The 72,089-nt window shown below is 37.9% G+C and overlaps 2 protein-coding genes across 2 annotated transcripts in view; one reads left to right on the top strand and one right to left on the bottom strand.

Moving 5' to 3' along the window:
* The window catches only part of LOC108101989, an 11,723-nt gene extending 5,956 nt beyond the window's left edge, over window positions 1–5,767 (bottom strand). Inside the window, 1 exon segment of the mRNA XM_017206584.2 lies at window positions 3,755–5,767. Within this exon segment, the coding sequence (XP_017062073.2) occupies window positions 3,755–4,559 (805 nt within the window). The 5' untranslated portion in view covers window positions 4,560–5,767.
* A 13,692-nt stretch (window positions 5,768–19,459) lies between these two features.
* LOC122319794 (52 kDa repressor of the inhibitor of the protein kinase-like) lies at window positions 19,460–43,974 on the top strand. Its single transcript, XM_043207588.1, has 5 exons — window positions 19,460–19,617; window positions 32,204–32,395; window positions 41,836–42,305; window positions 42,659–43,604; window positions 43,662–43,974. The coding sequence occupies exons 1-5, from the start codon at window positions 19,460–19,462 to the stop codon at window positions 43,972–43,974; spliced, it is 2,079 nt and encodes a 692-aa protein (XP_043063523.1).
* Window positions 43,975–72,089: the final 28,115 nt, after the last annotated feature.

Below are 72,089 nucleotides of genomic sequence, written 5' to 3'. Positions count from 1 at the left end.
GGAATTACTCCATCGTGAAGTTGTTTTGAGCCCGAGAAAAGCTGCCGTGCTGCTGTTGCATGCATCTGAGTCATTCAACTGCAACTGCATTTCGGTTAATGTGTTTTGTCTTTGTTTTTGCACCCATCTTTTCACTGCCCCCAGTCAGAGTCCGTCCAGCCTCTTTGCATAACAGTGCAACAGCACCCAAATGTTGCGAGATGTACGTAAGCGGTCATCATAATAGTCGCTTTAAAAGTTGCTGCCCCAAACTGGAGCCAGTCTGTGAAGAAGAGTTTCAGCTTATGGCCACAGGTGCCGACATTTTTTAAACGAGTGCTCTTAGTCTTCACTTGCTGATAGTACTCAAATACACAGGAAAGCGTACTAAAATTCTTCACTACAAACACCCAAAATATATAAAACGTTTTGCTTATTGTCAAACGGTATTAAAAGAACGTATAAACTGTGGTGGAACTGCAATCTCTTTCAACAATATTTTGATTTAATGCAATACGGCCGTGATCGGACAACCTATACAAAATTTAAAGAAAAGCACTGTTTTAAGATACTTTTTTTTTTTAAATGGCTCTAAAGTTACGAGTTTATTTTAAAAAAAATCTGATAGTTTTAATACAAAGCTGCCATAAACGCTATCGTAGGAGTAAATAAAAAATGATGTCTACAAAAATGTAGTTATTGTATTCCTTGACAATCCGGATGAATATATTATGAAGTTGCCACAGAGTGAACACAAAATAATAGGAATGTCATATTTCGTTGTTGTTTGCGATTGGTAAATTTTATACGATTTGAGATAAACTAATTTTTTTTTAAATGGTTGGACAATTATATTATAAAGCCGCCATTGAAACTTTTATAAAATTTTTTTCGAAAAATACATTTCTAGGCACTTCAAATTTAAAATACTATACAGTACACATAGTGCTAACCACATACAACATATGTTACATACTATACAGTACACATTTTATGATTTCGTAATCCCTGGGAATACTTAAGTTTTAATGAACGACACATGAAAAATCATAGGGTAGGTTAGAGTGCATCAATGTTTGTAGGCAATAAGTACTAAAATCTAAAGAAACTTTATTTTTTTAATTAAGGAATGACGGTAAAGTTATTAGCGACAAACTTTTTAACATTCAACGAAGATTTTGAAAAACAAAAGTAAGTCCAAGTAATAAAATCAAAAATGCTTTTAAATAGAAAATTTCACATGGATCGTGTTAGCCAAAGATGACCTGAGCAGAGTTTCACTGAACCACTCTAACATTGACGTGTTCTGGCAACCAAGCTGCGACTCTCTCTTTTTGATCACTCCACAGAGCTTCCACGGTTTCACACATCCCTACCGACTTCCAGTCACTTGCAGAACAAGAAAGCGCCAAGCCAAGACCGCAATCTCAAGAAAACTAGCAGGCCCAGCAGAAAGTTTCTCACGCCTTCATCTCGATTTACTCACTTGCTAAGCACCCTTGCATGTGTATAATTAATTTACATGCGCCGTCCCCTACTTCTCAATTAGTTTCCTGAATTTATCTACATTTGAATATACATATGTGTGTTGGAGGAAATTCTACACTAACTACGCGACCAAGCGACAGTCCCAATGTATATAAGTTGATGTTAACTGTTTGACTTGGTGATCCATTCGGTGGGAAATGATAATCAAGTATGAGAGGGATAAAGAGAAGAGACAGTATGTAAAGATTGGTCGAGAGGCTGTGAGAAGCTAATATGGGGTGTGTCAATAAATTAACTGATGGCTAGCTGCAAATAACTTCTTTTATAAGTCACAGCCACTTTTTTGTTCACAGAAATGATTTTATCCCTTGCTGAGATTGTTTTATTTCAGTCAGATGCCTGCATCGTAGCGAAGAAGATAACGGAATCAGAAGACTATATCAGAAAGCTGCCAAAAGATAAATCGAAAAACTTTATATTATTTAAAGACAAACTTAAAGTTTTGCGAAAATTTTAAAATAAAGAATTTTGAACTAAAGTTTGTATTGTAAATAGTGGAAAATCTTTAACTCGTAAAAATGTATGTTTTTTTGATTTAAAAATTATTTATATTTAGATCAGACCTTTCTAAAATACATCTGACGTAAAAGTATCAGAAAATCAACGACAAAGTCGACAAAAAAAAGAAGTTTCTTATTCTTAACCCGCATCCGTTCTTTGTATTAATTTGCTACAAACTTTAACTTCAAACTTATTCAGACTTAGGCGAAATGGATTCTTATACGGATTTGTGATTTTGGCTCAAGTTTTGTCTTTAAAAAATTCATATAAAGCATTTTTTGTTCAAAATAAACAAACGTTCATAATAAATATATAAAAAATTGTTTTTTTTTTTAATTTCACTTAATTTAAGCATGTTTTTAAACCTGTATCAAATTGATACATAGGAGCTAATATGTTACATATGGTTAGTAGGTGTGATGAATCTAGTCGCTTTTTAGGTTTAACTTCCTTTCATTATACGCTTGCAGTGCAGAGGGTATTATAATTTCAGTCAGAAGTTTGTCACGCATTGAAGGAAACACCTCAAACCCCATAACTAAGACCCAATAAATAAAGCTAAAGTCATATGTAATAGCTTCGTCTTAATCGTTCTGCTTTCTATCTGCAAATAGAAAATATGTGATCCGAAATGCGTATATATGTATAAACTACTGGGTAGGGCGATCGGCAGCAGTTCAGGTACAGAAAAGTCGAAAGCGAAATTCAGCTAATTCCGATGCCGCGCTAGAGATCGCGCATTTTAAAATGCCAGGAAGCAGTCACAAAGCAACGATGCTTTCCTCAGTTTCAGCAATTTACATGGTAATTATCATAACTTCGCTATAACCAATGACGGAGAAACAGACGCGCTTGTGAAACGATGAGGCTTTAGCATCGTCTTCTCGTCTACTGTCTCCATTGCTAACTGGTCTCCGTCGTTGAAATTTAAATGAGTGGAAAGTGTTTGGAACGCACGAATAGTATTTCTTTTTCTCTAAGTCGTCAACATCGTCACAACCTAAGTCCCCTTTCCCGAACGCTTCATTGTTTTACCATTTTTTCGGGCTAATTCGCTTCTGGACGAGGAGACTCTAAAGATTTGGTCAACATTCAATACACTGCACCCAGTTTCGGCTTTCGCACTATTTTTTATTTACCAGCGTGAAACAAGGTGTGTTCGAGTGGCATTCCGTTGCCTCTGCATACCACTACTGTCTGTCGCAAGAAATTGTGTTGCTGTGAGCCGCTCAAGGTAGCACAGTTTGCACTTGAGAAGAGGAGTTTTTTACACTATACATATACATATCTTGTCACATGCTATCAATTTGACCACAAATGTTTAAGGTGTTTGAAGATTCAGATTTTTAATTGTTACTTGCCGTTTCTTCCTACAGAAAAATATACTTTTTACTATACTAGTATAGAAGACTTTGTATATATACTGTTCTTTTTATGCAAGTTAAATCAAGAAAGCCCGAAAAATGATTAAAAAAAATATTAATTAGTAGATGGATAAATTTAATGAAATGGAATTGAATGAATGAAAGAATTCAAAACATCTTTTCTGCCAATACGTATGGAGAATATGCTAGTTAGCAGGGAAAGGGGAAGCTCCCTTTTCAAATCAACGAATTGCATTTTAAAATTAAATATAATGTTTGCAATGTACCTGAAGCGTTATTAGACTGCGTTACTTGCTAGGTTAATAAAGAAAGAAATTTGGGTTTCGAGGAATGACACTTACAGTTCTTGACGGATGTGTAACCCTCGGCCGCGCTGCCATTGCTGCCACCGTTCATGCCCATCGCCAATCCATTGGGGGCGTGGCCGTTAGAGGCGCGGCCCAGACTATTCAGCGTTGTTGTACTGCCCGCTCGCGATCTCCAGCCACCTTGACCGGAAAGGGTAAGATGGTGGCTTCCGCCTCCGCTCCCGTTTCCGACTCCATTGGCCATGCCCACGCTGGTCAGGTCGGCGCTGGACTTGCTGCCGGCGGCGCTCTTTAGGGTGCCGTAGACACTGCCGCCACCACCACCCGTCTCCAGCTGGCGGGCGTAAGAGTTGTCGGCGTAGGCGTGAAAGCAGCACCTGACTAGCGCGTTTGCGGCCGCCTCCCGCTTGCAGATGAACACGTGGCACTCGAGCACTTTGATTCCCGTCGTGCGCCGCAGGATGGCGGCAAAGATGGGTGGGTGCTGGGCGCGCGGCATCCGGGCGAAGGGCGAGTCCAGCGGCAGGAACTTGGGCTCCGGGTGGGAGTTGCCGCGCTCCGGGATGAGCACCTGGCGCACGGCCGCGCAATAGTGCAGCGACTCGATCGGGAAGAAGCGCGTGATCTGCTTAAGGTTTTCGTCCACGTTCTCCAGCAGGATCCCGTTCGACCAGACGCTCAGCCAGCTGTCGATGCCCTTGGCGCCCACGGCCCCCTCTGAGGGGTAAAGGCTGCGCAGCGGCTCCTGGATGCCCTGTAGGCCGTCCTTGCTCTGGCGCGGCACGGCGCTGCCTAGGTAGAGCACGCGACACCGACAGATGGGCGTGGAGTCGCCCATCGTGGCTACGTTGCTGTCTTGCGAGTGCGTTGTGATACAGCTAGAGCTGTGGACCTGGGGAGCGGCGTTCCAATCGAGAGCGCCACGGAAAAAGCAAAGAGCAGGCCAAAAATGTGGATTTTCTGGTTTCGCTTTGTGTGCTGGCCACGTTTGTGTGCACAGGTATTTCTGCGACTGTATCTGTACCCAGGTGCGGTTCTTAGGCCGTTGCGAGAGAACTTTTTCGCTTAGGTAAGCGGATATTTTTCGCCGCGCACTCAGAGCCACTTGCACTCACACTAGCGTTCTCGATCGGGTTAACACCAACAGGGGCGCACGAACACTCGTCCATAGCGGGGTGACAGCATACACACACACTCACGCTGGCCCTGGAAATCGCATTCCCGTCCCAGACCGTGTTCGAAATTAACTGAGTACCGATGCAAAGACTACCGCTGGTCTTTGCACTCACACACCGGAGCTGCTGGAACACACACACTAGCGTTTGGAAAACAAATATGGCGTCGCGGGGTTCTGATCCACGGCTCCCCCGCACTATCACTTTGCGCACTCGCAGTGGGGCTTTCCACTTCGCAGGAGAATGCAGCTGGAGCTGCTCCGGCTCTCCTGTACAAGCTTTGCGATTGCTAACGAGCCGACTTGCTGTCGCCCGCTTTGAATTCGAGCTTGTCTACGCGACGACGTCTTCCAGGGAAATGAATCTGGCAGACATCGTCTGAGCTGTGGTAATAAGTATAAGGCAGTCTCGTCGGGTCCGCAAGTTGTTAAGCACTACAATGAGTGCGAGTGAAAGGGTGTCTACTTGGGCTTCGTTCGTGTCGAAAGAGTCGTCGGCTTGGCGGTCGGATGTCGCTCTCTGCGCTTACTCACCTGTCTACCTGTTCTCCGCTCTCTGTCTGACCGACCTGAAGTGAGTAAGAGAGTGCAAAACTACGTCTCAAGACCTACTTACCGGCACAGCTGGGTTGCAGAGGGGAGGGGATAACCCTCTGTTAGATCGTATATGTATATGTGAGTAGATATGTATCTATGTATAAACCACGAATGTCTGTACACACTTAAAGGTCAACCAAACGTACATACCTACTTACATATGTACGAACCAATAAACCACTAAGGAGTCGGAGCCACTGAATGATAATAAAACAGTTTGATTTTAAAAATACCAAATTCTTTGATTAAACTAAAAGTTGGAATTTTCACAAAGAAAGGAAGAGTTGAAATATAGACTAAAAATTGCCCGCAGTTGAGACTAGAACAATCGGTTTGGCTAAAATTTTGTTTATAACAAATGTATGTATTTATGAAATAAATTTCGTAGATCTTAAAGATATGTATGTTCACACATAGACTTAGGGAAAAACACGTTAACAATGAAAAAGAAAATTATTGAGAGGAAACTAGTTTTTATGGTAATCCCACATAGCCCGTTTTAGTGGAATGGTTGGAAATGGGTTGACCAGCAACCCAAAAACAGCTGACAACTGTTTAACGACTACAGAGTTCTGTTAAGATTCATTAAAAATGTAAGCCCATCAATAAAATTATAATTTAAATTAATTAAATATTTAATTCATTTAAAAACAAGTTGACCTTTAAAATAGACTTTTTTATATAATGCTCGAAAATTGTGGAATATTTTTTCGTGTATCCATATTTAAAGTTTACTAGGTTAAATAGTAAATACATTTTTTTAATATGTTAACATAAATCAAACAGCATTCTTCATTTGTATATGTTGAGCTTGTATTTTTTATACCCTTGCAGAGGAAAGGGTATTATAATTTCAGTCAGAAGTTTGCAACGCAGTGAAGGAGACACCTCAGACCCCATAAAGTATATATGTACATATATTCTTGATCAGCATCACGATCAGAATCCAAATACGTATGTACTAGAGGTGGAGAACTATCGATAGTCTGCGCCATCGATAGCGCTTGATAGTTTTCATAAACTATCGACTATCGGCGATAGCAAAGAAAAGCTATCGTCGATAGTTGTCGATAGTGCAGAGTACACTCAAAAAAATAATTTAATTAGTGTTTCTAATAATATTTATTTATATATAAAGTATTTATTTATAAAATATGGCATTGGTTTTCCAATCTTTATCTGAAAAGAATAAATAATTATTATTCGAATAATATGATTTTGTTTTGTTAGGCTTACCTTAACTGCTTTCTATAAATTTATATATGCAAAAATTGAAAGCCACATATCCGTAGAATATGTGTGTGAAAGGATTTTTCGATACGATGAATAGTTTGTCAATGAGAGCGTCTCAAATACACCTGCGTCACGCGCGCTGTGGTATGCTCTAAAAACTTTAAACGCGTTTTTCTCGAAACCATGTTTTTCAACAAAATTACGCGTCCACAGCTTCATCCTGTGAACCGATTTGCTTCATGTAAAATTTTTATGAAAGTAGATGCTTTTCTTTAGGGCACTAACCTACTCCGGAAAAAAACAATAATTTATTTATAATTTTTCAACGTGGTTTAACTGAAAAAAATGTACGAAAATCGAACTTTAAAATTCGAACGTTCATTACGCGGTCAATTTATGGCCGCAATTTGATACCACTAGGTTAGTGCCTCGCACAAGTATATTAACTTTACATAATGGTAACAATTTTCTATTTCTGTTGACTACAAGAGGCTGCAGGCTCGTAATTTTGGGACGATGATTGCCGCGCGGAGGCAGACGAAAGCCGCCATTTTGCAGCCGCCATTTTGCAGCCGCCATTTTGAATTTCACCATCAAATAAATTTTAAAAAAATCTTGAATAATAAACGAATTCAAAAAGCAAAACCCGAAGTTCGTACGCCTTTTCATTATCCCACAAAAAATTGACGAACTTTGCCTTGATTTCGACCAAAACAAAGAGAACGTCCCCTTAATTAAATGTATACTTTTATTATTATGTATTTATCTTTGTGAAAAAGAAACGCATGTACGTATATATGCGTATGTATTTCACAACAAACCATAATAGCAGTAATGGCATCTCACGTAGCACTTTTGTTATTGTCACAAAAAATTTGGCTTTTAACTTTATAATACAAATTTACAATATAACAAAAAAATAACAATATCTTACCTATTTGGAGAAAACGATCCATTATGTTTTTAATAACAATTTATAAAACTCTGTAACAAATTCGCGCAGTTTCCTTTCCTTTACACTTTTAACGTAGACATTGGATAACCAAAATATCGATAATAATCGACGATAGCGATTGACCACTATCGAGAGTGCGCGCAGCTATCGATTGCGTATCGATAGTGGAAAACCATCGATAGTCCCGATAGTGCCATCGATAGTTCTCCACCTCTAGTATGTACGTCTGTCCGTCTGTCCTCCTGTCGGTTTCTATGTAAAGTAGTCTCTCAGTTTTAAAGCTATCTGGCTGAAACTTTTCCAAAAGTTGTGTAGTTGTTGCACGCAGTATATAAGTCGGAACGGGCCGGATCGGGCGACTATATAGGATAGCTCCCATACGAGAGAATGAAATAAAAAATTCTTACTCCGTTGTTTTTGATCAGATCGACTTGATTCCTTCGAGATGGCGTTTTCTAACTGCTATTGAATTTCGGATTAAATTTTATCAAAATCGGATAACTCCATCATATAGCTGCCATAGGAGAGATCAAAAAAATATATATTTAAAAAATTGAAAAAATTATTATGATCTTGTTTTTAATGCTACGAGCATGATTTTTGGAACATCCAGTTTTTCAAATACTCTTAAATCGAGAAAAAATTTCATAAAAATCGGAGTACTATATCATATAGCTGCCATAGGAAAGATCGAAAAATCTATATAGAAATAAAGGAAATAAAATTATTACCTCGTTGTTTTTTATCAGACAATCATGATTTTTGGAATATAGAGTTTTCTAATGAGTCTTGAGTTACAAATTAAATTTCATTAAAATCGGACGACTATATCATATAGCTGTCATATGAACAATATGGAAATCTTTTTGTATTTTCTTAGACATATTTAATGACTGCAAGGGTATATAAGCTTCGGCTTGCCGAAGCTAGCTTCCTTTCTTCTTTAAAAGTATTTTACAGGTAAAGTGATCGACTCTCGAGCATGAAAGGTTCAAATACTTGATAGGGATATGTATAGATATGTAAGAATCGATGTAACCATGTCTCTCCGTCAACTCGTAAGAACTTCCAAAAAAGAAGAACTTCGTAAGAACTTTCACTAACAAAGTTAAATATTAAGATCTTTACACAAACATTGGGAAATATTTGGATTCTTTATCAAAATAATAATAATGTGATGATGTCTAGTGATGATGATATTAAAGATGTTCATCTGAATATCGGTAAGGTTGTGGGTACCAGCAAACGCGCCCGAAAATTGAATGGCAATATCATTTAGCTGTCAAAGGAAAAATCGAACAATTAATAACACAGTCTTACAAAATTCAAAAAAATTTTTGCAACGGAGATGGGGTGTATTTTTTTGTGTTGGAGGTGACAAAAGACTACAAAAAACATCAAAAAAAGGGTTAGTTAGTTGTAGAAATTTCGCAATAGAGGCAATTTTAAATTTTTCGCCTTTCTTACAAGTATTAGCTACAATTTTTATCCGATATAGTTTATTAGTACTTTGTTTCAAAGGTAATACTCTTACGCAAATTTTAAGCCCATTTGACGTTGTCTACCTCATTGCTATCCCGAGTTATAGCCAAAAGTGTAGAAAATGCTATTCAATAAAATCGCATTTTTACCATTTTTATTCACCTTTGACGTTGTAAAACGGTACCGTGGGGCAAGAAATTTAAAAAATTTCTTTTCTGGTGTCGTAGAGAATTCTATTACGAACATCCCCATATATCTCACTACGTATAATTTTTCAATTATAACGTTCGTTTTTTTAAAAAAGGTGAAAAATTAAAGTTAGCCTCTACTGCGAAATTTCTACAACTAACTAACCCTTTTTTTGATGTTTTTTGTAGTCTTTCGTCACCCTCAACACAAAAAAAAACACCCCATCTCCGTTGCAAAATCTTTGTAAGACAGTGTAATCTATAATTATAACATGGTTTTTTTTTTTATCATACAAGCATGATGTTTTGGATATAGACGCTACAAATATAGAAACTTAATAGCAAAATCTTCTTCTTCTTTGGTATTTGGCCGGACATTTGAGATGCCGAAGCTAGCTTCCTCTTTAGTAGCAGTTATCATTTTCTTACAATGTTTTATCCGAACGACTATGTATATTATATATGTAGCTGCCTTAAAAAATAAATGCAAAATATTTGTAGAAAAAATTGCTCGAAAAAGAGCGAGCTTTAATAAAGTGTTTTGCCTATCAGTTATTCGTTCTTAGATGAACAAAGTTAATAGGCGTGAGTACTTTTTAATCTTTGCAGACAGCAGGGCTAGTACGCCCAAAGGCTGTTGGGAGTAAAAGTAGGAGATGCAAGTTTTGAACGACGACAAGATTCAGACTTTCAAACACAAAGGTTTTCACCCCCGAGTCTGGTGGGCGTATAATTGGGCGTGGAAAAATAAAGAAAAATGGCATTCGCTGAGTAACTTACACCTGCGATACAGAGTTTCGCGGCTTGTGATAATAGTCAAGAAATGCGTGTAATCTAAAGTCCATTTATTTATTCTCTTACGAACTTGTAGAAACCGTACGGTATTGTTAAACGGGAAAGGAAGCAAGCTTGGGCGAGCCGAAGCTTATATACTCTTGCAGTCTTCAAATATGTCGAATCAAATACATAGAGGCTAAACAACATCGAAGCTATGTCGATTTTTCTATTAAGTAGGTAACTATATTTCGACGATTATTCATAGGTATGTCAGCTATATGATATTATCGTTCGATTCTTTTGAAATTTAATTAAAAATTCGAGAGTCATTAGAAAACTCTAAATTCCAAATTATATAATTGACCGATGCTTTCAAAATTGTTTGTCTCGATTAAAGGGTGGTTAAAACAGACGATGTCTTAAAACTCATGCTCATGGGATAAAAAACAACGACGTTATTACTTATTTTCATTATTTATATATATATATTTTTCCTATGGCAGCTATATGATAGAGTTATCCGATTTTGATCAAATTTAATCCGAAATTCAATGACAGTTCGAAAACGCCATCTTGATCAAGTCGATTTGATCAAAAACAACGGCGTTAGAATTTTTTATTTCTTTCTCTCGTATGGGAGCTATCCGATATAGTCGGCCGATCCGGCCCGTTCCGACTTATATACTGCGTGCAATGACTACACACCTTTTGGGAAAGTTTCAGCAAGATAACTTTAAAACTGAGAGACTAGTTTGCGCGGAAACGAACAGACGGACAGTCGGACAGATGTACAGACGTATTCTGATTCTACTCGTGATGCTGATCAAGAATATATTTTCTTTATGGGGTCTGAGGTGTCTCCTTCACTGCGTTGCAAACTTCTGACTGAACTTACAATACCCTTTTGCTCTGCAAGGGTATAAAAATATCCTTTTTGCTACTGACATTGTACCTAAAAAGTACCATAGTTTGAAGGCTAGCAGGTAATAGCAGTTCATATTACACATTTTGCACGCCACTGATTTACACTTTCGGCTAATAAAAGAGTTAAACTGAATCCACTTGAATCCGGTAAGTTCGTCTCCACGAACGACAGGTACGCTAACCTGGGCTCGTTGTCAATGCACTGAATTACTACTACGTTTTATGAGCTACACATTTATAGACCGGTCACAAACATTGATTTTTTTGTAATACATACCCTAAAGATAATAAGAAGCAAGAAAAAGAAAGAATTTTGTAAATCATTGGTGTGTTTGTCCGTTCACTGCTGATGATTAGCTGATCGTAGAGCTATTAAAAAGCTTGGATAAATCTAATCAAAGCATCTGTTATCGACATTTCAAAATATATCATTGCTTTTTTAAAGTTGAAAATTTGAATTAAATGCCGCTAGCGAGACCAAAACGGCGTAGCGTCGACGTATTTTGCTGGGGATGCAGCATGCCCACCACCGGAAATCATCGGACTCGTGGAGTACTGCAGGAAGAAGAAGAAGCCCCTGATCATAGGATGTGACGCTAATGCACATCACCTGATATGGGGAAACACCGACCTAAAAATCGGCAATGTCGGGCCCACACCGACATTCATTACTAGAGTAAGAGAGGACGTCCTAGACATAACTCTGATGAGCAGGTCTCTAGGACCACTTATTAAGAAGTGGCATGTGTCGCCAGAGAAATCAATGTCGGATCACCGAATCATTAGATTTGAATTAGACTTCAACACCGCTAGGGACGCCCCCAAAAGGAACCCCAAGAAGACAAACTGGGTTTGGTTCAAGTCCGTCAGGTATACCCAGAAATTCTTTAGAATTAGATCAGCCAGTGGGTAACCTCTGCGAGAAGATAGCCAATGCTTTCGAGGACAGTTGCCCTATTGGCAGACGGAAAGCAGAAAGAGGCGCCCCATGGTGGAACGGCTACCTGGAGTGGCTCCGCTTCTCCACCCGCCGGCTCTTCAACAGAGCAAAAACGAGCGAGGAAAACTGGGGACAATATAAGCAAAGCCGGGCGCTCTCCAACTTTGTCACACTCTTGAAGGGGCAGTAGACAACGATCTGCGATCTTTTTAGATATAGAGGAAGCCTTTGAAAATGCGTCCCACGATGCCGTCTGAGCGGCCCTCGCTAGAAGGAAAATTGATGCCACAACAAGAAGGTGGATTGGAGCTTTGCTATGCTCCAGACAGGCAATGGCGAAAATTGGCAATTACAGTCGCAACCAGCAGAGGATGTCCGCAAGGTGGAGTTTTATCCCCTCTACTGTGGAGCCTACTAGTAGATGAACTACTAAGTAAACTCGCCGATATAGAAATACAATGCCAGGGCTATGCCGATGACATCGTAATAGTAGCCAGCAGAAGAAACGATTTGAAGTATAAGTTACAGAAAATCAGACAAATCGTGCTACTAGGTACTCCCATAGCAATAAGCCGGGAAGTTATGTAGATGCGCTCGTCGCTGGCTGTTAGTTGCGTCCCTGCAGTACTGGAGGTGGCGATTGGCCTTGCGTAGTTGCTTACTCCGTCGGTTACTATACTGACCCTACGGTAAACGAGCTGCGAACCACCCTGCCTTGCGTACTTGCTTACTTCGTCGATTACCATATGGGTACTTACTATACTGACCCTACGGTAAATGAGCTGAGAACCAGCTACTAGCTGGATTCTACATGGGTACTTACTTTGGTGACCCTAGGGTTATCGAACGCCGAACCACCTAATAGAAACACGAAAGCATAAACGAAAATTCATAATAAAAAAAATAAGCATCGCCTTTGTTTTTGATATTTTGAGCAAAAGGGAAAAGTAAAAGTTGAACGCATAACTTCGATTACAGTTAGTTCTATTTATGTTGCGTCGTTCTTTCGCTGAAACGCATTTGTGTTTGCCGGTTGTCAAAGTTATTCTAAGCACTGCAGTTGAGTGGAGAGAAGCGGAGCAAACGCAAATGAATTGGTAAGTAAAACTAATTATATTAAATACGCAATTCGTATTTACTTCGTTCACAGATTGATGCAATAAAAAACATAATTGTCAATGGCGGAATTTTAAAAAATCTGAGAAATGTTATGGCCAATGAGGTGGTTTTGGCTAATAATATAGATGGTGTTCAGGGGAAAGCGGCCATATAAAAGGAAATAGATTTCTATGGTGTTATGATTGGTAGGTATTTATAATCAGCCCTGTTAAATTTGAATTAAGATTAATAATCATTAAATTTTTCTTATTCCCAGATTCCATAAATGCAGTTGGAGGTATTGGGTCAGCTGAGGACCAGCTGCGAAAGGCCTTGCAGCTCCAAAAAAAGAGGCACTTTAAAAACTCTAGCGTTAACAAAAAAAATGAAGAAAATGTATTTATTTAAAAATAAAAAATAATGTAGTAGGATGTTTACCTACAATGCCCACTGTACCACATGTAGTAGGATGTTTGCCTACAAGACCCACTGTACTATAGAATAAGAGTTACAGTTAAAGACCAGAGATGTATAGCCATCTCTCCCCTGCAAACCTTTTCTATCGCGGAAGAGACTTCTGAGTGACTTCTGGAAGATAAAACTATCTTCCGCGACTATCGCTTTCGGATCGCGGAAGTGACGTCCGTCGGGAAGAACTGTGACACTTCTGCGTCACCCCCAGAAGAGACTTCTGCGTCACCCCCCAGAAGAGACTTCCGCGACACTTCCAGAAGGGACTTCTGCGTCACCCCCCAGAAGAGACTTCTGCGACACTTCCAGAAGTGTCATCCGCGACACTTCTAGAAGTGACTTCCGCGACACTTCCAGAAGTTACCCAGAAGAATATTCCCAATTGGAAAAAAATAATAGAAAATATTTTTACTATATTTATTAAAAATTTAATTTTTTTTAAATATAATAACTTATATGTTAATATAATTTTTTTAATATAATTTTGTATATTTTCGACGCTTGTACACCCGATGAACTGTTGATGGTAGATTTTTTTGATTTTTCAGCTCTGAATCATCCAGAAATTTAACAAATGTAAACTCTAAAAGAAAACAAACAAATAATATTATTAAAATGAAAAGCATATTTAGAAACTGATGTGCATTACCTTTATATAAAAAATAGTTGATCTTAACATGTGCTGCATTTTTTCCGGTATTGTACGCGTTGTTAGACGCAATAATATCTTTAAACACTTAACAATTTTCAGACTTGAACTGGCAAGTCAGCAATCTAGAAACTGAATGACGCTTTGCAGCAAAATCAGTACGCGGGTCAAAGGAAAATACAAAAAAATGTTCAGTAAAACCAGAATATCGGTAAATTTTTGGGACCTTTGCTTTACTATCTTCTTATCAACTTCCAGAAGTGAATTGGGAGATAGTTTTTTTTGTATATTTGTTGTTGTAAAATGTGTGCTATCGTCTTTCTATCTTCCAGAAGTGACTCAGAAGTGTCTTCTTCGGGATAGATGTGTATTTTGTTTTTGTAAAATGTGTTCTATCGTCTTTCTATCTTCCAGAAGTGACTTCTAGGCGATAAAAAACTCTTCTTTTTTTCCAAAAATTTCTATCGTCTTTCTATCTTCCAGAAGTGTCTAAGAAGTGACTTCTAGGCGATAGATGTGTATTTTGTTTTTGTAAAATGTGTTCTATCGTCTTTCTATCTTCCAGAAGTGACTTATAAGTGACTTCTAGGCGATAAAAAACTCTTCTTTTTTTCCAAAAATTTCTATCGTCTTTCTATCTTCCAGAAGTGACTAAGAAGTGTCTTCTAGACGATAGGGGATAAATTTATCTTCCAAAGGCTTGCAGGGATAGAATAAAATAAGTTAATGATCATGTATTGCGAGCTCGCTCACGCGGCTGAACGAGGAGAAGAAGGAAGAGAATAAAAAGGCATTCGGCGTCAGACACTTAAAAGGAACAGTCGCATATTTGAATAAAGTGATTAAAGAATTAAAACTAAAGTCTTGTTGCTGTTACAATAAGTAAATTAATAATCCATTTCAACAATTGTTACTTCTATTATTTTTTAAATAATAATGGGTACTTACATTACCGACCATTCCATGGGGTCCCATGTAAGTACTTACATTACTTCCCTTAATATGGGACACTGTTTCACTAGTTCCTGGGTATACGACACGGTGGCGATTGACCCTATTTGCGGACATTTCATACAAAAACGGAAATGAAAGATCGCATTACTTGGGCCCGATGGGTAAGTAGGGGTGGTCTGCTGGTAAGCGCCTATTTCACCAGCTACGAACCAGCGCGCAGTACTGCAGGGAGGGGTCTCACAAACATGCACAGATTTTTATAAATGCCTAGAAGCCGGCAATGCTTTCTCGCTGCCTGTGGCTCAGAGCATCGATTAAGTTTCCCTACGTAATTGGGGTCCGTCCCAATACGTTAGTATTTTGATTATTTTATAAGTTTTAGTATAAACTGTAATTAATATAAAATAATCTAATTAAAAATGAAGGAAAAGGGCAATGAAAGAAATGAAATTTTGGTAATTAACTAGTTGGAAATTGTGGATTTATATTTTCATAAAATGAATACTAGAATTTATAGCAGATAATATGCAAGATTTTTCTCCCACTCCCGGATGGTATCCTTTCTTAAATGTCATCACGACATCCTAAAAGTGTCATGGCGTTCGGGAATCGGGCCTATAAAAAGTGGCCTTAACCCTAAGCTCGTCCTATTTGCCGCTACACCCTGAAGAAGACCACATCGCGATGTGGTTGATTCCATAGGCCAAAAATAAAAAACGAAAGTTCGAAATTGGTCACTTTTTGTTTAAAAAATATTTCTTAACAGATCAATGAAACGAACAGTATTTTTATTTTCGATCTATTTCTTTCCTTCGCTTTACGAATAGCGAGAGAAAAGAGACAAATTAAACACGTGATCGTTGCAGTGAACGCAGCTTGAAAATTAGCTCCTACAAAAAAATTTTATTTAAATATTAAATCGAGTCCGATCATCATCAAATAAAATGGAGTACGAAAATAAAGGCATGTACTATAAAACTAAGTAATTTTTATGACATTATGTGTTGTGTTATTGTTTTAAAGTTAGTGTTTCATTAGTGACCTTTCGAGTGGCGAGTTTTTGTATGTACATAGAATTTAGATAAAGAAAAAGTTGTGATACCAGTCTCACCCTTTAATGAAACTTGTTTATTAATACTAGTGAATGTTTTCTTAAACTATGTTTAAAATTTGAGCTGCAACTTTTTGCAACTTTCTGACTTATTCCCTTTTTTGTGTTCAAACATATTTTGTGTTTTGATGTTTTCGCACCAATTTTGTGTTTTATTGTGTTCGTGCATATTTTGTTCGTCATATTCGTTTGTGCTTTGAAATCTTAATTGCACATATGTATGTGATTTTTTAATTTTATTAACCCTGTTTTTATATACAGGCAATTCATATCAGTGCAAAATTGCACGTTTAAATATTTTTTAGATGTGGTGCTCAGCAACAGGTTAATTTGCTGATAAAGCTAAAAAAGTATATGACGACCTACAACATAGATTTCAATCTGATGGTTACGAAATTATTGAAAATGTTTCTAAGAAAGTACTTGATTACTTATTCAAAAGATTTGCTGATATGTGGAACAAAAGCTATAGAAATAAAGTAAAAGTTATTCAAGTAAATTCTGAATGGTTATCAAAATTTGAATATACCTATATGTTTAAGGGGCACAACTAGTGTGACGGCCTAAAAAAAAATGGTGATTTTCGGGAATTTTTATAAAAAACAAGAAAGGAAGCTAGCTTCGGCAAGCCGAAGCTTATATACCCTTGCAGACATCAAATATGTCGAACAAAATATATAAAGGCTAACAGCATCGAAGCTATGACGGTTTTTGTATAATCAACAATGGTAATTTAAAATCTGAGGACTTCTTAATATATAATAGTATAACAAGAATGATCAAAATATAGAAATAATCTGAATTATCGCATTATACAATTATTGGTGGACCTGCCTAAGTTATTGATGTTTATTTCAAAAACGGATCGCATCTTCCTCTTGAAAAACTCCTTATATTTAGAAGGTATTTTGTAGAAATTATATACCTGGTTATTTTTAATTTTTCTTAAAATTACGCAATATTAACAATAGGTATCAGGTGCGCACACCTGCACATTTATTACAGTGCACAAGCGACCTAATTTACCTAAGACCCTTCTAAAAAGGGTTACCAAATGTCGTAAAATTGCATCATCGACACGTGCACTACCTGTATGTAGGGAAAAAGAAAAGGATAACCAAATTAACAGGTAAATCACCAACTTACGAGTATTTATTGACGCGTACGCCTAAGCTGCGGATTAGTCTGTGATTGACAGTTGCCGAGTTACAACTTATACAAGTGGTGCAGTATTTTTTACAGTGCGAGTTTTTTTTAAACGTTTGTGTAGAAGTGAAAAGTTGAAGTGGTTAAAACAACAAAACAAATCTTGGAAATATTTGATTTGGTAAGTCATTCGTTTGTATACAGTTTGAAGTGGAAGTTAATTCTACTAGGACTTAGCCATAACCCATTCATTAATACCACTTTTATTAATGTGGTCTAATCAAACATTCGCTATGTATTTTTTCTTCCAATTTTTTTTAACAGCCAATTCCAGAGAATGCCACGTAAATCTTCTTTGTCGCAAGAACAGCGTAGGCAAGCTGCGCTTGCTCGTAGCCGAGATCGATATGCACAAAATTCGTCTCAGATAAGGACCAGAAATGCCCAGCATATTGCCTTGACTCGCTCTACGAATATCGATGTGGTAGCAGAAATTCGAGCACGAGAAACTGCTGCCCTCGCTCTGAGAAGGCGTAGTGCACGAATTCGAGCTATTGAACGTGTACGGGACGCCGCAGCTTACGCCAATACCAGGGAAAATTTTGAAGAACGACGACGGCAGCAGGCCCTAAATACTGCCAGCCATGCAGCTCGCAGGACTATAGAGGAAAATCGTGAGCCCGAACGCGAACGGGACGCTGCAGCGCGGGCACGAACTCGAGCTATCTCCGAAAACCGTCGACGAGAGCAGTTGCGAAACACTGCCGATCATGCTACCTGGAGACTAGCAGAGGAAAACCGAGGACCCGAGCGTACACGGGATGCTGCAGCGCGTGCGCGGACCCGAGCGAACTCCGAGGAACGGCAACGGGAGCAGTTGCAAAACACTGCCGATCATGCTACCTGGAGACTAGCAGAGGAAAACCGAGGACCCGAGCGTACACGGGATGCTGCAGCGCGTGCGCGGATCCGAGCGAACTCCGAGGAACGGCAACGGGAGCAGTTGCAAAACACTGCCGATCATGCTACCTGGAGACTAGCAGAGGAAAACCGAGGACCCGAGCGTACACGGGATGCTGCAGCGCGTGCGCGGACCCGAGCGAACTCCGAGGAACGGCAACGGGAGCAGTTGCGAGACACTACCGATCGTGCTACCTGGAGACTAGCAGAGGAAAACCGAGGACCCGAGCGTAGACGGGATGCTGCAGCGCGTGCGCGGACCCGAGCGAACTCCGAGGAACGGCAACGGGAGCAGTTGCGGGACACTACCAATCGTGCTACCTGGAGACTAGCAGAGGAAAACCGAGGACCCGAGCGTACACGGGATGCTGCAGCGCGTGCGCGGACCCGAGCGAACTCCGAGGAACGGCGACGAGAGCAGTTGCAAAACACTGCCGATCATGCTACCTGGAGACTAGCAGAGGAAAACCGAGGACCCGAGCGTAGACGGGATGCTGCAGCGCGCGCGCGGACCCGAGCGAACTCCGAGGAACGGCGACGAGAGCAGTTGCGAAACACTGCCGATCATGCTACCTGGAGAGCGGCAGAGGTTAACCGAGCACCCGAGCGTACACGGGATGCTGCAGCACATGCAAGGACACGGGCGAACTCCGAGGAACGACGACGGGAGCAGTTGCGAAATACTGCCGATCATGCTACCTGGAGAGCGGCAGAGGTTAACCGAGCACCCGAGCGTACACGGGATGCTGCAGCACACGCAAGGATGCGGGCAATTTCTGAGGAACGACAAAGAGAGCAGTCACAAAACACTGCAAGCCGCGCTGTCTGGAGAGCGAATGATGCAAATCGAGGACCGGAGCGAGAGCGGGACGCGGAAGCTCACAGGATTGCCAGGAACGACCCCATTTCTCGGGAACATCAGATACACAACAGGACATTGCAACAACGGGAAACACGTCTACAGAGGAGGCTTCGGGAGCAACGGATTCGGGAAATGGCTGAGGAACGACTCTTGACGTATAGGACCAGTTCGGAGAATCGACAGGCTGAATCTTCACGACAGTCTCAACGAAACATGGATGCTAGAGCTGGACTTTCCGCAGACGAAAGAGAGGATCAACGGGAACAACAACGCCGAAGGAGCCGAGCGTCAGCAAAGGAGCAGTATCTACAAAACATCAAATACGGACCAACTGAATGCTGCATATGCTGTGGAGGGACTTGGTTTATATCTCAGGTGAGTGCTTTGAACAAATTTACTATATCGTCTAAGTTTCCGAATATGAATGTAGGCAACGCATTTTATTTAAGTAGTAAATTTCCCAGTCCGTCCGGCAAATACAAATTTTGCAGCACATGTCGCCAGGCCGTTTCCAAAGGTAGAATACCATCTCTGTGTCTTGGTAATGGTTTTGATTTTCCAGAGATTCCCGAGTGTCTCAAAAATTTAACATGTCTTGAAGAGCGCCTCATTTCTCCCCGAATTCCCTTTATGCGCATTATATCCCTAGGATATGAAAGGCAATGCGGAATAAGAGGCGCTGTAGTTAATGTCCCAATTTCTGTACCTGATACAGTAAGTGCGCTCCCCCGCTCTTTTGATTCTACACATGTTATCCAAGTTCACTTAAAGAGAAAGTTAGAATACTCCCATAATTTCATGACGGAAACAATTCGTCCGTCGAGAGTGCTTGAAGCAGTGCGTTATTTAGTAAACACAGAGCTGTATAGAAAGCACAATATCTCATTAATTGGTGATTGGCTGAATGAAATGAGAGATAGCGAAGAAGTACCATTCATCGCAGATGAATCTGACCGAGAAGAAGTTGAACAGCTTTTGCGCCTTCAACATTCTCAACCAAACGACCAACAGGATGAAAATTTAAATCCTGGTGGTCACGAAACGCTATTAGAAAATAATAACGGGAATGATTTTCAGCGTATTGCTTTGGCTCCCGGTGAAGGCCGCCGTCCCACAAATTTAACCCTAGATGACGATGCTGAAGAACTTTCATTTCCAACAATATCTTGTGGTGAAATTTTTAAGGCCAAGACCACCTACGCAAAAAAAGCGAGGTCCCAAATTCGATATTACGATCGACGTTGTGCAGTTGTTCCTAAAGTCCTTTATATGTACAAATTTTATGAGATGCAGCGAATTCAAAACTCCATTTCCATTGCCTTACGAAAAAAATCAGGTGCGGTAACTGCTGCAAACGTAAGGGATGAATCTTTTATTGACAGACTAGTGCAGCATGACGACGGGTATCATATTTTAAAAGGTTTGCGTTCAGCTCCTGCTCATTGGGAAGCAGAAAAGAAAAAGGTCATAGCAATGATAAGACAATTTGGTTTGCCTACATTTTTTATCACCCTTTCTGCTGCTGAAACAAAATGGAATGAACTTTTGATTATTCTTTCTCTTTTGTTAGATAACAAAATAATAAATGAGGAGGAAGCTGCATCATTATCCAGTACCGAAAAAGCTCGACTGATCCGATCCGACCCAGTAACTTGCTCCCGTTACTTTGACTACAGGTTCCGTCAATTATTAAAATTATTCAAAAGCTCCGAAATATTTGGGGAGTATACCCTAACACATTATTATTGGAGGATCGAGTTCCAGCACAGAGGCTCTCCACACTCTCATGGAATGTACTGGCTTTCTGGAGCGCCAAACCTCGAAGGAGCGGAAAATTCTGATGAATTAGTACGTTTTATTGATAGGTTTATTACTACCAGCGGAAACGATCCTGAATTGCAAGAAGTAATTCAATATCAGCGCCATAAGCATAGTTCATCGTGCTTAAGAGAACTGCGAGGCCAGGAATTTTGCCGCTTCAATATGCCATACCCTCCCATGCCTGAAACTCTCATCTTATATCCTTTGGAAGAAAATGAAGCCAGTCTTGACACTCATAAAGCGTTGTTTAGAAAAATTAAAAATATTTTAAAATCTTGTCCTGAAGATGAAGCAGCGACCTACAACGATTTTAATTATTTTCTTTCCCAACTTGGAAGCACATTTGAGGAGTACAAGCTTGCAGTTAGATCCAGCTTAAAAAAGCCCCAGGTATTTTTACGTCGTCAATTTTCTGATAGGTTGTTAAATGCGTATAATAAGAGTATCTTAGAATTACATAGAGCCAACATGGATATCCAATTTATCTTAGACGCTTATGCCTGTTGTAGTTACATAATTAACTACATTAACAAATCCAACCGCGGCGTGTCTCAACTGATGCGGGAAGCAATGACTGAAATGCAACACGGAAACATTTCAATTAAAAGAAAGTTGCAACACCTAGGGAGCAAATTTATAAACGCTACGGAGATATCAGCCCAAGAAGCTGCCTACAATATTTTAGGCTTACACATGTCTGAGGCTAGTGAAGGAAATATTTTTATAAACACTTGCCATCCAGATAAAAGAGTTCGCATAGTTCGATCCAACAGAGAACTAGAACAGCTTCCAGGAGACTCAACTGATATTTTTGAGCGAAATTTACTCGACCGATATGTGCAAAGGCATGAGTTATTAGAGTCAGTATGCCTTGCAGAATTTGCGGCTTGGTACAAATTTTCTAGGTCAAATACACGAGCAAATCCTTCCAACGAAGATTATGAAGAGCCGATGGACTTGGAACCAGATAACGAAAATTTGGCAGGCGAACAAAGTTACCAACTGCTGGATGGGACTGGGTTTGTAAAAAAACGTAAGCATGCCCTAATCCTCCGATGGGTCCGATTTAGTTTAAATTCTTCCCCATCCGACTATTTTCGAGAGCACGTAATGCTTTTCTTTCCCTGGAGAAATGAAGATACTGACCTCATCTCCAACGATAACGAGAGCACCTTCAGAAACAACTATGAGCTAATTAAACGCAATAAAGCGGAATACGATGTTTTTGATGATATGGAATTGGACAGAGTTCTTCAAGAGCTGCAAAATGTTGATAGACAAGAAAGTGGTCCTCTTCCTGACCAACCTGCTTCCCAATACTTAGATGAAGAGTTCAGAGCTCTGGCAGTGCCAAACGTCGGCCAAAACATAAATATGTTTCAGGATGATGATGCTGCTAACGTTGAAGAGGGCGAGCTTCAACTTATTAGACTTCCACCGTTGGTATCAGAAGACAATCTTTGCTCGCTTACCCGGTCGCTCAATTCAAAACAGCGCCAGTATTATGCCCATGTAATGCATAATGTAGCAGCAAAAAAAACATTTTATGAATACGTTGGCGGAGGGGCTGGAGTAGGCAAAAGTAGATTGATTTCGACTATTTATCAGTCTATAACTTGGCGAGCAAGTAAAATTCCTGGGGCAACTGATTCTCCAAAGGTATTATTATGTGCTCCTACCGGAAAAGCTGCTTTTGGAATTGGAGGACTCACCCTTCACTCCATATTCTCCCTTCCAGTTAACCAGTCATCTGGTCCATTAAGGCCTTTAAGCAATGACTCAGTTAACACAATTCATTGTAAGTTAATGGACCTACAATTAATAATTATTGATGAAATTTCGATGGTCGGTTCCAAAATGCTTTGGTATTTGGATCAAAGACTAAGACAAATTTTTAGAAGCCAAGATTTAATATTCGGTGGCAAATCAATAATTGTGTTTGGAGATCTCAAGCAGCTTTCTCCAGTTGGGGATCGTTGGATATTCTTAGAAAATACCAACAATCCATATAACATTATCGCTGGAACTAATCTTTGGGATAATTTTAAATTTTTTGAGCTGACCGAAATAATGCGGCAACGCGACGACCACGCATTTGCGCTAGCTCTAAACAATATGTCTGAAGCCAACATGTCGGTCACAGACATAGAACTCCTTAGGCAGAGAGTAGTCCCCCCAACTGAGGTTCCCGACGATGCCATCCACCTATTTTGCTCAAATGATGAGGTGGATCGCTATAATACATTGAAACTGGCACAAATTAACACAGAAGAGTTTATTTCAACTGCAATAGATACAATTAAATCGGCAAACATGCAGCAGAGTCACAGAGAAAGAACTCTTAGAAATGCAAAAAATATGAAAACGTCGGAAACCCAGGGATTATCATATATTCTTCATCTGAAAAGAACTGCAAAATATATGGTAACCGTTAATATAGACACCAATGATGGACTGGTAAATGGTGCAACTGGCGACCTCATGCAAATAGACAGTTGTATGGTAAACGGTTCGCTTTTTGGTTACAGGGCTGTGGATTAAGTTTTCTGATCCAACGGTTGGAGCTATTGCTAGATCAAAAGTGAGAGGAAATGAGCATTCAGATTGGACTCCGATAAAAAAGGTTTCACGAGTATTTCGATGTGGAACTTCAGAGCATTCTACAGTAGATCGCAAGCAATTCCCAGTTGTTCCTGCTGAGGCTATTACCATCCATAAAAGCCAAGGAGCCACCTACAGCAAAGTCGCAGTGCATCTTAAAAGAGGCATTAAGCGAGCTTCACTTTATGTAGCGTGTAGCAGGGCAACAAGCGCATCGGGTCTTTTCCTAATAGGCGACTTTGTTCCTCCAACAAGATTTGGAGCAACAAATGTCCAAACTGAACTTCAAAGTTTAAGAGAGGAAAAGACCTTGACTACGCAATACGAATTCTTGGCCAATGAAAATACTATCTCATTATATTACCACAATGTTGAGTCTCTTCGTGCCCATCGCGAAGATATATCCAACGATAAAATTATTTGTTCCGCTGACTTCTTATGTTTTGTCGAAACCTGGTCTCTTCCAAGAGAAGAGTACAGCCTTATAGATTTCAACATCATAGGAAGAATTGACAGCAATCGATTGAATAATATTGGAAAGAATGGAATAATTATTTTTGCAAAGCAGAGTATCTTCCATAGAGTGGTCCTTCTGTTTGAGACGAATAAGTTTTTGAATTCAAGGGCCACTTATCAATCGATTGCTTTTAAATATCTTGATACATCATTTATCATTGTTTATAGGAGTCCCGGATATCCTATAGCAAGATTTCGAAATGAAATTATAAATGACGTTCAAAGAGTTCGCAGTATGGAAAATAATAAAGTGGTTATATTAGGAGATTTTAACATATGCAGGTCCACACGAACTGATTCCTTAGAGGAAATTCTAAATGCTCATAACCTTGTACCAATTAATAGTAGTCCAACGACAAAGCATCAAACGCAAATAGATTGGTTTTTTGCTGATACTGGTATTTCAGAAGCTGTTGCCCTTACATATGAGACCCCATACAGTCATCATGATGGTGTTTTCTTAAAAGTGTAGCCTATAAGTAATTATGTATAAGTTAATAATTAATTTCTTGGATAACGTATTTTCTATAATTGTACAAGTATGTTAAGTTGTTATTTGTATTTATTAAGGGTTATTTAATTAAGTACCTAATTGTATAAATAAATTGTATAAAATTAAGTCTTGGTTTAAAATAATGTGCAATTTAATTTTTAAGTAGTTAAAATTTCCCCCTCGTGGATTGAGACCTTGTCGTGGTGTGGGGGCTGAGTACGTGAATTTCGAAATAAAAATTTACAGAAACTAGCAGCAATCCTTTAAAATTAAATGTTGTTTTAATTAATACATTTTACACAAATTCAAATATTGCAATTTTCCGATTTTCATTAAACTTTTTCGAAATTTAATAATCCTTAAAGAAAATCTTAAAGAAAAACCATGTTTGTATAACAAAAAACATAAAAAAAAACAGAGATGTAATAGTTTTGTTTTGTATAGATTTTTCGATCGGTCCCAAGGCAGCTATATAATATCGTTGTCCGAATTTAAAGAAATTTTTTTTAAATTCAATGCTTCTTAAAAACTTTATACTCAAATAAAAATCATGGGCGTGGGATAAAAAACAACGAAGTTATCAATTAATTCCCATTAATTCAATATATATTTTTCGATCTTTCCTATGGCAGCTATAAGATATAGTTGTCCGATTTTTATGAAACTTTTTTCTCAATATAAGGGTTGTTAAAAAACTTGATATTAAAAAAATCATGCTCGTGGGATAAAAAACAACGATGTTATCAATTTATTTCCATTAATTCTATATATATTTTTCGATCTCTCCTATGGCAGCTATATGATAGAGTTATCCGATTTTGTTCAAATTTTATCCGAAATTCAATAACAGTTAGAAAACGCCATCTTGAAGAATTCAAGTCGATCTGATCAAAAACAACAGAGTGAGAATTTTTTATTTCATTCTCTTGTATTGGAGCTATCCGATATAGTCGGCCGATCCGGCTCGTTCCGACTTATATACTGCGTGCAATAACTACACAACTTTTGAGAAAGTTTCAGCAAGATAGCTTCAAAACTGAGAGACTAGTTTACATAGAAACCGACAGGAGGACAGACGGACAGACGGACAGACGGACAGACAGACAGACAGACAGACGGACAGACGGACAGACGGACAGACGGACAGACGTACATACATATTTCGATTCAGATGGTGATGCTGATCAAGAATATATATACTTTATGGGGTCTGAGGTGTCTCCTTCACTGCGTTGCAAACTTCTGACTGAAATTATAATACCCTCTGCTCTGCAAGGGTATAAAAACTACTTGATCAATTCTTTTCAAATTTTCAGAATATATTTATATATGTTTTAAGAATGTATAGTGAATTTTTAAAGAAAAAAGTTAAATATTTTTTAAGTTATAGTCGATCACCAACTGCTGCAGTGATTCCGGTCCTCTCCGTGGACGAAATCAAAAAATGAAAAATTCTCGTTAAACTAGATAAGATTTTCCATACCATGAACTACGATAATAAAAAAATATCAAAAAATGACAAAATGGCAGCGTTAAAAAAAAAAAAAATCGAATTTTAACCAAAATTTTGGTCGTTTTTGGCCTGCCAAAATTCGATTTTTGATCGGATCAAAAAACCGATAGTTCATGGTACGTAGAACTATATAAAGAACATGTAAAAAAATTTGGTAGTGATCGGATCACTAGTTTTTGAGTTATCACTGCAGCAAATTTGGAAAATGCTGTTTCGAGAAAAACGCGTTGAAAGATAAAATGATCGTTTGCACTGTTATGAGAGCGGCTGCTCTTTAAATTGTTATAACTCAAAAACTATTTGATTATCGATTTTAAATTTTAATATGTTATTTTTAAAGGTGTAATCTACCGAAATATGAAAAAAAAATTTTTTGATTTATTTAAAACTTCACACTAGTTGTGCCCCTTAAGTCAATCCAGGAAATCATCTGAACGGGGTCGTCCAAAATTAAGTGTAGCAGAGTGTTCAGAAAGGACAAAGCGGCGACGGATAGCAGAAATCGCAGAGGTCAATCTGTCCGCTGCGGATGACATACGTTTGGCTTGCAGGCAACCGAATCCTTCGACTTTTTTTTCCCTGTTATAATAATATTTTAAAGGAAAAACAGGAAAGCTATCCTGAACAAATAAGCGTTACAGAATCTGACATAGAAGTTTCGCTACAAAACTTATTGGACCACACTGCGTCTCGCATTTTAAAGTTGCAAAGTGATGTAACAGATAAACTTGATAAGTCTCATAATTACCTCACTTTAATAGGGAAATGAGGCTTCGATGGCAGTTCTGGACACAGCCAATATAATCAAAAATTTGAAAATAATAATTTGGAAGACAGTTGCTTATTTGTGACATCATATGTTCCTCTTCAACTATTAGTAAAATTTGATAATGATAAGGAAAAGAAAATTATTTGGAAAAACCCACGTCCATCGTCTACCCGTTATTGCCGCCCGATTCGCATTCAATTTCAAAAGGAATCAGTAAATTTAATTAAGAATGAAGAGCTTTATTTTAAAAACAAAATTCAACAACTAACTCCCGCTGAATTTGAAACGGCTACCAACCGGAAATTCTATGTTGATCATATCCTTCAACTTACAATGGTGGATGGCAAAGTGTGCAATGCCTTAAGTGAAACACCATCTTTAAAGTGCTATATACACTAGCCGGCATATATATTTTGACAAAATAAAAGTGAAATATACTCGAAACCTGAACTTGCTTCTTTTAACTTGGTATCAATGGAAAGGTAATTCAAATGCCTTTTGAATGATACCATACTTTTCTCAACTCATTCGATATTTATTGAAAAGGGCAATTTAAAAAAAAAGTAAAAAAAAAACTTTTTACCTCGGCTTCAAAATTAAAATTTTTGGATGCAAAAAGTTTCTTTAATCAAAAATAATAGGAACTGCAAAAAGAATTTTTCAAAAATAATTTTTCTTCTATTTTTAATGATTTTTTGAAGGTGGCAATGTCGGAAAAAGTTTGTATGGAAAAGAGAAAAATATGGCTGAAATGCGTATTTCTAGTCATTTTCAAAAAATCATTAAAAATAGAAGAAAAATTATTTTTGAAAAATTCTTTTTGCAGTTCCTATTATTTTTGATTAAAGAAACTTCTAATCGCCATTGAACACAACAACAATTTCAAGTTCAGGGTATTTAAATTGCTTTTCCAGGCCATTATCGAAATCTTCCGTTTTCTATTCGTCGCAAAATTTCTCTCCGCAAGTCCAAAAAGCTTGCGGGGCGAAGAGAGAGGAAGAAGGGAGCAGGCGCCAAGCCAAGATAAGTTCTTCGGCAGCTTAAGCAGTATTCGCCGACATATGTATAATTCGATACAGCCGCATGATCGTCATGTAAACGCCGTCGGAATCCGATTTCCCTCGCATCACACAAATGGGTAATATTAAAATGTGGTAAAGTGCGTCAAAATGTAATCCCGATCGTCAGGAAGCCCCAAATCTAGTCGGGAAATTCGCGGGAAATCGGTTCCAATCAAGTGCTGTTACATAACCCCGATGCTGGGTTGCGTAATACTCCAGGAGGTATAACTTAACCGCTGACCAGAGGTTATGTAATCGCCGCTAAACACCCCAAACTACTATGCCCAGAGCTGGCAAAATCCATATTTTTGCCATATTGCGTACGAATCTTTCCTAGTTTTTTTATACTTTCTTTTTTTGTATTTTTTTTTAAAGTTTTAAAATTTAAAAATGAAAAAGAGAAATCATAAAATGTGAGAGAATGGTGTGGTGAGTAAATAATGTGAAAGAAAAAGTGAATTAAAATTAACAAATAAATAAATTAAAAAAAAAAAGGGGGAACCTAATGTGGCAGACCCAAACAACAAAAACCATAAAATTTTAATCCATAATAAAGATGGGAAAGTTTTAAACTAATACCAACTGATCTGGCAGCTAAAAGAAAAAGTGCAGTGTATAAGTAGTGAATGCGATAAGAAAAGGCAATGCAAGTGAACCCGAAAGTAATCTGAAAAGGTTTGGAATGCATTGACCAGAAACTGAAAGTGATCTAAAACCTAAAATTCCCTCCCCACAATTCGCCGAAAGCGCTTTCGTCCGACTGGAAATGGAGCGGTAAGTCTTTTTAAAGCTATTATCACTGTTCAGAAGCCTTTTATGATTCAAGTCTTGCTGCCGAAATAAAAAATATTAAATGTAAAGAAAAGAAAACAAATTTTAACGTAAAGATAAAAAAGATAATAATTTTTTTTTGGTTTTTTTTTTTGGAAAAATATATTAATTAATAATAAATAAATTTGAAAATGAAGAGAAGAAACCAAAGAATGAAAATCCAGTTTTAAATAAATAACTCGCACCACTTTTCTTTTGTACGGTCCAGAAAATGATGATGGAATTAATAAATACCCTTCATTTATTATATGCCTTTTTATATATATGCCGACTTTTAATCTGTCGCAGTGCCAAATATTTTTACCAGTTATGTTATTTTTATATACACTGACGAGCAAAACTGTAACACAATTTCATTGTTTCAACTTCAAAGGTCTGTAACTAAACCATGATGGAACCGCCACCGTGCTTGATAGCGAATTGGGATACTGTAAGTCATTGCTACCAGTGTCTTAAAAAAGCAAACAATTCCAAAATACTTTTGTTGATGGAATAATGCGAAAGGAGCAATATCCATCCATTTTACAAGAAAATCTTCCAAAGGAATTTTGGAAAGTTGGGTCTTTCTGCCGAAAAATGCGTTTTTGAGCAAGACAACGACCCCAAGCACACGTCCATATTGGTAAAAAATTGGATTTCAAAAGAGAAATTTCAATCTATGAAGTGGCGACCACAATCTCCCGACGTAAATCCAACAGAAAACTTGTGGAATGATATTCCCCCGGAAATGATACGACGGTATACCCAAAATATGCCCAGACGCATAGAAGAGCTAAAAAAGTCCAAGGGGATGTGAACTCACTATTAAACAAGAAAGGAAGCTAGCTTCGGCAAGCCGAAGCTTATATACCCTTGCAGACATCAAATATGTCGAACAAAATATATAAAGGCTAACAGCATCGAAGCTATGACGGTTTTTGTATAATCAACAATGGTAATTTAAAATCTGAGGACTTCTTAATATATAATAGTATAACAAGAATGATCAAAATATAGAAATAATCTGAATTATCGCATTATACAATTATTGGTGGACCTGCCTAAGTTATTGATGTTTATTTCAAAAACGGATCGCATCTTCCTCTTGAAAAACTCCTTATATTTAGAAGGTATTTTGTAGAAATTATATACCTGGTTATTTTTAATTTTTCTTAAAATTACGCAATATTAACAATAGGTATCAGGTGCGCACACCTGCACATTTATTACAGTGCACAAGCGACCTAATTTACCTAAGACCCTTCTAAAAAGGGTTACCAAATGTCGTAAAATTGCATCATCGACACGTGCACTACCTGTATGTAGGGAAAAAGAAAAGGATAACCAAATTAACAGGTAAATCACCAACTTACGAGTATTTATTGACGCGTACGCCTAAGCTGCGGATTAGTCTGTGATTGACAGTTGCCGAGTTACAACTTATACAAGTGGTGCAGTATTTTTTACAGTGCGAGTTTTTTTAAACGTTTGTGTAGAAGTGAAAAGTTGAAGTGGTTAAAACAACAAAACAAATCTTGGAAATATTTGATTTGGTAAGTCATTCGTTTGTATACAGTTTGAAGTGGAAGTTAATTCTACTAGGACTTAGCCATAACCCATTCATTAATACCACTTTTATTAATGTGGTCTAATCAAACATTCGCTATGTATTTTTTCTTCCAATTTTTTTTAACAGCCAATTCCAGAGAATGCCACGTAAATCTTCTTTGTCGCAAGAACAGCGTAGGCAAGCTGCGCTTGCTCGTAGCCGAGATCGATATGCACAAAATTCGTCTCAGATAAGGACCAGAAATGCCCAGCATATTGCCTTGACTCGCTCTACGAATATCGATGTGGTAGCAGAAATTCGAGCACGAGAAACTGCTGCCCTCGCTCTGAGAAGGCGTAGTGCACGAATTCGAGCTATTGAACGTGTACGGGACGCCGCAGCTTACGCCAATACCAGGGAAAATTTTGAAGAACGACGACGGCAGCAGGCCCTAAATACTGCCAGCCATGCAGCTCGCAGGACTATAGAGGAAAATCGTGAGCCCGAACGCGAACGGGACGCTGCAGCGCGGGCACGAACTCGAGCTATCTCCGAAAACCGTCGACGAGAGCAGTTGCGAAACACTGCCGATCATGCTACCTGGAGACTAGCAGAGGAAAACCGAGGACCCGAGCGTACACGGGATGCTGCAGCGCGTGCGCGGACCCGAGCGAACTCCGAGGAACGGCAACGGGAGCAGTTGCAAAACACTGCCGATCATGCTACCTGGAGACTAGCAGAGGAAAACCGAGGACCCGAGCGTACACGGGATGCTGCAGCGCGTGCGCGGATCCGAGCGAACTCCGAGGAACGGCAACGGGAGCAGTTGCAAAACACTGCCGATCATGCTACCTGGAGACTAGCAGAGGAAAACCGAGGACCCGAGCGTACACGGGATGCTGCAGCGCGTGCGCGGACCCGAGCGAACTCCGAGGAACGGCAACGGGAGCAGTTGCGAGACACTACCGATCGTGCTACCTGGAGACTAGCAGAGGAAAACCGAGGACCCGAGCGTAGACGGGATGCTGCAGCGCGTGCGCGGACCCGAGCGAACTCCGAGGAACGGCAACGGGAGCAGTTGCGGGACACTACCAATCGTGCTACCTGGAGACTAGCAGAGGAAAACCGAGGACCCGAGCGTACACGGGATGCTGCAGCGCGTGCGCGGACCCGAGCGAACTCCGAGGAACGGCGACGAGAGCAGTTGCAAAACACTGCCGATCATGCTACCTGGAGACTAGCAGAGGAAAACCGAGGACCCGAGCGTAGACGGGATGCTGCAGCGCGCGCGCGGACCCGAGCGAACTCCGAGGAACGGCGACGAGAGCAGTTGCGAAACACTGCCGATCATGCTACCTGGAGAGCGGCAGAGGTTAACCGAGCACCCGAGCGTACACGGGATGCTGCAGCACATGCAAGGACACGGGCGAACTCCGAGGAACGACGACGGGAGCAGTTGCGAAATACTGCCGATCATGCTACCTGGAGAGCGGCAGAGGTTAACCGAGCACCCGAGCGTACACGGGATGCTGCAGCACACGCAAGGATGCGGGCAATTTCTGAGGAACGACAAAGAGAGCAGTCACAAAACACTGCAAGCCGCGCTGTCTGGAGAGCGAATGATGCAAATCGAGGACCGGAGCGAGAGCGGGACGCGGAAGCTCACAGGATTGCCAGGAACGACCCCATTTCTCGGGAACATCAGATACACAACAGGACATTGCAACAACGGGAAACACGTCTACAGAGGAGGCTTCGGGAGCAACGGATTCGGGAAATGGCTGAGGAACGACTCTTGACGTATAGGACCAGTTCGGAGAATCGACAGGCTGAATCTTCACGACAGTCTCAACGAAACATGGATGCTAGAGCTGGACTTTCCGCAGACGAAAGAGAGGATCAACGGGAACAACAACGCCGAAGGAGCCGAGCGTCAGCAAAGGAGCAGTATCTACAAAACATCAAATACGGACCAACTGAATGCTGCATATGCTGTGGAGGGACTTGGTTTATATCTCAGGTGAGTGCTTTGAACAAATTTACTATATCGTCTAAGTTTCCGAATATGAATGTAGGCAACGCATTTTATTTAAGTAGTAAATTTCCCAGTCCGTCCGGCAAATACAAATTTTGCAGCACATGTCGCCAGGCCGTTTCCAAAGGTAGAATACCATCTCTGTGTCTTGGTAATGGTTTTGATTTTCCAGAGATTCCCGAGTGTCTCAAAAATTTAACATGTCTTGAAGAGCGCCTCATTTCTCCCCGAATTCCCTTTATGCGCATTATATCCCTAGGATATGAAAGGCAATGCGGAATAAGAGGCGCTGTAGTTAATGTCCCAATTTCTGTACCTGATACAGTAAGTGCGCTCCCCCGCTCTTTTGATTCTACACATGTTATCCAAGTTCACTTAAAGAGAAAGTTAGAATACTCCCATAATTTCATGACGGAAACAATTCGTCCGTCGAGAGTGCTTGAAGCAGTGCGTTATTTAGTAAACACAGAGCTGTATAGAAAGCACAATATCTCATTAATTGGTGATTGGCTGAATGAAATGAGAGATAGCGAAGAAGTACCATTCATCGCAGATGAATCTGACCGAGAAGAAGTTGAACAGCTTTTGCGCCTTCAACATTCTCAACCAAACGACCAACAGGATGAAAATTTAAATCCTGGTGGTCACGAAACGCTATTAGAAAATAATAACGGGAATGATTTTCAGCGTATTGCTTTGGCTCCCGGTGAAGGCCGCCGTCCCACAAATTTAACCCTAGATGACGATGCTGAAGAACTTTCATTTCCAACAATATCTTGTGGTGAAATTTTTAAGGCCAAGACCACCTACGCAAAAAAGCGAGGTCCCAAATTCGATATTACGATCGACGTTGTGCAGTTGTTCCTAAAGTCCTTTATATGTACAAATTTTATGAGATGCAGCGAATTCAAAACTCCATTTCCATTGCCTTACGAAAAAAATCAGGTGCGGTAACTGCTGCAAACGTAAGGGATGAATCTTTTATTGACAGACTAGTGCAGCATGACGACGGGTATCATATTTTAAAAGGTTTGCGTTCAGCTCCTGCTCATTGGGAAGCAGAAAAGAAAAAGGTCATAGCAATGATAAGACAATTTGGTTTGCCTACATTTTTTATCACCCTTTCTGCTGCTGAAACAAAATGGAATGAACTTTTGATTATTCTTTCTCTTTTGTTAGATAACAAAATAATAAATGAGGAGGAAGCTGCATCATTATCCAGTACCGAAAAAGCTCGACTGATCCGATCCGACCCAGTAACTTGCTCCCGTTACTTTGACTACAGGTTCCGTCAATTATTAAAATTATTCAAAAGCTCCGAAATATTTGGGGAGTATACCCTAACACATTATTATTGGAGGATCGAGTTCCAGCACAGAGGCTCTCCACACTCTCATGGAATGTACTGGCTTTCTGGAGCGCCAAACCTCGAAGGAGCGGAAAATTCTGATGAATTAGTACGTTTTATTGATAGGTTTATTACTACCAGCGGAAACGATCCTGAATTGCAAGAAGTAATTCAATATCAGCGCCATAAGCATAGTTCATCGTGCTTAAGAGAACTGCGAGGCCAGGAATTTTGCCGCTTCAATATGCCATACCCTCCCATGCCTGAAACTCTCATCTTATATCCTTTGGAAGAAAATGAAGCCAGTCTTGACACTCATAAAGCGTTGTTTAGAAAAATTAAAAATATTTTAAAATCTTGTCCTGAAGATGAAGCAGCGACCTACAACGATTTTAATTATTTTCTTTCCCAACTTGGAAGCACATTTGAGGAGTACAAGCTTGCAGTTAGATCCAGCTTAAAAAAGCCCCAGGTATTTTTACGTCGTCAATTTTCTGATAGGTTGTTAAATGCGTATAATAAGAGTATCTTAGAATTACATAGAGCCAACATGGATATCCAATTTATCTTAGACGCTTATGCCTGTTGTAGTTACATAATTAACTACATTAACAAATCCAACCGCGGCGTGTCTCAACTGATGCGGGAAGCAATGACTGAAATGCAACACGGAAACATTTCAATTAAAAGAAAGTTGCAACACCTAGGGAGCAAATTTATAAACGCTACGGAGATATCAGCCCAAGAAGCTGCCTACAATATTTTAGGCTTACACATGTCTGAGGCTAGTGAAGGAAATATTTTTATAAACACTTGCCATCCAGATAAAAGAGTTCGCATAGTTCGATCCAACAGAGAACTAGAACAGCTTCCAGGAGACTCAACTGATATTTTTGAGCGAAATTTACTCGACCGATATGTGCAAAGGCATGAGTTATTAGAGTCAGTATGCCTTGCAGAATTTGCGGCTTGGTACAAATTTTCTAGGTCAAATACACGAGCAAATCCTTCCAACGAAGATTATGAAGAGCCGATGGACTTGGAACCAGATAACGAAAATTTGGCAGGCGAACAAAGTTACCAACTGCTGGATGGGACTGGGTTTGTAAAAAAACGTAAGCATGCCCTAATCCTCCGATGGGTCCGATTTAGTTTAAATTCTTCCCCATCCGACTATTTTCGAGAGCACGTAATGCTTTTCTTTCCCTGGAGAAATGAAGATACTGACCTCATCTCCAACGATAACGAGAGCACCTTCAGAAACAACTATGAGCTAATTAAACGCAATAAAGCGGAATACGATGTTTTTGATGATATGGAATTGGACAGAGTTCTTCAAGAGCTGCAAAATGTTGATAGACAAGAAAGTGGTCCTCTTCCTGACCAACCTGCTTCCCAATACTTAGATGAAGAGTTCAGAGCTCTGGCAGTGCCAAACGTCGGCCAAAACATAAATATGTTTCAGGATGATGATGCTGCTAACGTTGAAGAGGGCGAGCTTCAACTTATTAGACTTCCACCGTTGGTATCAGAAGACAATCTTTGCTCGCTTACCCGGTCGCTCAATTCAAAACAGCGCCAGTATTATGCCCATGTAATGCATAATGTAGCAGCAAAAAAAACATTTTATGAATACGTTGGCGGAGGGGCTGGAGTAGGCAAAAGTAGATTGATTTCGACTATTTATCAGTCTATAACTTGGCGAGCAAGTAAAATTCCTGGGGCAACTGATTCTCCAAAGGTATTATTATGTGCTCCTACCGGAAAAGCTGCTTTTGGAATTGGAGGACTCACCCTTCACTCCATATTCTCCCTTCCAGTTAACCAGTCATCTGGTCCATTAAGGCCTTTAAGCAATGACTCAGTTAACACAATTCATTGTAAGTTAATGGACCTACAATTAATAATTATTGATGAAATTTCGATGGTCGGTTCCAAAATGCTTTGGTATTTGGATCAAAGACTAAGACAAATTTTTAGAAGCCAAGATTTAATATTCGGTGGCAAATCAATAATTGTGTTTGGAGATCTCAAGCAGCTTTCTCCAGTTGGGGATCGTTGGATATTCTTAGAAAATACCAACAATCCATATAACATTATCGCTGGAACTAATCTTTGGGATAATTTTAAATTTTTTGAGCTGACCGAAATAATGCGGCAACGCGACGACCACGCATTTGCGCTAGCTCTAAACAATATGTCTGAAGCCAACATGTCGGTCACAGACATAGAACTCCTTAGGCAGAGAGTAGTCCCCCCAACTGAGGTTCCCGACGATGCCATCCACCTATTTTGCTCAAATGATGAGGTGGATCGCTATAATACATTGAAACTGGCACAAATTAACACAGAAGAGTTTATTTCAACTGCAATAGATACAATTAAATCGGCAAACATGCAGCAGAGTCACAGAGAAAGAACTCTTAGAAATGCAAAAAATATGAAAACGTCGGAAACCCAGGGATTATCATATATTCTTCATCTGAAAAGAACTGCAAAATATATGGTAACCGTTAATATAGACACCAATGATGGACTGGTAAATGGTGCAACTGGCGACCTCATGCAAATAGACAGTTGTATGGTAAACGGTTCGCTTTTGGTTACAGGGCTGTGGATTAAGTTTTCTGATCCAACGGTTGGAGCTATTGCTAGATCAAAAGTGAGAGGAAATGAGCATTCAGATTGGACTCCGATAAAAAAGGTTTCACGAGTATTTCGATGTGGAACTTCAGAGCATTCTACAGTAGATCGCAAGCAATTCCCAGTTGTTCCTGCTGAGGCTATTACCATCCATAAAAGCCAAGGAGCCACCTACAGCAAAGTCGCAGTGCATCTTAAAAGAGGCATTAAGCGAGCTTCACTTTATGTAGCGTGTAGCAGGGCAACAAGCGCATCGGGTCTTTTCCTAATAGGCGACTTTGTTCCTCCAACAAGATTTGGAGCAACAAATGTCCAAACTGAACTTCAAAGTTTAAGAGAGGAAAAGACCTTGACTACGCAATACGAATTCTTGGCCAATGAAAATACTATCTCATTATATTACCACAATGTTGAGTCTCTTCGTGCCCATCGCGAAGATATATCCAACGATAAAATTATTTGTTCCGCTGACTTCTTATGTTTTGTCGAAACCTGGTCTCTTCCAAGAGAAGAGTACAGCCTTATAGATTTCAACATCATAGGAAGAATTGACAGCAATCGATTGAATAATATTGGAAAGAATGGAATAATTATTTTTGCAAAGCAGAGTATCTTCCATAGAGTGGTCCTTCTGTTTGAGACGAATAAGTTTTTTGAATTCAAGGGCCACTTATCAATCGATTGCTTTTAAATATCTTGATACATCATTTATCATTGTTTATAGGAGTCCCGGATATCCTATAGCAAGATTTCGAAATGAAATTATAAATGACGTTCAAAGAGTTCGCAGTATGGAAAATAATAAAGTGGTTATATTAGGAGATTTTAACATATGCAGGTCCACACGAACTGATTCCTTAGAGGAAATTCTAAATGCTCATAACCTTGTACCAATTAATAGTAGTCCAACGACAAAGCATCAAACGCAAATAGATTGGTTTTTTGCTGATACTGGTATTTCAGAAGCTGTTGCCCTTACATATGAGACCCCATACAGTCATCATGATGGTGTTTTCTTAAAAGTGTAGCCTATAAGTAATTATGTATAAGTTAATAATTAATTTCTTGGATAACGTATTTTCTATAATTGTACAAGTATGTTAAGTTGTTATTTGTATTTATTAAGGGTTATTTAATTAAGTACCTAATTGTATAAATAAATTGTATAAAATTAAGTCTTGGTTTAAAATAATGTGCAATTTAATTTTTAAGTAGTTAAAATTTCCCCCTCGTGGATTGAGACCTTGTCGTGGTGTGGGGGCTGAGTACGTGAATTTCGAAATAAAAATTTACAGAAACTAGCAGCAATCCTTTAAAATTAAATGTTGTTTTAATTAATACATTTTACACAAATTCAAATATTGCAATTTTCCGATTTTCATTAAACTTTTTTCGAAATTTAATAATCCTTAAAGAAAATCTTAAAGAAAAACCATGTTTGTATAACAAAAAACATAAAAAAAACAGAGATGTAATAGTTTTGTTTTGTATAGATTTTTCGATCGGTCCCAAGGCAGCTATATAATATCGTTGTCCGAATTTAAAGAAATTTTTTTAAATTCAATGCTTCTTAAAAACTTTATACTCAAATAAAAATCATGGGCGTGGGATAAAAAACAACGAAGTTATCAATTAATTCCCATTAATTCAATATATATTTTTCGATCTTTCCTATGGCAGCTATAAGATATAGTTGTCCGATTTTTATGAAACTTTTTTCTCAATATAAGGGTTGTTAAAAAACTTGATATTAAAAAAATCATGCTCGTGGGATAAAAAACAACGATGTTATCAATTTATTTCCATTAATTCTATATATATTTTTCGATCTCTCCTATGGCAGCTATATGATAGAGTTATCCGATTTTGTTCAAATTTTATCCGAAATTCAATAACAGTTAGAAAACGCCATCTTGAAGAATTCAAGTCGATCTGATCAAAAACAACAGAGTGAGAATTTTTTATTTCATTCTCTTGTATTGGAGCTATCCGATATAGTCGGCCGATCCGGCTCGTTCCGACTTATATACTGCGTGCAATAACTACACAACTTTTGAGAAAGTTTCAGCAAGATAGCTTCAAAACTGAGAGACTAGTTTACATAGAAACCGACAGGAGGACAGACGGACAGACGGACAGACGGACAGACAGACAGACAGACAGACGGACAGACGGACAGACGGACAGACGGACAGACGTACATACATATTTCGATTCAGATGGTGATGCTGATCAAGAATATATATACTTTATGGGGTCTGAGGTGTCTCCTTCACTGCGTTGCAAACTTCTGACTGAAATTATAATACCCTCTGCTCTGCAAGGGTATAAAAATCTTTAATAAAAATATTTCTTCAAAAAATAACCAGAGTGCAAAACTGTAACATTTGACTTTTTTTTACAGTTTGGCGCGTCATTTTCTTTAACTGATATCAAATGGCTTTGAATTTTACTTAATACATAGTAGTAAATGATATAACCTACAAAACCAGACTAAGATCTTTAAAATCCGTGCATTAGAAAAAAAGTTACAGACCTTTGAAGTTGAAACAATGAAATCGTGTTACAGTTTTGCTCGTCAGTGTATATTTACATATATAGTGACATATTCACATATTCAGTTATGTACCAAAAAAATAAGAATATGCAGCGTAGGCGATCCCACGCTGAATCAATGTAAACAATCCGCATCCGGAGCAGGCGACGCCGCTCTTCAATAACATAAACAATTCTTGAAATCAATAAGTGTCGCACCCTGAGCGGCACTCTTACTCCCAAGCTTATGTACAATCCATATCCCAATCGCTCCCAAACTTTTGTAAACAAAGGGCAGCACAAGAAAGATTTTTGTCACAAGAAATTAGTCTTAAGCTGAGTTCATTTGAATAAAGACGTGAAACTAAATTCGTTGTTCGTTAATTTATTCTTCTTAGCGTTGTCCTTAGTCAACTGACGGGACATTAGTTCGACTCATAAAATTAGTAAACAATTTTACTATATACCTACCTATGCCATATTATTTTTACCACAGCACCATTCTCACGATTTCTCACTGCGCGCATAAATTAATAACCAAAAAGAACATTTTAAGATTTTGTGCGAAAATTAAAATAAAATACCAAGCCTAATTAAACTAAATATTTTCATAGGAATTAATTTTAAAAGCTACCACCACCGTGATGGAAAACTATAACTATGAATAAATTGTGTAAAGAGAAAATGAACAACTGCTAAGCGTTTACCGTGGGGGTCATGCCGAACAACAATATGGTAGGGTATTAAAGAAGTGACTTGAACATAGGGACCATTTAATGAAAGACATAATTTTGGAGCCGGAGTAAATGGTCTAGGTTGGGTGGGCTAATGCAAGTTGCTGAACAACAACTACAGCAACAACATTCAAGTCAAGTTGTTTTAGAATTATATCTTTTCCTTTTCTATTGTCGATCGTTTAATTACTATTTCTTTCTTTCTTCTTTATCTTGTCAGTTTTGAGTGAGTTAATTCCCCAAACCCCAAAGCACGCGAAATCAAATAATATTACTGCATAAAACGCCAGCATTGCGAGTAGTACTCTCATAAAAAACCCACCCATTGACCCGATTCTGAGCAGCGCCGGTAGCAACGCGTGTTATACTACCTTGTACGTCTATCAGCTGGTCACTACAGAATACCCTGCTATTTTGTATACGCGTGATATGCATGCAAAATACAATTGACAAGTGCCTTAAGGCTCTCTTCAGAGTTACAGCGGAAAGCCACCCTATTAAGAATCACTTCTTCTGGTAATGGCAGTGACCGCATCCTCAGCTCTGGGGATGCAGCAAAACTACTAGTCTAACTTCCCCTGATTTCACACCCCAGGGACGATATGACAGTAGAATTCATCTTTGAAAAGAATTTCTCTGCTCATTTGAGCAACAAGGAAGGAAGTACACTCCACGGCAAGTCACACCATAGCGTGGTATACGGACGGGTCCCTAACACACCAAGCCTGGGAGTGATAGGACCACGAATCAAATACCATGAATCTTTAGGCCAATACACCAGCATATTCCAAGCTGAGGTATGTGCCAAAGAACGGTGTGCGGATCTTTATATGAAGCGTGGGTATACAAACAAGGACATTGCGATCTTCTCGGACAGTCGAGCGGCAATTACTGCACTCTGTAGTAATAGAATCACCTCGAAGCTGGTTCGAGAAGTAAGAACAAAGCTAAACCTTCTGGGCAGCAACAACAGGCTGTCTCAAAGATGGATTCCAGGACATAAAAACATATCCGGGAATGAACTAGCCGAAAACTAGGGGCGGAACGACTCCTTATAGGACCCGAGCCTTATTGTAGCATAGGCAGACACACAATCAATGATATATAGAGGTACATATGAGGCAAGCCTGCTAGGAGAACACCACAGGCCAAAGACAAGCCAAAATCCTCATCGTCAATTATGACATGAAGAGGTTTAAGAAACTCATACCCAGGGGCGGACGCAGGGGAAGGGTCTCTGACTTTTTCAAATTCCCTTACAGCACACGGTCTTTCAACCGTATAAACTAAATCGTCCACATCACAAGTTGGTACATTTAAAAAATGATTCATTCTATTTTATTTTGTAAAGGGACAGAAAGTGAGGTCCTACTAAAACCTTATTATCGATAACTTTAGTCTATAGATAAAAATCGACAGTAATCCAATGCGTTACATTCGTTTGCTTCATCGTTAATGAAAATGGCATCTAATAAAATCAAGTCGTTTTTTAAACCGACAAATGCAAATGCTAAACGCGAACTCGAACAGACCGAAGAGGTATCCACTGCAAAAAAATCGCGGCATGACAAGGAAAATGATCATCAACCGGAGTCCGTAGTAAGTTTTTTTTAATTTTCGCCCAGTTCAATTTTGATGAACTTATGAATTCTCAGAAATTTCAAGATCACGTGCATGATGTCCAACGGTTCTGTAGACGAAAACTTGACAATACCGAGATGTACGATCTCTTAGTCAATGTATGGACACCGGATTCTGATTTTGTGTTTCCAGCAACGGAAATTATCAGAAAACAGTTGAAATTCCAACATTCGTGATTACACAAGTATCCGTGACTCACTTACTCAGCTTCTGAAGACGGTGCTTATTGTCGAGTTTGCATTTTATTTGCACAAAAAGAAGTTGGATATGGAAAACATGAACGTTTGGGTTCATTTGTGCAAATTAGTTTCAAAAATTGGAAAAAAAGTTTTGGACAAATTCAAAGAACACCAATTGAAAAAATATCACTTGGACGCCTTTGCAGATGCACAGAATTTTAAGCTTATTTATGAAAGTAAGAAAAATGATGTCATTGTCGAGATCGACCAGAGCCGAAAACGGCTTCAATTAGAAAATAGGCGGAAGCTTGCTCCCATCATTCATGCGGTTTTGTTCTGCTGCAGACCAGGACTGTCGCTACGAGGACATAGAGATGATGGCACACTGGCGCTGGAAATTCCAAAAGATAATGACGGAAATTTCAGGGCACTTCTGCGTTTTTCGGTGGATAGTGGAGATCTGGCACTACAAGAAAATTTAAAGGTGGCTGGTGGTAATGCAACATACTTGAGCCATAGAATGCAGAACGAGATCTTTGATGCTGGAGCGGAAATCATCACTAGAGAGTTGGTGAGAAGGATCAATGAGACGAAGTGTTTCACTGTAACCGCAGATGAAACGTCTGATGTAAGTGGAATCGAACAATTTACGGTTGGAGCAAGGTTCGTTCAGGAAATCGAAGGGAGACACGCGATCCGAGAAGACTTCTTGTGCTTTATTCCTGTAGAGGACATGACTGGCGCCGGGCTTGCAAATTTGCTGCTTAAAACTTTGCAAAAACTTGGAGTTGACACTCACTTCATGAAAGGGCAAGGTAAGCTGGTAAAACTCCAATTAACAAGGATGAAACTCCAATTAACCAGGATAAAACTCCAATTAACCAGGATAAAACTCCAATTAACAAGGAAAAACTCAATTTAATAAGTATAAAACTTAAATAAACTAATTCAAAATTGAAATAGTATAAAATACCACTATTTAATTTTAAACATTAATATATTGAATAAAAAATATTTGTATAATATTAAAAGTATTGTAGTATACCTCACGTTCACTCAATAAAACTAATAACTAGGAAAAAATTAAATTAACATGAATAGCTAAAAGTAGAAAAAGAAAGTCAAGTTTTGGAACTATATACTATCCATTATCCATTTTGGATCAAAGGTTATGATGGAGCTCGAGCAATGAGTGGACAGTTGAAAGGCTGTGCAGCCATTGTAAAGAAGACATGTCCAGATGCTCTTTATCTTCATTGTGCCAATCACAACCTTAACCTGGCCATTACCCATGCGTGCGACATTGCACCAATTCGGAACTGCATTGGAACAGTTAAGCAAGTTGTGAACTTCTTTCGTTTGTCGAGCAAAGCTGGAAATTTATTGAAAAAACATATCCTGGCAGAAAATCCTAGTGCCAAGCAGACACGTCTGCTAAAATTTTGGGAAACGCGTTGGGTCGAACATCTTGCTTCTCTAGGATTGTTCTATGAAGCACTGGAATTCATTTGTTTGACGCTCGAAGATTTAAATGAGCTGAGATCAAAAACAGATGGAGTACAGCCGAATAGCTTGCTTGCTTCCATCCAAACATCGCAATTCATTGTTGCGTTGGTTGTTATGGTACCAGTATTCAGCTTGACGAAGAACCTGAGCCAGAATTTGCAAAAAGAAGAATGCGATTTGAGTGACTGCGTCCAATATGCGAACAATGTTCACGAAGAACTAAAGAAGATGCGCGCCAGGGCCGACGAAAAATTTGCAGAAATATTCCAGTCAGCAAATCAAATTGCTGGGAAGATGGGTATAGACCTAACTGTTCCTCGGCAAGTAGGACGTCAATATAATCGTGACAATTATTTTGGGAGTCCTGAAGAGTACTATCGACGGTCAATTTTTATCCCATTTTTGGATAACTATCTGGAAGAACTTGACTTGAGATTTCTCGAACATCGAGCACTATTGTCAATGATACAGAATATCATCCCAGCCAAATGCGCAGAGCTCGATGAAGAGGCAATAAAAAAAACTGTTAATTTTTTTGAAGAAAAATGGCCGAACGACATCACTGGGTCTGTGGAGGAGTTGCAAGTAGACATCAAGCTTTGGAAAAGGTAATCATCAGGTTTAAAAGGGTCTATTGATTTATTAATTGGTTTTTTACATTTCAGGTTCTGTTCAAACATTCCAGAAAAAAAACGCCCAAAATCATTTATTGAAGCTCTGGACGTTTGCAATAAAAGATTAAACACCCAAATATACAGGCTTCTTCAAATTTGTGGGACACTACCGGTCACAGTTGCCTCTAGTGAACGGTCCTTCTCCACTTTGCGAAGATTAAAAACTTACTTGCGCAATCGGACTGGAGAGGAACGGCTGAACGGACTGGCGCTTCTGAACATTCACAGAGATGTGAATGTTACTAGTGATCAAATTCTGGATATCCTCGCAAAAAGATCAATAAGGATTGACATCACTTTGTAGACTGCCTAATATTAAATATGCTTAATATTTCAAAATATTAAATGTGCCTAATATTCAAAATTTTTCGATCAGACCCCCCCCCAAACAATTTTTTCTGCGTCCGCCCCTGCTCATACCACTAGAGAAGAATTCACTTAGGGTAATTACCGGTTTAATAACCGGTAAGCACATTGCAGACTAAGGAATCACCGATGTAATATAGGGATTACAAACAGCAAGACATGCAGATTCTGTGATAGCGAGGATGAAACCTCCCTACACATAATCTCAGACTGCCCAGCACTAAGTAGCCTTAGAAGTAGAACCCTCGGTTCCAGGTCCCTAACACTTGGGACATCCGGAAGCATCGATGCCTCTATCAGAGGCAGCGGGTTGATGGGTGAGCTTTAAGGGGGTACAATAGATCCAGTTGGGTCGAGTTAGCCAGTTCCCCCCTTAATAATAATAAAAAATTATGACGTTAATGATGTTTCGTAAGCCATTTATTAGACCTTATTTAAACTTTTGAAAATTTGGAATTATTATAGGTTTTTTGGGTATCTTCCAAACGAATTCGTTATGGAAGATTGCGGTTGGGTTGGGTAGAGAGCAACCGCGAGAGTCAAATACCAACTAGGACCTCACGTCGCTTTTCTTATCTAGCAGTCAACCTTTTTCTGCATTTGTTTGTATTTTAGTAATTGTTGTTAACCTTTGATATATATTTTTATTTGGGGAGTTAAGTTGGAATGCTAAACTACAAGTTATGTAAATATGGTAAGGGACGGCAACAAACAGACCCCATCGCCGAATGAGCTTAGGCGCAAGAGGATTAGGCCCGCCGATATTCAGGATAGCGTGTGAGAGAATGGCCAACTATTGAGCTGGCTGTATATGCCCTGAACATTCTTTATATCTGTACCTCTCTCCTTCACAAACGCATCGACCATTACTCTTCAAATAACTTGGGTATACTTGGTACACTGCATTGGGGAAAAGTATGTGAAATGTAGAAGAAAAGTCAAAAGTATCTGTTTATATATATATTTAATTGGACCTTCCCTCACCGTTAGAAAAGAGGTGTAAATATTTGCCTTCAATAATTCTTACTATAATAAAAAAAATAACCACAGAGCTATCAGGGCCAGAAATCCCAAGAGGAACCATTTTTTTAAGAAAAAGACTAATCGACAAAGATGATTGCTTTGTTGCCTGTAAAAGTCAATAAAAATTACAACCATGTTTCCATGACAAAGACGAGTACTTTTTGGATTTTTAGAAGTTGGTATCACGGCCTACAAGCTCATGATTCACCCCAACCAAGGTAAAATATGCTTGTAGCCAATACTGCATATTCTGCTTTATAATTTTGGCAATGGCTGCCTCCAACCTTTTTACGAAATGACACACCAGTTTGCATTTAGCTTAACATAAGTTTCTTAAAAGGCAACTCCATAGCTGACGGACTATCGTAATACCACTTCATGCCACTACCTGTTAGATCGACATATAAATTAAAAGCAATTTGAAAAGGATGGATTAGACGTAGGTCTTCTTTATTTAAAATTAAAATCGGGTGAAAACAAGAAATCAAGATTGTTCCACTTTACTGTTCGAATAACCAATCGGACTCCGGTTTTTCTGGGATCCGCCGGGGTTTGGCTAGTCCTGTTTGGATCGGGTGGTGACGACGGCCTTTTTGAGTTGGTTTTAATGCATCAGTTGGTTTTTCGGAACTGGCTGCAAGCAGTTCACTCGGGAAGTAATTTTTGTTTTTATTTAACTGCAGCGTAAATGGAGACTTTTGGAACAGGAGCATATTGGTCTCAAACAGTCGTTTCTCGGCCACGTGCTTTAGCTGATCTTCATGAACGCGCGAACTGCTGGAAACAACTTTCGACTGACTTTGCTGGCTGGAAAGAGCCTGTTCACTTGGCGTTGCCCTATTGAACTTACTTATGAGCTCATTGTACACTCGTGCCTTCTTGTCTTCTTCATGACCTGCATTGGAATATCTCTTTCCCGTTTTAGAAATTGCATCAACAGAAAACTTTGTGTATAGTTCATTCAGGGACTCGTCAGTACTCTCGCTCAAATCGAAATTCTGACGAGGAGGCAATCCTGGTTTTGATTTGTTGCATGCTGGCGGCAAAGAGCTTGAAGATTTTGGATCAGGGGATTGAAGCCTTGACGACCTGAAAGTGGGCCCTACTATCTTCTCAAATTCCTGAAAGCCAGAAGGTTTTTTATCCGATAACAATCCTTTTACCGACTCTTCAATTGTAGTTATTCGATCTGTTAGTTTTTTTAGATCATCCTCGAACGTACTACACTTGTCAACGATTTCCCTGACCTGTTTGGCGTTGGTATCAAAGACAGAATCGACAAGATTTCGTGCGATAAGCTTGTCAACAATGTCCTTCAGATCATCCAGCTTTACGAAGTCGCTCAGATTGTGCTTTAAGGGTTCTTCGCTTGTACTTAGTTCAGCTGCCCCTTTGGCTGCATCTCTCTTGAGATGGCCATTAATTATTAAGTCTGCAACCTCCTGCCGGACCAATTCAGATATGGAATAGGTAAGGCTGCATGATTGGCGTGCAGAAACTGCGAAGTTATCATTTTCAAATGGGCTGCCGGTGTTTCTTAAAGAGGTAATTGATGCAATGTGACTTTCGACTTTGCATTTTGTGCCTTTAAGACATTTTTCGTGTTGCTTCTTTTTGGCTTTGTTTACTGTGGTTGAGACTTTCTTCTTTCCCGCTGTGGCTGTTCGATACATTTTTTTTCAATACAAAACAATGAATTTAATTTGTTGACTGTTATACCAAGTTGCTTTTCTCGAATAGCCAACTGAAATAAATATTTTACTCCTAAGCTATCTTTGCCCCAAGAATAGATAAAATAGTATCGAACAGAGAAATTTCGCAACCAAGAAAAATTGAAGTTCCGTTCACTAGCATTTACAAGCTTTATATCCAATATGAACCGGTTCGAACTATCTTCCCAAATATAGTAGAATAAGAATAAACACTATTGGAGAAACCTGAAAAAAAATTAAATAAATAATATGCGGTATAAAAATTGGACTTAAACTATTAAATTTCCACATCGTAATTTTATGATCCAAAATGTCATGTCAGTCACGGTGACTCCAAAGAGAACCAAAATTAAGATTAGAAAACTTTAGGATGAATTAACAAAAATCATTTATTAGAATATGAACCTGGATCAACAAGGATCATAGAAGAAAAGTCATCTGAACGAAAAAAAAAAGACAGCTTCAATCGCGAAATAGTGTAAACGGATTAAAATTAACATAATAAATATGTAGGTATGTATGCCCTATTTATTATACATATCTTTAAATATTATCCTCTTTAATTATTATTAACTATAGAGTAAAAATGTATACTGTATTTGATAAAAAGTATGCAACGGGTCTAAATATCGGGAGATTCTAAGGCAGAGAAAAAGGATTTTTATACCCTTGAGGAAGTCACTATAATTTAAGACAAAAGGTGAAATTTCTATACTAAAGACAGCCCGGCATCTGATCGTTATCACAATTCTCTGGACAGCTAAACCGCTCCAACCGCGAGTTTTTTTGCAAATCTATAAGTCGATTTCCCTAAATTGGTTGATGCTTTATTTGGAGAAGTTCTTTTTCTTAATCTGAAAAAACCTTACGAAATCCAAATAAATACATAAAATTACATTTTAATGTACGATAGCTACAATTATGGACGAAATTCAAGAAAACACATCTTTCACAAATACATTTTTTTCAAACTGGAATGACTATTTTTGATACAACGTTGCATAAATGCAGGATAAATACGAAACTAAACCACAAAATAGTGTAGCATAATAAGGGACGCGGACTGCGCAATCTTGATGGAAAGATTAGTCAAGACAGCAACCAGGCGATAAGCGTGTAGATTTGGTTGAGAAGACTACTTTCTTAACAGATGATAAATTATAACAAATACAACTTATTACTACAGTCGAGTCCCGATAATTCGAAATGGCAAGGGGATCACTTTTTTTTACGAATTAGACGGGAATTCGATTTATCGAGATTTTTTTCAAAGTAATTTTTTTTCAAGGGAACAGAATTTTTTACGAAATTTCGCGATTTTCGATTTAGCGGGGTACGAATTATCGGGATTCGACTGTATTACTCTTTCCACGTAAGTAGGATACCATTCATTGGGTACAAATAGGATACAAATAGGATACCACCATGTGCACCAAATTAGCATGGGTGATGGCGGCGATTGGGTTACGGCAGGATTCGAAGCATCTGTAATTGTTTAATTGTTAAGAAAACAATAAGCTCACTATATTTGATGTAAAAAATGCATATAAAAATTGGCTTTTCATACCTAAAACAATAAATCAACTTAAAGATCGTCTACCAAAAAGCTTTATAACAGCTGAAAGCATATTTTCTCTTGGATATATCAGGGAAATTTTTATACCCTTATAAAGGGTATTATAATTTCAGCCAGAAAGTTGCAACGCTGTGAAAGAGACTCCTCACAACCCATTATGTATATATGTATATTCTTGATCAGCATCACGATCTAAATCGAACTACGTCTGTCTGTTTCTCTTCAAACTAGTCTCTCAGTTTTAAAGCTATCTGGCTGAAATTTTCCCAAAAGGTGTGTAGTCATTGCACGCAGTATTTAAGTCGGAACGGGCCGGATCGGCCGACTATATCGGATAGCTCCCATACGAGAGAACGAAATAAAAAATTCTAACGCCGTTGTTTTTGATCAGATCGACTTGATTTCTTCAAGATGGCGTTTTCGAACTGTTATTGAATTTCGGATTAAATTTGATCAAAATCGGATAACTCTATCATATAGCTGCCATAGGAGAGTTCAAAAAATATATATAGAATTAATTGAAATAAATTGATAACATCGTTGTTTTTTATCCCACGAGCATGATTTATAGCTATATCTTATAGCTACCATAGAAAAGATCGAAAAAAATCTATATAGAAATAACGGAAATAAAATTATAACATCGTTGTTTTTTATCAGACAAGTATGATTTTTGGAATATAGAGTTTTCTTACGACTCTTGAATTACGAATTAAATTTGATCAAAATCGGACAACTATATCATATAGCTCCCATATGATCTATAGTCGAAAATATGGAAAATGAATACAAAAATCGTCTTAGCTTCGATGTGGTTTAACCTTTATGCATTTTATTCGACATATTTGATGACTGCAAGGGTATATAAGCTTCGGCTCGGCAAAGCTAGCTTCCTTTCTTGTAATTACAGTGGGAAGCAAAATTGAGTACATGTTCAGAATATGCATGTTCAACCGCTCATGAAAAAATGTAAGAGATAGAAAAAAAAAACAAAAACAGAAGGCATGTACTCATTTTTGCGCCTTTTATGAAAAAATCTAAGGAAATATTAAATTAATATTTGGTCCAAAGACCCTTATTGTCTATTACATTTTTTATGCGCTTCGGCATACTCTTAACTAATTTCTCAATAATTTCTTTCGGAATTTGGTTCCATTCAATCTCCACGCGTCTCCAGTGATCGTCAAGGTTCCTTGGGGCCGATTGATATTGCCCGAGCCGTCGCTTCACAATTGACCATAAGTTTTTAATTTGGATTGAGTTCGGGACGTTGAGCTGACCACTCCATGACCTTAAAATTTTGTTTTGCCAACCATTCCTTTACAATTTTTGCAGTGTGCTTAGGATCCCCATCCTGTTGGAAAGAGATTTCTCATTCAGGAAAGGCACACTTATCGAGAAAATTGTGAAGCCGGGTCTTTAAAATGTTTAAATAGTCCTCTTTTCGCATTATTCCATCAATTTTGTGCAACGGCCCAACGTGCCACCATGTGAAGCACCCCCAAGCCATTACATTTCCTCCTCCAAGCTTTTCGGTTTGCTTTACATGATGTCTCTGAAGCTTGTCACCGCCCGGTGACAATAATACTGCTAATACCATCCGACTGGAAACGGTTAAACTTAGATTCGTCCGACCAAATAACACGTTTCCAGTCTTCTATAGTCCAGATTTTGTGTGTCCTTGCAAATCGTAACCGAGCCTTAACATTTTTCTCGTATCCAGCTGGTTTATTTTTTTTAACAGAGGCGACATATCCAATTCAAGCCAGTGCTCTTCTAGCTGTCCATCGACTTACGGTTTTATTTAACTCCGTAGAAGCATTTTTTGGTGTTAAAAGTGTATCCTTTCTCATGTCGGACATCATAAGTCGAGCGTCAGAGTCCGTTAGAAGACGGGGGCGACCATTCAACACACTTTCGGAGCAAACATTTTGCCTTTTTTTCACCTTAACCACCACTGACTGACTAATTTTCAGCTTTTCAGCAATTCTACGTGTCGAACAGTCACTTTTAGTCATGAAAACAATACTATTTTCGGTATCTGCTGATAGCTTCTTCATTTTACAAATAAAAGTTGGCGACTAATTTCTTAATTCATTAAAATTTAATTTGAACTACAAGAAATGTGCGACTTTCTGAATTATGACAACGAATAATGCATGAAAAAGACATAAAACAATAAATCTGCAAGTATTTTGGTGATAAGAAATCAGGCAGAGCCAAAACAAATGCGAATAACGAAAGGTGCAAAAATGAGTACATGCCTTCTGTTTTTGTTTTTTTTTTTTCTATCTCTTAAATTTTTTCTTGCATTATTGTAGTATTTAAATCTATTTCTTACAAAATGAATAAGTAATCGAGAAAAAAAATTTTTTGTTTCATTTAGTTCATTGGTTTACGTTTTATGAGCGGTTGAACATGCATATTCTGAACATGTACTCAATTTTGCTCCCCACTGTATATATCATATAGCTGCCATATGAACAATAGTCGAAAATATGGAATATTAATTGAAAAATCGTCATAGCTTCGATGTTGTTTAGCCTTTTGGCCTAAGTACTCTACCAGATTGTAAAACTTTTTCATATTCTTCTCTTTATATAATTGGACAATTAATATTGTATAGCGTAGTTCCAAACAGGCTTCAGTATCGATTTGTAGAGACGAAATTTGATTCTGTTTTTCGACTTATCAGCCAGGACATTTTTAATGTTTTAAGTCTAGTTGTTGACATTTTGCTTTAATGTGATTTGTTCATGTTAATCTGCGGTCGAGATGCAACCTGAGATACTTCACGCAGGTACTTTGTGGAATGGCTGAGCCGTTAATTGTAACATTTGGGCAGCTACCTTGTCTTAGTGAAAAATTATTTGTACAGATTTCTGTGAGTTGTTTCCAATTTTCCATCGAAGAAACCGGGATTCAATAAGGCTTAACTCACACTGCAGGAGTTCGGAAGCTTCTTCTTTAGATGAGCGTGTGAGCAAAGTGGTTGTGTCATCAGCATATGTTGCACAAGTGCAGTGGTTCGAAATGGCATGTCGGCACTTTATAGAGAACTGATCCCAATACGCCTGCGTTAATGAGCAGAATGGTTGCCAATAAAATGATAGCAACGTTGTTTTTCATCAGACAAGCATAATTTTTTTAATAAAGAGTTTTCTAATGATTCTTGAATCCCACGACTATAGCATATAGCTGTCATATGAACAATTGTCAAAAATTTAAAAAATGAATTGGTATTCGTTATATTTTCGATGTAGTTTGTCCTTTGTGTAATTTGTTTACATATTCGATAATGGCAAGCCGAAGCTAGTTTCCTAAATTAAATTAAAAAAGTTGCTTTATATAATAAATTAGCAGGTTAAACTTAATAGAAACTTAAAAATGTTAAAAAGTAAGGAGATCATATTTTTCTATTCATATAAAATTTGAAATGCATTTCGTGAGATTTATAGTTTAAGCCTGTTTGTTTTAAAATGTTTTCTTTTATGGTGACTCCTTATCAAAAAAATCTGTAACTTTCAATTGTTTGGTGGCTTTCGATATTTTGCAATCGTGTAAGAACGAGGTTTTTAGCGTGTTAAAAGGGGGATGGCAGCAAACTTTTAACCGTGTAAGACCGATATTTGAAATATAGAGTTTTCTAATGACTCTTGAATTTCGAATTAAATTACATAAGAATCCGACGACTATAACATATAGCTGCCATATGAACAATAGTCAAAAATATGAAAAATTAATAGAAAACAAGAAAGGAAGCTACAGTGGTGCTCATAGACTTAAGCCACAAGACTTCAACCAAGAATTTAAACGAAAATTAAGAAAAGTTTTTATTTCACAGCTCCAATTATTTGTGTCACATTAGTTCTATATATCAGTGTTCTAATCGAAGAATAACCAAGTTATAAAAATATGTATTTAACGAAAAACTTAAAAAATATGAGACCATCTCCAAAATGTCCTGCTCACATACTTAAGCCACCTGGAAGAAAATGGTTGAAAAAGTTAAAATTTGCCCAATATTCCTTATAATTTTAATAAATTTACTTTAATATTGAGTGGGGTGACCTTTCTGCTTAAGAACAGCGGAGCAACGCTTTGGCATTGAACCCACAAGACGTGCGCACTGTTGAGGGGTGATTTTCTTCCACTCTTCCTGCAAAACTCGCCACAAATCGTTTTTATTTGCTGGTTTTTTTTGGCCAACGACTTGTTTAAGAATTCCCCACAAGTTCTCTATAGGATTCAAGTCGGGGCTCTGCGGTGGCCATTGCAAAACTTTGATTTTCACTTGGCTAAACCACGACTTGACTATCTTGCTAGTGTGCTTCGGGTCGTTGTCCTGTTGAAATATCCAGGCAAGTGGCAAATTATCGGCATATTCTCCAGATAAGTTGTTAATAAGGATGTCCCTGTACATTTCGCCGTTCATAATGCCTTCTATTCTCACTAGGGGACCTACGCCCGATGCGGTGAAACAGCCCCAGACCATAATCGAAGCGCCCCCGTGTTTAACGGTCTTCTTCGTGTATTTGGGGTCCAATTGTTTGTTGGGAGGACGTCGTACATATGGTTTACCATCACTCCCAAAGACATTAAACTTGGATTCGCCGCTCCAAACAATCATGTTCCAAAAATTGGGACCTTTTTGAAAATGCTCTCTGGCGAATTGAAGGCGCGCTTTAACATTTTTTTTGGACAGCAATGGTTTTTTTTGGGCAATGCGTCCATATAACCAGAATTCATTTAACCGTCTTCTTATGGTCTGAGCTGACACATTCACGCCATAATATGCCACCATTTGACCTCTGATTTGCGTCGATGTCAAGAACGGATCGCCTTTACTGATTTTGGCAATCCGTCTATCGTCGTTTAAAGTGGTTTTTCTGGGCTTTTCACGTGGAATATTTTCCCAGGTTCCATGTTTCTTATAAAATGCAATGGCATTTCTGACTTTGCCACGCGAAAAATGTAAAGTCTTACATATTTGTAGAATACTTGTGTTTTTTTCGTAATATTCCCATATTAGCTTTCTTTCGGCCGGATTTGTATTTTTATTTTTAGCCATAGCGATCAAATTGTTTTGGGAAACGTATTTAGTATTCAATATTTCAGTTTAGAAAATAAATAGCACAACTTTCCCGGAAAAATCACAAGTTTGACGATTAAAGTTTAAGGTGGCTTAAGTATATGAGCAGATCGGAATGCTCCTTTTGGAAATTTAGTCAGTTTTTTGGGAACCCCCGAATTCCTACTTGTCATTTTTTACTGTGATCAGCTGCTTAAATAACAATGTTGCAAAATGTAAAAAATTTCACGCCAAAATAAATATCTTCAAAAAAGTTATTAAGAAAACAGTCTATGGTAGTTGCAGTGGCTTAAGTCTATGAGCACCACTGTAGCTTCGGCTTGCCCTTGCAGTCATCAAATATGTCGAACTAAATATTATACATAAAGGCTAAACAGCATCGAAGCTATGACGAGTTTTCTATTAATTTTCCATACTTCGACTATTGTTCATATGACGGCTATATGATATAGTCGTCCGATTTTGATGCAATTTTATTCGGTATTCAAGAGTCTATTCCAAAAATCAGGCTTGTCTGATGAAAAACAACGATGTTATAATTTTATTTCCGTTATCTCTATATATATATGCAATTTTCGTGTCACAGTTTTTGTTACCATACTTCTTCGAAACGGCTATACCGATTCTCATGAAATTTTGTGAGCGTATTGGGTAGGTCTGAGAATCGGCCAACATCTATTTTTCATCTTCTTAAATCCTGTTCGACATACCAAAAATCGCATATAAATTGAGTTACTACCTCATCACACTGACAAACACACGCTAACATAGGATTTTAACTCAATTTTTGTGATTTTGGTGTATTGAAGTGAAGTCAAGTTTTTTGGGGTTTTGGTAATGGCTTCGTTTTATGTAACATTTCGACAGCGTTCCCGTGTGACGGGAAATCTTATGTACGTGAGTTAGTCATTGAACTCCTTCTAAACGGCTGGACCGATTTTGACTTTAATGTTTTAATAATTTTATTCATTCGCTTATACATTGCAAACTCAGTAGGTAATTATACATAAGTCTAGAACTGAGTAAATTATGTACAGAAATTATAAAATCATGTTTGGCAGACGACGTTGTTGGAACATAGTTGTTAGTACAGTGAATGCTAGAAGGGTACGTTGTCATCTGGTGGCGAAACGGAGTTCGCCGGGGTTTGCTAGTTTCTAGATAGATTTATCGATCTTTCCTATGGCAGCTATGTGACAAAGTTGTCGGATAATGAAATTTTTTTTCTCGAATTAAGGGTTATTAAAAAAAATCCATACTTTGAAAATCATGCTAATGGGATTATATATATCTTTTCTATGGCAGCTATATGCTAGAGATATAGTGGTTAGAAAACGCCATATGGAAGAAATCAAGTCAATCTGATCAAAAACAACGGCGTGAGAATTTTTTTGTTTCATTCCTTCGTATTGGAGCTATCCGATATAGTCGGCCGATCCGCCCAGTTCCGATTTATATACTGCGTGCAATAACTAAACACCTTTTGGGAAAGTTTCAGCAAGATAGCTTAAAAACTAAGAGACTAGTTTGAAGAGAAACAGACAGACATACAGACGTTTTTGAATTCAGATCGTGATGCTGATCAAGAATATGTATATACTTTATGGGGTCTGAGGTGTCTCCTTCACTGCGTTGCAAGTTTCTGACTCAAATTATAATACCCATTGCTCAGCAAAGGTATAAAAATATCTGGGTACATGGGATTGAGCTGCAGATCACAGAAAAGCTGGTAGGTTCAAGATACTGACACCACGCGAGGAGCGAAAAATTGTATCTACAGTCTTGCAAAATTCAAAAACAATATCTACTAAAATTCGTAAGAATCTAGAGAAAGCTACACTAAAATAAAATTTTCGTCCAAACCAACCCCAACACCTCTACAATTCTGATTTACATGACAGAGTATTTCAGCCATCTACACACAAAAAAACCTTTTTAGTTCACAAAACTGTCGGATGCAAGTCGGATTCGTATTGGGAGAACCTAGTTTTAAGTGACGAATCGAAATACAACAAATTTCGACACGGCGGTCCTTTCAAATTATGGAGAAAGGCAAATTAAGCTTTGAAAGAGAAAAACTTAATACCAACTATTAAGTATGGTGGCGTTTTGGGGGTCTGTAGCTTCGTGTGGAGTCGCCAGAATGGTCTTTATAGATGATAAAATAAACAAAACTATGTACATATAAGAATATTCTTAGCCAAAATTTAATTCTCAAAGTTTTTAACCAAAGAAATTCTTGATTCAACACTATACAAAGCATTATTCCTATTTGGTGCAAAAATTCCTTTTGCATCATGGCAAACCGCTTAATACTTCCCCAATACAGGAATATATCCTGTAAGGAATCCTTAAGAACCGCATTACAGGTGGAGCAGGATAAAGAAAGCTTTAATGAGACAGCAAACATGGTGAACAGGATGGGTCGACGTTTAACAGCTGTAATAGATGCTTAGGGAAGACCCACCAAGTATTTAAATAAAAATCCTCCTAAAACCAGATGTTTTTATACCATTTCCTTGAAGTGTACGAGTAATTTTTGTGCGAGAAAATAAAGACTTTTTAGTTTGTTTTGGAATATTAGTATTATAGTAAAAAAATTTTTTATATTTAGTTTTTTATTTTTATTTATTTATTTATATTGTAGTTAGAATAGCTTATAAAATTAAGACTAATTAAAGAAAGTTGCAGTACTAGCTGCTGTGGTCTGTGTTTATATTATGTGATATGATGGTTTACAATTTACTATTACAATTACATTTACATTATTATTTACATTGTTATTTTACATTTTACAATTTTTTTTTTTTAGGTGTTATATGATGTTATACAGTTTGTTTCATTTGGATAGGACACCTACCAACTTTTATGTTTGATCGCTCCTAGCGAGGACAAAAACTATTGAAAGCTTAAAATTTTTTTTTAGTTAAATGCTCTGGTCTATTGTGATTCTAAAATACAGTTACATTTTTTCAGTATTGCTTCCCCCACTTTTTTATTTGAGTTTTTGCACTGCTGCATGGTTTTTTGAAAGCTTAAAATCGTTTCATTTGGATAGGACACTTGTCATTATTCACTTGTGTACAGTGCGCAGTTTGTTTCAAACGGTTTTTTTTCTCTCTGGTGATATTTTTATTTATTTTTACATTAAATAAAACTAAAATGGGCCGTGGATCGGCACTCAAGGATGAAGAAATGGCGAAAATTCTTGCATATTTGGACTCAGGCCCTAATCTGAACCAAATCGCAAAGAAAATGAATAGATCGCGAAATGTGGTACGCCATTTTTTGGAAAATAAAGAAAGCTATAATAAAAATTATAAAGGGCTCCAAAGAACCAAGTTGACCGGTCGAGATAGGCGGCTTATAGTAAAAAAGGCCTCTAATTCCACCGTGTCCTACGCCAGTTTGGCTCATTATGTGGGCAATAAAGTGTCGAAAACCACAATTTGGAGGACTTTACATAGTTGCCAACACTTGGTGCCTTCAATAATGGCAAGAGCTCTCAAAATTTCAAAGATCCATCAGCAGGCGCGGCTCAAGTTCGCAGAAGAAAATTTTGCAACGAATTGGCGCTCAGTAAGCTATTCTAAAAGGTTCCTTCTAAGCTTTATTTTAATATTTTTTAATGTTTAGATTATATTTTCTGATGAAAAAAAATTTAATTTGGATGGTCCTGATGGGTTCAACTTTTTTTGGCGCGACTTGTGGAAGGAGCCCCAATATTTCTCGACGTGCAATTTCGGTGGAGGCTCCGTTATGGTGTGGGGTGCGTTCATTGCGGCTGAAACTGTTGACTTACAGTTTGTAACTGCTCGAATGGACAGTGCCAGGTATATCGAAGTATTGGAGCAGGGTTTGCTTCCCTATTTGAAACAAAATAGGGAACAGCAGCTCATATTTCAACAAGGTAATGCTGCAATTCACGTGAGTTGCTTGACCAAAAGCTTCTTGGAGGCGTGCTCCGTCGAGGAACTAAAGTTGCCACCATATTCCCCAGACCTTAATCCCATTGAAAACATATGGGGGATCATGGTCCGCAACCTTTTTAAAAATAAAAGGAAATTTGACTGCCCAATACGGCTAAAGCGTGTCATTAAACAAGAATGGGATTCATTGGATGCGAATTTATTAAAAAAAATAGGCTGATTCAATGAAAAATATAATTATTCAAGTTTTAAAAGGCAATGGCAAATGTATTAACTATTAATTAGTTATAAGTTTTTGGTTAAAATAAAAATTTGTTGAAAAAAAAAAAATATATATAGGGGAGAGTGGGGCATTGTCGTCACGTTTTTTTTAATTGCGAAATTTGTTGATAAAATAACTTATTTTTATCATGTAATATACATGGTTGGGTTCGGAAAAGATCTGGCTATAAAATGCAGTAAGTATTTCGGACATACTCTCATTTGTTTATTAATACGAAACTGTTATCTGAAAGAAGGCAAAATTGGAAAATTGAAAAATCGTGGGGCAAAGTCGTCACCCCCCTGGGGCAAAGTCGTCACATAGAATAATGAATGCAAATATAGGTACCCATGTGCACAAAACTATTTCAACTTGTCAAACACACATTTATTGATATTCATACATATAAAAAAGTGGAACACTATACCTATTTTTTGCAAAAATTTGACACATTCAGATCTAAGTGAAGGATAGAAGGCAAAAATCAGAATTTCTTAAAGATTTTTCTTTGGGCGACCTCTTTTTTAGAATTTTATTTTTGTTTGAAGAACATTTTGGAGAAATTATATTTTATATTTAATACTTTACATAAACAATCACAAAACAATAATAAATTGATACGAGTTTGTATTTCAGTCTGAGATAATACAGTGACGACTTTGCCCCACCCGTTGAGTGACGACAATGCCCCACGCGACATTTTTTGATAAAAACATGAATAACAAATCGAAACTCGAATCAGCTGTTACACAACCTACCATCTCGTGTTCGCCAAACATTTCTCAACAATAATAACTTACCTTTTTACTTCTTTGATCGAAAATGTACTTGGAAGAAAAACAGTTCTGCGCCGGAGAAAAATTACTTTTGAGACTCCGAAACACTTTCTGATGAATAAATAATTATACATAACCTATAATTCTACCAAACTCCGTGGGTAATGTAGGAATAGTGCAATACACTTACGCTAAAAAAATTGGGTTGGTAGCCCTTTTATTTTTTAAAATAATAGCGAGTGACGACTTTGCCCCACTGACGACCTTACCCCACTCTCCCCTACTTTTTGTTTATACTTGCACAGAACATGTGTTTCGCCGCGTGTGAAATTTGAGCTGCAGTGAAGTGGGATTTCTTTTGAATATAAAAGTTAAAATATAAAACTAAACCAAACCATTAATTTTTTACTGAGAGGTAAGTTAATTTAGTATTAAAATAATATTACAGATATGCAAATATGTAATTGGTATGCATTGTATCAGTGAAATAGTGATAAGTGCCTTGAGGCATCTTTGTGCCCCAAACTTTTGTTCCAAGTAGCTATTTCACAATTATTTGCAATCTGCAGTGGTTTAAAGAGGTTTTTCTTAATAAAAATTCTTAAATTAGAAAATATGGCAAATCGAAAGCGCTTCAAGTTATCCGACTTGACAGATGATCAGTTAATGGAATTATTTGAGTCAGTCCCGTCAGATGAGGAGGTCTCAAATATTTCTAGTGACGACGAGGACAATGATTTAAATGTGGTGGAAGCTCTAAACGCTGCATTAGAGGAAGCCGATTCTGTCTCTTTTATAGTTGGCAATAAGGAAAATGTTTTAAATAGTGCCCAGGATCCTAAGTCTACTGGAAAGGCTACAAAACGTCCTCGATCGCCATTGCCAACTATAGAAGATTCGGGATGCGAATATTTACCAAATTCTGGAAGATTTAATGCTGCTGGTAAACAAATATAACTGAGATTTTTTATATAAGTGATTAATAATTTATATATGGGTAGGTCTTGAATCGATTACAAAGGAACCCACTAAGATTCTCTGGAGGGAGCAATCGATGCAGTTGCATGTAAACTGTATAGCCTTTCGAGGAGATTCCTCGCTTACAGAAGAAATTAAGGGGCTGGAAACTCCATTTGAGATATTTTGCTACTTTTTTGATGGAGAAATTATGAAAATGATTGTCGAGGACACAATGCGCGCAGCTTTAACTGACAACATTTCAAATAATTTCAAAATTACCATCGACATTCATCATTACATCGGCATTCTAATTTACATGTCGATTCACCGCTATCCGAATTTGAGGAGTTATTGGGGACAAAATGCGTTCGGACCCATTCAAAATTGCATGACCCGACACAGATTTGAGACAATTAAAAAGTATTTCTCTCTGTGTGATGAGAGCCAGCGCATTAAAAAGGGTCAACCAGGCTACGATCCATTGTTTCGTACGCGAAAACTAGTTGATTACTTGAATCAACGGTTCGACTCGGTGCCCAAACAAGCCCGCCTTTGTGTTGATGAACAAATGTGCAGCACAAAAATGAAGCACCACTTGCGCCAATACATGCCAAATAAGCCACACAAGTGGGGTATCAAACTATTTGTACTATGCGATTCGTTTGGCTACGCATACCGCTTTGAAGTATACAGCGGTGCAGGAGATAATGTGATCTTGCCTGGTCACCCAGATCTTGGTGCTTCGGCTAACATTGTTGTCCGTCTGACACAAAGCGTTCAAAGTTTTAAAAATCATATTATTTACTTTGACAATTTTTATACCTCACTGCCTCTGATGGTGTATCTACGTGCGAAAGGTATTTACAGTCTTGGCACGATTCGAGCAAATTGTATCCCCAATTGTAAGTTACCGAACGAAGGGACCATCAACAAATTGCCAAGAGGTTCTATGATTGAGTACGTAGGTTGCTCATATGGAATTGAACTAACAAATGTTCTGTGGAAAGACAGCAAAGCCGTTCGTTTCTTGTCATCATATATGGGTGTTAAACCATTTGCAAGGAAGGATCCGCGTCAAGGAACATCAAAAATTCCACGGTTCGACAGAAAATCTAAAAAATACGTTGAAATTGATTGCCCCCAAATTGTTAAGGAGTATAATGCTCACATGGGCGGCGTAGACCTTATGGATGGTTTAATGGGCCGTTACCATATTAGAGCCAAAACTCGGGATGCCGCAACTCGAATTTTTTATCATTTAATAGATATGGCAGTAACGAACTCTTATATATTATACAGACGTATACAAATGGCGAACGAGGCGGACAAGGAAAAAATGTTGGAGCTCCCAGATTTTAGAGAAGCGGTGGCCGCAGGTATGGTAACATACAAATGCAAAAATTTACCAGGTCGTCCATCTACATATAGATCGCCGTGCTCTCAGCTAGTGCGAGCTATAAACTCACCATCCTCTCGGATAGAGCAAACAGCACAGTCTCCACTGTCTCACCGATCACCACAGCTTGGCCTTAAACAAGGAAAAAAATCAAAGCACCCTATATCAAGCTTGCGTTTTGATCAGGTAAACCATTTTCCTCATTGGTTGGAGCGAGAGAGTGGATAACGTCGTTGCAAATTATGCAAAAAATCACAAACACAATGCATTTGCCCTAAATGCAACTTACATTTATGTTGCACATCTAATAAAAACTGTTTCTTAGAGTATCATACCAAAAAATAAAATTTGACATGGCAAAACAAAATTGATTCTTTTTACTCTCAAGTGCCTAAGGGTGCCGTGAGGCACCTATTCAGTTTTTCTCACCTTACAGGTAAAAAAAAGGTTCTACGTTCTTTTTAATAGCATTTTTGAGTTAAGAAGGCACAAATCAATTTAAAAAAATTAATTCATTTAATTTCTTGCGTTATTGTGGAAAGTGGCATTAGAGGGTTAACGTTGATTAATTATAAGCAGCACACTCAGGCCATGGTATAATAAGTACAAGGTAGTCTCGTCGGCTTTTTTTCCCCCTATTGGGCACTAGAATGAGTGCGAGTGAGAGGGTGTTTTCCAGTTAGTGCGAAAGAAACAGAAGAAAATGATGTCGTTTTACCCTTATGCTGTGCACGGGGTTTAAAAAGGACTGTTATATGACCATGAGTATTAATTTTTCCGAAATTTTCGGTTTTTACACAAAGCTGCCCTTCAGGACTCGATCCCGACGAGACTACCTTGTATAATTGTACCATGAATCAGGCACAGTAGAAAGAGTGGGAGATACTAAGTTCTCTCCCTTCCCCTCGATCTTACGCTTTTTCGATCAGCATCACGTGACCCTGACGCGAGTTTGAAAGTTTTTACCCATACAAAAAAAGGTGCTCAGCGCCGCTAAAGCAGTTTCACTTCAAAAACTTTTAGCTTTCAATAGTTTTTGTCCTCGCTAGGAGCGATCAAACATAAAAGTTGGTAGGTGTCCTATCCAAATGAAACGAACTGTATAGTTTGATAATTTTAAGGAATTCAATTATTATTTTTATATTTTCTTGTGATGGGTTGCTGAGGTAGTATATTTCATTTTTGTTTTTAAAAACTGTATTTTTAAATTGAGCTATTGCGGGACATATATAGGATTGGCAGATCGGGCAGTTTCTTAAGTTATTAGTGTCCATATAATGTTTGTGGGTAATGTTGGTGTGGCCCAATCGCAATAGGGTGAATTTAATTTGGTCGAGTCGGTTTATGTGTTGTTGTTTTACGTTTGAGAGGTAGGATGTGTGTGATTTGTTGGTGTTAATGTTTTTGTACCATGTTTAGTTGCTTGTTTAGGAATTCGTTAATGTCTTTTGAGTTAAGGATTTCTGTGTAAACAAGTGGCGGTTTCGTTTCCTTTTATGTTGTTGTGTCCAAGGGTCCATGAGATTTTAATTTTTGGGTAATGTTTTATGATTGTTGAGCGGATTAGGGTAGGGTAAAGATTGTTGTTTTGTGGGTTTTTGCACCTAGTGAGTCTGAGCAGATGACGAATTTTCCTTTCATTTTTGAAATTATTTTTGTTGCTTCTAAGATTCTTACGATTTCCGCTGATTGAATAGATGAGTATGGAGGTAGACTTCCGTAGGCTAAGAGTTCAGTTTCCCTGGAGATTGCGTATGTCGTGATTGAATTTTGTTGGGATCCGTCAGTATAGATGAAATTGTGGTTTTTGAGTTCCGTTTTTGTTTCGTTAAAAACTTGTTGGTATGGGTCCGATGGTGTATTTTGTTTGCTATAATTGTGTAATTTTAAACTAATTGCATAATTGGGAAGTTTTATTTTCTTCGATCGATTTGGTTTGTATGGTAAGTTATGTATTTGGCATTTGTTTATTGTTCGTTGGGTTGTTGAAGTCCATTTTGTCTTGTTGTTTTAAGGCTTTATAAATTTGTGAAAGGGGGTATTTTTCGACTCGATAAGTGATTTAAATATTTTTGTTGTTAGGTGGTCGCGTTTTTGTTCAATGGTTGGTATGTTTGTTTCGTACAATATATCATAAATAGGTGTTGTGCGGAAAGCTCCTAAGGATAGTCGGATTGCTGAGTTAAAAGTGGTTTTTAGTTTCTTTAAAATGTTTTTTGGTGCGTGTCCGTATATATGTAGTCCGTAATCGATTTTTGATATTAGGGTTGATCTAGTTATATTTAGCAGGGTGTGTGTGTTGCAGTTAAATCTTGGACTGGCCAGGCTTTTAATGATCTTCATTTTCTTTGAGAGTGCAGGGATTAGAGTTCTAATGTGTGTGTTCCAGTTGTATTTATTGTTTATCCAGAGTCCAAATATTTTGAGTGATGTTGTATTTGCTATGTTGTTGTTGTTACAGGTAATTGTGCAGGAACAATTATGTTTTCTGCAGATGTGGAGGTGTTGACATTTGGTTGGAGAAGAGTGCTACCTGAGTAGTTGCCCCAGTTTGTTATTTCAGTAAACAGGTTGTTTAGGTTAACTGGGAAATGTTATAAATAAATATATATATATAAAAGCAAGTTGTGTTAGTTCCACCACTTATAACTTAAGAACGGCTGAACAGATTTGGCTGAAAATTGGTAGGAAGGTAGCTTAGAGCCCGGAATAGGAGTTAGGGTACTTTTTATTCCGTTCGACATACCAAAAATCGCATATAAACTGAGTTATTACCTCATCAAACTGACAAGCACACACTACCATAGCATTTTAACTCAATTTTTTTAAAGTGAGTAGAAATTATTTGTGATTTTGGTGAATTGAAGTGAAGTGAAGTTTTTCGTGCTTTTTGTGAATTGAAGTGAAGGGAAGTTTAATTAATAATGCCGCGACCAAGACGATCGAATCTTTCCCGACAAAGCCGTAATGCAAGAAGACTACAAAATACTGCAAATGGAAGGTCTGAAGAAGAACAAAACATTGAACGTGAACAGAACCGCGTTAGAATAGGTCGACTTCGTGCTTCTCAATCAGCAGAGCAAAGAGAGGCAATCCGTAATACGGCTCGGTTGACAATGCAGAATCGTCGAGCTTACAACAGAGGTCAAGAAATAGATCATTTGCGACGCAGAAGAAATTTATCAAGTGCTGATTTGAATCGAGCAGCGTTTCAATACGATTGCATCACTGATTACAGCTTGCATCCTAGCGTTTGCATTGGGCAAATGGACGTTGTTTGCGAGTATTGCGGTGCACTGAAGTTTTCCGGAGAAACGCCTGGATTATGCTGCTTTAATGGTAAAGTTAAATTGCCATTGTTGACTCCGCCACCTGAGCCATTGTATTCGTTGCTTTGTGGTGAAACACAAGAATCACGCTACTTTCTTGCAAATACCCGAAAATACAATGGTTGTTTCCAAATGACGTCATTTGGGGCAGATATTATCGAAGAACGAGGATTTAATCCGACATTTAAGGTTTTTTTTTTGTTTGTATTACATAGAATATAGTTAAAGAATAACTTACTTTATCTTAGATACAAGGGCAGATTCACCATCGAATTGGATCATTACTACCTTTCGAAGATACACAAAAAAATTTTTACAAATATATTTCATGGGCAACATGGAAGAACAACTTGATCGACGTCTAGCGATCAATGAAGGGATGAAGCGAGCAATTCTTCAAGACATGCAGTGTCTGCTTCATGAACATCATGCGATGGTCAGGTTGTTTAAGAGTGCTTTAGAGCGCATGCCAAATGATGACTATAAAGTTGTCATAAAAGCAGATAAACGACCATCTGGAACACACGAAAGGACATTTAATGCTCCAACAATAGACGAAGTCGCCATCCTGATTGTTGGTGAACAATTTGGAAACCGCGTTATTGTGCTTAAACGTCGCGATACTGGGCAACTGCAACAAATATCTGAAACTCATCGATCATATGACGCGTTGCAATACCCGCTAATGTTTTGGCAAGGAGAAGATGGATATTATTTTAATATTAAAATGATTAATCCATTGAATGGTGAGTATTAGTATCATAATTTATTTCATTTATTTTTAAAAGACACTGATTTAAAATAATGCTTATTAAAAAAAAATGGCTAATGGTGTATTCTTTGCCTTTAAAATTTGCATTTGAAATGGTTAATTATAAAATTTTTAATTTCAGGTGAAGAAACTACAAAGAAAGTAAGCTCAATGAATTATTACGCATATCGTTTGATGATTCGTCAAAATACTGACAACTATTTGCTGCGGTTTCGTCGATTGTTTCAGCAGTACTGCGTTGACATGTATGTAAAAATAGAAACTGAACGTTTAACATTCATTAGGTTGAACCAATCCAAACTGCGTTCTGAGGAGTACATCCATTTACGTGATGCAGTTAGTACTGAAGAAAATGCAGCTAATATTGGGCGACTAACTATTCTGCCAGCGACGTACATTGGTAGTCCACGTCATATGCATGAATATGCACAAGATGCAATGACATATGTTCGTCATTACGGTCGGCCAGATCTTTTTATTACTTTTACCTGTAATCCAAAATGGATAGAAATTACTCAATTGCTGCTTCCTGGACAAACATCAAATGATAGACCCGACATCACAGCACGTATTTTCAGGCAAAAATTCGGTCTCTGAAGAACTTTATTGTTAAACAACGCGTCTTTGGAGATACTCGATGCTGGATGTATTCAATCGAATGGCAAAAGCGAGGCCTGCCGCACGCACACATTCTTATTTGGTTAGTGGAAAGAATTCAACCTGACCAAATAGATGATATCATATGTGCCGAGATTCCTGATTATGAAGTCGATCCAGACCTACATGACGTTATTACTACAAATATGATTCATGGACCGTGTGGTGCCATCAATCCCCAATCGCCTTGCATGGTCAATGGTAAGTGCTCAAAACGATATCCACGGAAATTAACGGCGGAGACTGTCACTGGCAATGATGGTTATCCGCTGTATCGGCGTCGATCACCAGATGACAACGGTCGAACTGTCACAACGAAAGTAAAAAGAATGGATTTCGTTGTCGACAACAGTTGGATTGTTCCATATTCGCCACTTATTTCTAAAACGTTCAAGACACATTGCAACGTTGAATACTGCAATTCAGTTAAGTCCATAAAATATATATGCAAATATGTCACGAAAGGCAGTGATATGGCGGTTTTTGGATTGCAAGACCAACGAATACCAACGATGAAATTTCTCGCTATCAAGTTGGTCGTTATGTGAACAGTAATGAAGCTATTTGGCGTATATTCGCATTTCCCATTCACGAACGTCATCCTACTGTAATGCATTTGGCGGTGCATCTGGAGAATGGTCAACGAGTGTATTTCACGGCTTCGAATGCTATGCAACGTGCTGAAACACCTCCAGCAACTACATTGACCAGTTTTTTTGCAATCTGCCAAAGCGATCAGTTTGCACGAACTTTGTTTTACTCGGAGATGCCACGTTATTATACTTGGAATGCTTCATCGAAAAAATTTCAAAGACGGAAACAAGGGGATGCGGTTCCTGGGTATCCAGATGTGCGTTCTACTGATGCTCTTGGTCGTATGTATACAGTTCATCCAAAGAATGATGAATGTTTCTATTTGCGGTTGTTGCTGATAAATGTGCGTGGGCCAACATCATTTGAGACACTACGAACTGTTAATGGTGTAATATTCCCAACATATCGTGCTGCATGTGAAGAATTGAACTTATTAGAAAACGATACCCATTGGGACACGACAATAGCTGAAGCCATTATCTCTGCATCTCCAAATCAGATACGCACATTATTCGCTATCATAATTTCGACATGTACTCCCTCAAACCCATGTAACCTGTGGCACAAATACAAGGATAATATGTCAGAAGATATTTTACATCAAATTCGTGTCAGTTCCAGAAATCACGACATTGAGATGAATGAGGAGATACATAATCGGGCTTTACTCTTGATCGAAGATATGTGTTACCTCATGTGTGGTAATTTATTAATCAGGTTGGGAATGCCAGCGACATATCGGGAAACGAATGAGGCATTTAATCGAGAATTAGAACGGGAACGTGAATATGATCACCAAGAATTAAATTTATTAGTTCAAACGAATGTACCACTGTTGAATTCCCAACAAAAGAAAGTTTATGATACATTAATGAAGGCAATCGATGAAGAAAATGGTGGTTTAAATTTCCTAGATGCCCCTGGTGGAACTGGCAAGACATTCCTTATGTCATTAGTTTTAGCAACTGTTCGGGCGAGATCCAACATAGCTGTTGCAGTTGCTTCTTCTGGAATAGCAGCCACATTGTTAGAAGGATGCCGAACGGCTCATTCAGCATTAAAATTACCGTTAAATCTTCAAATTATTGAAGAACCAACGTGTAATATTGCAAAACACTCAGCAATGGCCAAAGTATTAATGGAATCGAAAATCATCATCTGGGACGAATGCACAATGGCGCATAAACGTGCATTAGAAGCACTTAACCGAACATTAAAGGATTTACGCAATGACTCGAGATGTTTTGGAGGAGCAATGATTTTACTGTCTGGCGATTTCCGCCAAATACTGCCAGTAATTCCAAGATCTACGGCTGCCGACGAAATAAACGCTTGCCTGAAATCGTCAAATCTATGGGGCTATGTGAAGAAACTACAGCTGACAACAAACATGAGAGTTACATTGCTTAATGATACATCTGCTGAAGATTTCTCGAAGCAATTGCTGACTATCGGCAATGGTCAAGTACCTGTCGATGAATCGAGCGGACTAATATCATTTCCAAATAATTTTTGTAATTTTGTCTCATCAAAAGAGGAACTTATCAACAATGTATTTGCAAACATTATTTCTAACTACAAAAATAAGGAATGGTTGAGTGAGAGAGCCATTTTAGCGGCTAAGAATAAAGATGTTGATGACCTGAACTACATAATTCAAAATAAGATCATTGGAACAATGCATTCATTCAAATCTATTGACTGCGTCACAAATGAAGATGAAGCAACTAACTATCCAATTGAATTTTTAAACTCTTTGGACGTGCCTGGCTTACCACCGCATAATTTACATCTAAAGGTTGGATCCGTAGTAATCATGCTTCGAAACATAAACCAACCAAAACTGTGCAACGGTACGCGTTTGGTGGTTAGAAAACTAATGAACAATGTAATTTACGCTACGATAATGATAGGAAAATTCAAAGGTGAGGAAGTTCTCATACCGAGAATACCGATGATACCAACCGATATGCCGTTTGAATTTAAAAGAATTCAATTTCCGATACGTCTTGCATTTGCCATGACCATCAACAAATCACAAGGCCAATCCTTAAAAGTTTGTGGTTTAAATCTAGAACATTCATGTTTTTCACATGGTCAATTATACGTGGCATGTTCACGGGTCGGAAAACCATCTGCGTTGTTTGTTTTTGCGCCTGATAATAAAACAAAAAATGTCGTGTATTACAAGGCACTTAAGTGAAGAGCAACCTATTTAGTAGGTTTTTAATTTTTTTTGTAATTTTTTCCTATAAAAAAAAAAAATCTGCTTATTTATTGCCATTAACGCATACCGTTGCACAATTTTGGTTGGTTTATGTTTCGAAGTATGTTTACTACGGATCCAACCTTTAGATGTAAATTATGCAGTGGTAAGCCAGGCACGTCCAAAGAGTTTAAAAATTTAATTGGATAGTTGGTGGCTTCATCTTCATTTGTGACTCAGTCAATAGATTTGAATGAATGCATTGTTCCAATGATCTTATTTTGAATTATGTAGTTCAGGTCATCAACATCTTTATTCTTAGCCGCTAAAATGGCTCTCTCACTCAACCATTCCTTATTTTTGTAGTTAGAAATAATGTTTGCAAATACATTGTTGATAAGTTCCTTTTTTGATGAGACAAAATTACAAAAATTATTTCGAAATGATATTAATCCGCTCGATTCATCGACAGGTACTTGACCATTGCCGATAGTCAGCAATTGCTTCGAGAAATCTTCAGCAGATGTATCATTAAGCAATGAAACATGGAAGAACAACTTGATCGACGCCTATGTACCAAAATACAGAAATAAAAATTAAATATTAATGTAGGTTTTTGATTATTTTTGTAATTTTTTCCAAAAAAAGGCAGAACAAAGTTCGCCGGGTTTGCTAGTTTTTATATATATACATATTTAAATAATATTATTATTTTCTTTTATTCTTTATTGTTTATTTTATTATTATAATTTATTCACATTTTTATTAAGGCAGGTCCTCACCTTGTAAAGCCCAAAAATTGCAATTTTTAAATAAAGTTTTTAAAGAAAACGATTAATATCTATACGAAAAGCGTAAAAAAAATCGATTTTTTCCTTCACAAGGTGAGCATCTGCCTTAATATCCCGATATCTCGTAAACGGTGCGAGATAAACGCTGTATTTAAATTATAAAATTAAAAATGTTTTTTTTTATCTTCAGCGGTTGCTTTTTATTAGATTTGTATTTATATTTTTTTAGAAGTAAAAAAAATGATTAGACCTCGTCAGATTCGTAAATTAGTTAAAAAGGAAAAAGACCAATTAGCTAAAAGGCTAAGATTAGCAGAAGAAAGTCCGATAGAAGAAAATATTGAAGTAAGCGCTCAGGTTAATGATCATTTTTTGCAGGAAGATGTAGAGGTAGATAGTTTAAATGAAGAATCAAGTCAAGAAGCAAGCATGAAAGTAGAGCAGGATCTTAATTATAAGCTTAGGAAGTGGTTTGTAAAACACAAGCCCAAGCGTAGCTGTGTTATCGATTAAATTAAAATTTTAAATGAAGAAAATTTAAATATTAGGCCTTTTTAAAAATTTAATTGCAATGAAAAGCCAAATATTATGCAAGTTGGAGGTGGTTCCTATTTGCATATTGGCCTTTCAAAACAATTAAATAAACTTGATGTAGTTCCGGAACTACCAGATGTATTAAGTATTGACGTTAATGTTGACGGCCTTCCATTATTTAAAAGCTCACGTTCACAGCTGTGGCCCATACTAATTAAAATAAATAATATTACTAAATGTCGGGTTTTTCCAGTAGGAGTTTTTTGGGTCAAAATAAGCCATCCAATTCAGATGAATATTTGTCCAGATTCACTAGGGAGTTTTCCGATTTTATGAAAAATGGTCTAACCATTTTAAATAAAAATTGTAAAATTAACTTTAGAGCTCTTGTGTGCGACACTCCTGCAAGGGCATTTGTTACAGGCTCACCTGGACATACATCCAGTTATGGCTGTACCAAATGCACTCAGGTGGGACGCAAAATAGATGCAACTTCAACATACAGCACTTCTTGTGCTGATTTAATTACAGATGTTGACTTTGCAAGTAGGAAATATCCAAATCATCATTCCAAAGATTATTTAGGCTCTCAGTCCGCTTTCAAAAAACTTGGCATCGGTATGGTTACCCAAGTTCCCTTGGATTGCATGCACCTCATTGAGTTGGGTGTAATGCTTAAATTTTTTGAAAGAATCTATTATAATAAAGTAATAAAAAAAATTTCTAAAGAAAATAAAATGAAGATGTCAGATATATTAACGTCAATGCGGGGCTACATACCTAGGGAATTCTCACGAAAGCCTAGAACATTGTTAGAACTTCCAAATTGGAAAAGCACTGAATTTCGACAATTTTTATTATACACTGGAATTGTAGTTTTTAAAGATACAATCCATGAAGAGCATGGATTGCATTTGCATTGGATTGCTATTGCATTGCGCATATAGACTGCTCTGCTCACAAAAACAGCGGGAGAACAATGTTGAGGTTGCTCAACAAATGTTAAATTTATTTGTTGAAAATTTTCCCATTGTCTTCGGCGAAAACAGTGTTTCTTACAATATTCATGGTCTACTCCATGAAAGAGAGACTGTAAATCAAATCGGAAATCCGATTGCAGGTTCCTCTTACGCGTTTGAGAATTATTTGCAGGTATTAAAAAAAGTGGTTCGAAAGCCAACAAATAATCTAGAACAAATTTATAGAAGAACGGTAGAGGAATCGTATGTAGCTCCAGAAAGGGAAGAAATTGAGTTAGAAGGCAGGTTTCTTAAAATCCAAGACTGTAGACTTAGCGATAGGACACCAGACAATTTTTGTTTTGTTGGGGATGAGATCCCAATACAAATAGAGTCCTTTGAGGAGAATGAAGGAGAAATTTTTATAATAGGTAGGGAATTAAATAATGAAACAAACTTTTTTGATGAGCCCTTAAGGTCGTCAAGCCTAGGTATTTATTTAGTAAATTTCAGAACGCCGATGAGCGTTAAAAAATTTTCAGTTAGGGAATTTAGAAGAAAGGCTGTAGTTATGCCTTTCAAACAGGAAGCAGTTTAGTTTAGTTCCCTGTTTGCACTTTTCAAAGGGATTTTTAGGATTTTGGAGGTGTTTAGTCCGTAGGCGTAATTTAATTACGAATCGGGCATATTTAAAGCGACGGCGTTTTAAATATCTTTTGAAAATTCACCTGCCATGGTTCGAAACCAAAAAAAAAAAAAATGTTGAAATAATGAAATTAATTTAATGAAATAAAACAAATAATAATAATAAAACAATGATTTTAATTATGTACTTTTTTATTTACTTAGAATGTCAAAGCCCAACTCGAAAATTCGCCGCATCGACTTTTCCGAATCGGGTAAGTATAAATTTCATTGAAAAAAACAGAATTTAAAATATTAGTTTTGTATTCACAGATCGGCCATCTGTACCCCGTAAATTTGTTAATTTATTTTTATTACTTATTTAAATTTTTGTATAGATACCACTGCGGAGTACATTGTTGAAGTTTTAAAAGGTAATATTTTCTATTCGGGTATTATAATTATTATTATTATTTAATTTTATTTTTTTCATTTTTAAATAAAATTATTTACCATTTTAGAAGAAATAACTTATTTGCTTGGGTGGAATGCTTCTCTGCACCAAAAATTGGATTTGATGACTGAGAAGCTGGCGGAAAATAACGCGCTCCTAAAAATAAGGACGAAGGCGCAGCAGAAGGATGGGCTATCGGGGGTTCCCTTCCCCCTTAAGTCAGATGATGACTTAATTCTCTTCGAGGCCACAATGACGTCAACGTAAGTTTTTTTATGCTGTTGGAGGCAAAATATTTCAACTTTTTATCATTACAGAAACAAAAAATAAGCAACATGGCCAAGAACGACAATTTCGTAAAAGCGGTCCGCATGGTGCTGGACGAAAATCTTGTCCAGAACTACAAC

The sequence above is a fragment of the Drosophila ficusphila genome, unplaced genomic scaffold (genome assembly GCF_018152265.1).
Source record: "Drosophila ficusphila isolate 14025-0441.05 unplaced genomic scaffold, ASM1815226v1 contig_2, whole genome shotgun sequence".
In the NCBI taxonomy this organism is placed as follows: Eukaryota; Metazoa; Arthropoda; class Insecta; order Diptera; family Drosophilidae; genus Drosophila; species Drosophila ficusphila.
Note: the sequence above shows the minus strand (reverse complement) of the source record. Positions and strands in the feature narration are given on the sequence as shown.

Coding starts and splice junctions, on each gene's coding strand:
- LOC122319794 (XM_043207588.1), top strand. CDS start 19,460: ATGCTAGAGCTGGACTTTCCGCAGACGAAAGAGAGGATCAACGGGAAC. Junction 32,396..41,835: donor GGACTTGGTTTATATCTCAG/GTGAGTGCTTTG, acceptor GTTCTGCTGCAG/ACCAGGACTGTCGCTACGAG. Junction 42,306..42,658: donor TCACTTCATGAAAGGGCAAG/GTAAGCTGGTAA, acceptor TTTGGATCAAAG/GTTATGATGGAGCTCGAGCA.